General features: G+C 35.3%; 1 long non-coding RNA gene across 1 annotated transcript; it reads left to right on the forward strand.

The window, feature by feature from the left end:
• Positions 1-2,689: 2,689 nt before the first annotated feature.
• LOC123947611 lies at positions 2,690-38,540 on the forward strand. Its single transcript, XR_006819772.1, has 4 exons — positions 2,690-2,935; positions 12,500-12,670; positions 29,232-29,375; positions 38,296-38,540. It is a non-coding gene; the product is annotated as an uncharacterized LOC123947611 (long non-coding RNA).
• The last annotated feature ends 33,549 nt before the right edge of the window (positions 38,541-72,089 follow it).

Here is a 72,089-nt window from a genome sequence, read left to right on the forward strand (position 1 = left end):
TTGTTGAGGAGACTTTTTTCTATTGTCCATTCATTCTTGTTTTGTCAAAGATTAGTTAACCATATATTTGTGGTTCCATTTTTGTTTTTGTTTTTGTTTATTCAGTTCCACTGATCTATGTGTCTGTTTCTGTGTCAGTATCATACTGCCTTAATGACTACAGCTTTGTTGTATAGCTTGAGGTCCAGAATTGTGATGCCTCTAGGTTTGCTTTTCTTTTTCAAGATCATTTTGGTTACTTGGCATCTTTTGTGGTTCCATAAAAATTTTAGGATTATTTGTTCTAGCTCTGTGAAAACTGCTGATGTTATTTTGATAGGGATTTCATTAAGTGTGCAGATTGCTTTGGGTAGTATAGACAATTTAACAATATTTATTCTTCCAACCCATGAACATGGATTTTTTTTTTTTTTTCATTTCTTTTTGTCCTCTTCATTTCTTTCATCAGTAATCTTTTATCTCTTTGGTTAGGTTTATTCCTAAGTATCTTATGATTTTTGGTGTAATTGTAAGAGGGATCAATTCTTTGATTTATATTTCTCCTGCTTCATTACTGGTGTATAGAAATGCAACAGATTTCTGTATGTTGATTTTATATCCTGCAACTTTGCTGAATTTGTGTATCTGTTCTAGCAAATTTTTGTGAAGTCTTTCCAGTTTTCTACACAGAGTATTGTGCATGTCATTCACAAACAGTGAAGTTTGACTTCTTTGCTGATTTGGATGTCTTTTTGTTGTCTGATTGCCAAGGCTAGGACTTCCAGTACTATGTTAAATAACAATGGTGAGAGTGAACATCCCTGTCTTGTTCTTTTGTTGAGAGGAAAACCTCTCAGTTTTTCTCCATTGAGGATGATATTAGCTGTGGGCCTTTCATATATGACCTTTATGATTTTGAGGTATGTTCCCTCTATCTCTACTTTGTTGAGGGCTTTTATCAAGAATGGATGCTGTATTTTGTCAAATGCTTTTATTGCAGCTATTGAAAGGGTTAAATGGTTCTTATTCTTTCTTTTATTAATGTGGTGTATCACATTGATTGATTTTTGAATATTTAACTACCCTCAATTTTTAACTACCCTCAACTAACAATGGAGTCCATTGCAGGGCTTGAAATAATGACCCCAAGTTTAAGATTTGAACCAAAATCAAGAGTCAGGTGCCCAATCGACTGAACCACACAGGCAAATATCTCATAGGGAATAACTCTTTCAATGTACCATTGGATTCAATTTGTTAGGATTTTGTTTAGAATTTTTGCATCCATGTTCATCAGGGACATTGGCCTATAATTCTTTTTAGTGAGGTCTTTGCTTTTGGAATCAAGGTAATGCTCAACTTATAGAATGAGTTTGGAAGTTTTCCTTCCATTTCTATTTTTTGGAACAGTTTGAGAAGAATAGATATTAACTCTTTAAGTGTCTAGTAGAATTCCCCTGGGAAGCCATCTGGCCCTGGACTTTTATTTGTTGGGAGATGTTTGATTACTGGTTCAGTTTCTTTGCCGGTTTTGGTCTGTTCAAATTTTCTATTTCTTCTTGTTTCAGTTTTGGTAGTTTATATGTTTCTAGGAATTTATCCATTTCTTTCAGATTTCCCAATTTTTTGACATATAATTTTTCTCCTATAATTGTTTATATTATTGGGGTGTTGATTGTGGTATCCCCTCTCAATTGTGATAAAAGATATTTCTCATCTTTTTGATAAGTCTGGCTAGGGGTTTATCAGTTTTATTAGTTCAACTTCAGGGATTCTTCTCCAGGAATACCACATCATTTTTAAATGAAACCATGGGGATGAGAAGGAAGAGAGACAAAATACTCACCTATTCCTTTTCAGCCCACCATGGATTTATGCATTTATTCAACAAACAATTCTTGAGCTCTTATTCCATATCAGATATTGTGCTATGTATTGGGAGGGATACAAAGATGTCCTTAAAAGTCTGAGCCTAAACCCAGTCAGGAAATGGCATTTCATGAATGCCAGTTTAATAAAAAATACCCTTCCACAGATGTTGAATTTAACTCAGGATCTAAGTCATTAGGGAATGTAAAATTTTTTTTAATTATATACCTATACAATACAATGTATCAAACCATGAGTTTTTAAAATTAGTTAGTAACTAAAAAATCCATAGGTAATTATTACAGTTTAATAATAACCTGTGCTACTAGTTCTTAAATGTTAATTCTTTTAAGAAACAGAGGACCACAGACATTATTATGCTAATTATCTACATTATTTATAATTTTTTTTGTAAGATTGTTAGAGTTTAGGGCAGCAGAACAATGCCAAGGAAATGTCAAAATCATGAACCAAAAAAAAAAAAAAAAAGCTTTTAAATATAGAGGATGAATTCCAAAGATACTAGCAAAATTTATATAAAAGAGTGAACCATTTAAGTCCTGAGAAATCATGAGTAGTTCATGAAGAGCTAATAAACAGAAGTAAAACAAAGAACACAGATGTTTTTAAGGAAGTCCTTTATACTGTTTCCCCTAGTGTTTATCCTCATTTACTCATTCCCCAGAATAGGTGCTTTTATGGACTGTCTTTCCAAAGGTCATGCAGGAAAGAACCAAGAGAGGCCTTTAGATTTCCCTCGATCACAGTGACTTCCAAAAAGCAATTCCATTGGAGTGGTGACAGTAGACAAGGAAGGGACAAACAGAATGTGCTTACCATCGCTGACAGCTGGCATGATCCTTGTCTTCGGGAAGTTCAGTATAAACAGAAAAGGGAGAAGCTAAATATGCCAAGACACGATGACATTAATGAAAGCACCGAGTTTATTTATTTTAAATGCAAATGAATCCTGGTTGTTTGGAAAGCTGCTGAAAAGTCGGTGAAGTGGGAGAGGTGGAAGATACTTGAAAGGAAGGAGAGAATTATAAGACAAGAGCATATGCCAAGTCATCAAGTCAAAGATCAGGTAAGAAGCCAGCTGAGTTAGGGACGGAATGAAGTGCCGAGACATAGAGAGTGGGTAACGTGGAATAAGCACAGCGATCTATGTGGAGAAGTGAAGGGTGTGGACCCTGGAGCCAGACAGCCTGGGTCTGAGGCTGAGCTCCTCTAGTTTTTAACTGTGCTGTTCCAGGACAATTGTTTTCACTTCTCTGTGCCTTCGTTTCCTCACATGTAAAATGGGAATACTATCAGGGTCCGTATCTTCACCTTAGCCTCGGGGAGAAGGAAAGGTGCGAATACTTACAAAGCATTCAGAATAGAGCCTGGCACATGATAAACCCTAAATGCTAGCTGTACTTATTTTTAAAAATTATTTGCTACACTGGGAGGGTAGCAGAAAGGAAATAAGTCTCTAAGAATGAAAAGTCTCCATAGTGGTCTTTAGTGTTATCCCCACATACGGTGGTGTTATTACCACCGTAATACCGAGCGTTAACACCAAGTAACCAACAGGTGCTTGCTCTTTCCAGGACTTGTTTACTCCTGGAATATTCACCACGAACTTTGCAGTGGGTCCTATAATTATCCTTGTTTGCAGATGAGGAAACATGCAGATTAAATATCAAAGTAGGTGTCAGATATCAAATGAGCTCTGGAACTGCTCTGAAATATAACAAACTCTACAGCTTTTATAATGTGTTTCAAATCTTACTCGCATATGAGGATGTTCGGTGAAAGCTGTGAGCCAATTATAGCATTAGCCACACACTACAGAGGTGATATATTTATTAATAAGTTTGTGTAATGGGTATAGGTTAATGATGGGATGAGAAAAAAACAACCCACTAGGATCAGCAGAGAAGAAAGGAAAGCTAAGCCGGGGACTACAGACTTGATTGTGTATGCAGAGGAGAGCCATCCAGTGAATGAAATGTTAAGATATTCTCAGCGGTGAACACAAGATGAGTCTCTCCCTGCCTCATTACAGAACTCTGTGTCCATGCTGCATTCTTCTCATGGTGTACACATTATACAACAACAAAATTATCAAATCCATTTATTCTCTCCTCAGAGAAGAATAACAAGCCAAGTCCACCTGCCATATTAACCTTTCCTTTTTTTTTTTTTTTGTATTTAAGTTTTTGCCTCCCGTTCACTCTTTCTTTCCTCCTTGCTCATAAACATTCAATCTCTATAGGCTTTGTTGAAATTTACAAGTTTTCCCAGAGCTGCAATCCCAGTTAGTGTATGGCTAGCTTTTTTTCTCCACTTATCTGTGATATGCTAGTAACCATCTGCTCTTTGAAATTGCGTTGTTGCCAGCATAAACTGTGAGAGGTATGCTAGGAAGATTCAAATCTTTTACTACTTTGCAGAGGAGAAAACTCGTTTTAAATGTTTCTAAAGGTTGCTTTATATCAAATGCTTGACTTTTTTTTCCATTTGAAGGAGTTAAAAAAGAACTAGGACTGAAAAGCACCGATAACACTACCTATAGGCAACCAGCCTGGAGATAAATACCTCACTGGAAAATGCATTGTTATTGTTGGTTATAAGGCTCTGAAGTTATACAATAGAAGGAACTCAGTGATTGTAGTTTTGTTATTTTTTTTGTTGAATTCATAACTCTAATCAAAGCAATCCTTTGTGATTTTTTTCATGTAACATCTTATTGAATGTTATATTGATAGTTTCATTATTATTTTTCCTGAGCACCTTTCACTTTTTTTCTTAATAGCTACAGACAACCAGTTGGCCAACTAAGTGGTTTAAATTTGGAATCTTTAAAAAGAGTATGCTCTTCAGCCCAGGCTTTGAGGTGTCTGGATGGAAAGGTTATTCTTACCCAGTTGACCTGACCAGACTACAGTCAAAGACAATGCCTTTCTTAGGTCAGATCACACCTGTCACTGAAACTACAAAGCGATATCAACTGCAGCAAGCATACAAAAGTGATCATTATGGTTTATCATATAAAAGATCTGAGAGGGGCACCCAGGTGGCTCAGTCAGTTAAATGTCTGCTTTTGGCTCATGATCTGAAGGTCCTGGGATTGAACTCTTCATCAGACTCCCTGATCAGTGGGGAGCCTGCTTCTCCCTCTCCCTCTGCAGCTCCCTCTGCTTGTGCTCTCTCTCTTCCTGGCAAAATAAATAAATAAATAAAAGCTTTAAAAAAAAATTCTGAGATTTAGGACCCAAATTACTTGTTACCAAAGATTAAACAGTGGATTTCTATTTTAAAAACTGTATTTGGGAGAAATCTATCTGTATGATAAGCAGAAGGGAAGACAGCTCTCAATCTTCTACCTTGCAAATTCCTCAAGAAAGTCTGTCCTGGAAAAAGACCATAAATACCTTTCTGAAGCAGCATCTTGGTGCACAAAGGAATTATCAAATTGCTTCCTTTGTTTAGACTAGCCACTGAAAAGTTTTTGATAAGAATTTTCAAGAAAAGTAATTGAAGATCATTAAAAGAAGGGAAGTCATAATCATCAGGGAATCTGAGTTGTATATAGTCATGGTGCTTGAAAGAAGAACTGGGGGGAAATGTCATATAACATATGACACTCAATGTCTAGAAGGCACTTAGCATTTAACATGTAGTCTTGGAGTCCAGGAAAGTGTGGAGATAAAGTTGATTAAAAGAAATCTGCATTAAGATTCTTTATATGTTTGATGTGTGTGTAATTTACAGAGATTTAGGGTGTGACTGTGGACGCAGGTCAAGGCAGTGCCCCACAACTGAGTGTACTCCCTCAGGTCTGTTTTGGAGTGGTTATGCTTCCCATCTCTGATGAACAGGATGTTGAGGGAGCATGAAATTTGCTCACCTGTGTAATTTTGTTGAAACTATACCAAGATACATCCAGCTATATCCTCATGGAGAATTAAAAATTTTATTCCTAAGGTAGAAGGAAGAAAAATGTGATCCTGAGGCTCTCCACTCATTGCCTCAGAATACATGTGACACATAGTAAGTGCTCAAAATCTTTGTTGGCTGCATTATTGAATGAATGAGTATGCCAGGTGATGTCAAAAGCAATTTTGAAGGCATAATGGGAATGAAGATCTGATTATAGTGAATTAAAGAAAACATCAAAGGAGTAGAAGGGGAGAAGGCAAAAAGGCAACACTGCTGAAGAGTTTTGCTGTAAAGGCGATGAAAGAAATGCGATAGGAGGTCAAAAGGAAGGTAGAGTAAACCAGATTATTTTTATTTTTTTTATTTACTGTAGGTGGATATACTACAATATGTTTGTGCTTTGATAAGTATGACCCAGTGGAGGGGAGAGAATTGATAGTGAGGGAGAGGGAGAAATTACTGAAGCAATGTCCTTAGGTGGATGAGAAAGGCTAACCATGAACAAGATAGGCTCTTTCTTTGTCCATTGGTTATAAGGAGTTGAGTCAATACAAGCAGATGGATTCAGCGTAGTAGATGCTGGAGTATAAAACCCCACTCTCCAGATTCCTTCCATCTCCTAATTGGAAAAGGAATCAATGTCATCAACACAGAATGAGGCAAGAAGTATTTTAAATTTAAGTAAAAAGTAAGGGTATGAAATATTCCAGGAGGGTAGGAGTTTGAATAGACCATACAAATGTCCTGAAATTACCAAGAAGCCTAACAAAATTTTTGGAGTGTTCTTTAAAACTTATTTGCTGATCTCTACCTCCAAGGTTTATTTAGAACTTGAAACTAGGTTTATAAGAAAAAACTTCGTAAGAAAAAAATCCTATCACATATTTGACTGCTAATGTTTAAAAGTTATACATTCTTGGGAATGTGTTTATCACTACAGTCTTTTAATCATATTAATCTTTTATAAATATGGCAGAGCTGGCATATTTAGTTAGGCTTTATATTATTATTTCTATAGATGAGCAGTTATTTTCAGAACTGGGACTTTACCCTGACGTCAGGCTATATAAATCAGTGAAACAGTATACAGACTTCAGTTCAATTCAATCATAATAATATGGTATTGCAATGTGTTATCAATTTGCAATTTTGAACAACTTTGGATATATTTTGATGTTAGCATCTTTCTTGTGAATATGAAAATAGAGGCTCAAAGATATCATAACAAGAATAATAAAATCTGGGAACAGGGGATGTTTGGGTGTTTTGGGCTTCTAGGAGTGAATTAACTGAATTACCTGAAATTATTTCTGTTAAGTTTTATTGCTCTGGTCCTCATACGATTTGAGATATCTGAAGGGGAAAAAAAAATAGAGATTATGGCTAAAAAAATTCTTGATATAGGATTGTCTGGAAATGCCATCCAGGGAATTATTTTCTATATTGTTACATAAAAATATTATCTATAAAATTTTTCTTATCTGCTCAAAATTATTTTATGAAAATTTGGGGAATTGTAAAAAGGTAGATAGGGTAGCTAAATTTCACAGATATTAGGGTAGCTAAATTTCACAGATAAAATTAAAACGAAACAAATCAAAACAAACAAACAAAACACATTTCAGCCCCTGTCTTCTAGCTTAATTTACTTATCTTTCTTCAGGCTGAAATTGCCTCTGGTAATTTCTGGCTATAAGAATTGCAATTCTTTTGGAGATTTTGTATGGCATTCATGAAGAATATAATTATTATTTTCACTAGTGTGTGGAATGCACAGAAAATTTATAATAAACTTTCATATGTTCAAGGTCATTACCAACATTAGCTCTGTATGACATACTGTTTCAGGAATGTTAACACCTCATGTGAAGAAACTGAGGCATAAAACTTGTTGAGGCAGTAAATGGCAAGGCAGTGAATAACAGCTTCATTCTGCGATCTTGATCCCTGGGAAGAAGAATTCATGGGTCTTATTTTACCTCTCCTAATCCATTATCTTCTTTTCTGTTCTTTATCTAAGGCATTGAAATATTTTAGAAAAGACTCGGTCCTGGAACACATGCTGGGATGTTCCTATAAATGACTCCGAGAATTCTGGCTTTAATACAGCTTGACATACATCAGTCAGGCAAGTGACAGGCTGCCATGCACTGAACATGAAATGACTCACAGACTTTATCTTAGGGCACAGTTTCAGGGAGAGACTGAGTGTCCAAAAGCTTTTGTGTCATTGTACCCCCGCAGTTATTAAGTGTTCTCACCGGTAGAAATGACAGTGGCTTAATAAAGGATTTTCTACTGATTATCCTCTTCTACAAGGAGGAGCCAAGAACATTTTCTCCCTTGAGAAGAGTGGGAATCAGAGGGCAGCAGGAAGACTCAGCAAAGGAAACTCTGAAAGGGAGTTCAAAAGACTTTCATGTTGCATATTGGAAAGGAGAAGATTATAAAACTCAGGGAAACACCAGATGAGTAATGTCCTGGTTGCACATGAAGTAGAATAGGACTAAACACAAGGCACTGGCAAATATGCATAAATTAGCTGAAATATTTGAGTGAGGAGGCAGATTAGAAGAGGAAATTCCCTGGAGGGATATATTATTTGATCAGTTTGATAAGTTGCTATGCTGGGAAACTGTGAAGGTAAACATTTATAAGTCAGTCCAATCCAATGACTTTGGCATGTGTAGTGGAGTATGATTTATAAGGTATATAGATTCAGGTATTTCAATGTGACATATGATTATTGATGACAACTTGATCATCTAATTCCAAAGTGAACATGGTTGGCATTATTAGAAGTTCAGAAATATTTATTGTGTGGTGTTCAGGTTGATGTTTGAGGATCATTCTTTCAGAGCTTTCTTTATGAGAGAAGAATAGGGAGGGAGCAGAAAACATGAGTTATTATCTCTGTTATGAATTGAATCATCTCCAAAATTCATGTTAAAGCCCTAAACACCAATACCTCAGAATAGGACTTTCTGGAAATAGGGTCTTTAAAGATGTGATTAAATTACAATGAGGTCATTAGGGTAGGACCTAATCCAAAATATCTGTGTCCTTATAAGGAGAGGAGATCAGAACACAGACAACACAGACGAAGAGACAATGGGATGAAGACAGAAAAGTCAGCCACTGCAAGCCAAGGAGAGAGGCCTCAGAAGAAACCAAACATGAGGACACCTTGATTTTGGAGGACTTCTAGCCTCCAGAAATATGAGAGAATGCACTCTGTTGCTGAAGCTACCCAGTCTGTGGGATTTTGTAGCCCTAGAGGACTAACAAACTTTCCTTGGTTTCCTCTAGTTGATCTCTTCTCAAATTTAGAGAGAACACTTCAGGACTATTTTCTTTAACAACTTATTGAGGTCTCATTTACATAAAATGTACCTATTCAACGTAACTTTTGTGACTATAGGCAATCATTTATCTGCTCTTTGTTACTCTCCATTACTTTGCACTTACCAGAATTTTATGCAAATGTATATGGCCTCTTTTTAGAGATCACAAGTAGGCAGAGAGGCAGGCAGAGGGGGAGGGAGAGGTAGGCTCCCCACTGAGCAGAGAGCTCGATGTGGGGGCTCGATCCCAGGACCCTGAGATCATGACCTGAGCCACCCAGGCACCCCTTGCCTGACTTTTTTTTTTTTCACCCAATATAATGAACTTGATATTTGTCCAGTTTTTGGGTGCATCAGTAGTTTGTTTTCTTTTTAGAGCTTAGTGTATTCCATTGTATGGATATATCTTAACTTACATTGTTTATTCACCTGTTGATGGGCATTTTGTATATGGTTTTATCCTTCTTCTGGTTTGAGACTATTACAAATAAAGCTATATTCAAAAGTTATTCTTCCATAATCATCAAATATTGATTTCAGCAATAGGCTTGATAGTTCAAATCTGTCACTATAATTTTTTGTATAATTGGCCAAGTTTCTTATAAGTGCTTGAAGTATACTGTGTGTTGTTTTTCTTTTGTTTTTTGTCAACACCAGAAGAATAATTAGTATTAGAAGTGAGTTTCTTTGGTGGAATGAATAACATTCAAGATACGTAGACTGTGTAGAAATCTTCTGTAGGAACATATATCCTTGCATGAACAGATAAAAGAATGTAACATATCCACTACTCTGTACCCACCAGAATGATCCAGATTGGGAAGACTGCTGCCCTTATGTTAAAATACTTCATAGAGGATTTTCTCTTTGATTCCAACTGGGAGATTAGTTGATTTCTGCTACTCTGCCTGCAATATGGCTGCTTTGGCCTTGGATGAAACTTTCATAATATGTGCTGTCAGAGTGCTTCAAAGAATAGAGAGCTGAGATTTCATCAAGCATACATAACAGGTGGTATGACTATTTTTGTACCTATTTGTTGTAAACTATGAGACAAAATTCACTTGGAGACTTGAGTTCATTATAATTCATGCCACCTGCATCAAAGTTGACTCTCAATGATATTTAATTATAACTACCTAAAACAATTTAATAATTATGAACAATCAAATTGATGTAGTTTGGTTCATAACAGTTACCTCCTATATGGGGGTAATAACAGTACTGAACAGTCAAAGTCTTTGTAAAAATTAAAGGAATAATATATATATATATATATAATGTGTTTAGACCAGTGCCTGGCATTTGATAAAGGTAGCAAAAAATGATATGGTTATCTACCTATATATTCTAGGAGTCTTTCATGCTGAAAATTTTATAAATACCAGAACATTGATCAGAATGAAAGTTTTAAACTGAAAGGATAAAGCTCTTGTTAGGAAAATCTGGTATTAGCAGATGCTAACACCTGAGACAATGGTGTGGGTTGAATTCTGTAACCCAAAAAAGATATGCTGCCGTCCTAACTCCCTGTACCTGTGAATGTGACCTTATTTAGGAATAGGATATTTACAGATGTAATCAAGAAGTCATCCTGAATTAGGACAGACCCTAATCCAAAAACCAGTGTCTTTGCAAAAAGAGGAAATTTGGGGTACACAGACATATACGAACACAGGGGGAAAGCTCATGCAAAGTCTGAGACAAAGATTGTAATCATGGTGCCACCAACAAAAGAATGCTAAAAATGGCTGACAACCACCAGAAACTAGAAAAGGCAAGAAAATATTCTTCCCTAGACCCTTCACAGGAAGCATGGCATTGTATACATGGCCATTTCAGACTTCCAGACTGCAGAACCATGAGAAAATAAATTTCTGTTGTTTTAAACCACCAAATTTGTAGTACTTAATATTCATTAACTTCAAACTATTTAAACAAACAAACAAATAAATAAATCTCTCACCTTAGAAATCTGTGATTCTGACGGAAATAATCCAGAAAGAAGCAAAATTTTTATTCAGCTGACTGAAGTACACACGCTTCATTCTTTGTGTCATCTCCTCCCTTTGTTTAATCATGCTTAGATGACAAAAGTGGAAGACTATGTTTTACTTAAATTTTTAATATTTCAAGTAAAATTTTTATCTCCTCAGGATTACACCATTGAAATAATAATACTTTTATTACTTATTTATTTATTTTTAATTTATTCTTTTATTTATTTATTTGAGAGAGAACAAGCGCAAACAGGGAGGGGGCAGAGAGAGAGGGAGAATCAGACTCCCCGCTGAGCAGGGAGTCCAACACAGGCTGATCTCAGGACATTAAGATCATGAACCGAGCCAAAGGCAGTCGCTTAATCAACTGAGCCGCATATGTGCCCCACAATAATCAGACTTTTAAAAAGAAAGAAAATTTTACGATAGTGTTTCTTCATTTATGACAAAAAGAAAATTAGGAACTAAATTTGGAAACATCACTGTCACTCAATGTCTTCACCAAGCGTTTTGACTGCACTTCTATTTAAGCAGTTTATCCTACTTTTGAATTCCTTTCTTGGTCTCAAATAAAAAACACACAAATATCTATCTAGGATTGATAAATTTAGAAAACTATATTCGAGCAGATATTTTCTTCTTTTAAAAAACAAAACAAAACAAAACAACTTAACAAGGATCCAGAAGTTCATATAACCCCTGCATAAAAGAGTAACAAAAGAAGGATAGATGCAAATCTAACTAGTGTAAGAAGAAAAACAACACCATTAATTTTTTAAAAAATCTCCAGCTTGATTAATGTTGAAAGTGTCACAGTGAGTTATTATTTTTCTTGGTTATTAAGAGACTGAATACGCAAATGGAGAATGGCCAAACCATATATAAAAATAGAATTCTGACCCACAATCTGCAGCAACAAGCCCAGGAAACCAACCCACTCTCTATAGGAACAGCTCCAGAAGCCAGCCTGATATCTATAAATCAGACTTGTAGAAATTCAGACCATCAATGACTAGTAGCAACCTAGGCAACTAAACAGTACTCCCTATAACAATTGGCCCCAAATGGACAGCACTTGACTAACAACTGACAACTTCCCTAATTTTTATCCCAGCTTCTAATTTAAAGATCAACCAGAGAAAGCCAAATGTGCACCTGCAAATAATCACATAGGATTTTCAGCTTCCAGTGAGCTCACTTGCAGTTTCCCCTTGCCAACGGACTAATCAAGCCACATCTGAAGCCTTCTCTTTTTTCTAAAACTTTCCCCACTTCTCTGTCCGCCTTTAAGTCTCTGCGCAAGTGATGATGCTGTCTCTCTTGCTATAGCAAGCCCTGAATAAATATTCTTTTTTTTATTCTTATTAAACCTTTTAGGTAAAAGAGCCAAAAAGAAGATAAACTCCTTAAGACTACCTATTTCTATGAGTGTTCTACCTACAGATGAGTGTGCAACCACAGTGCTCCAGATATATAACTGTTGAAAAATTAATTTACAATGGAATTCTAAAATCATATTACCTTTATTCATTTATTTGTGGAATTAAGGTAGGTGGCATATGGTATATTCAATGATGAGCAATAATTGAGGTGTGTGAACACATTCACTTTGGCACAGATTGAAGATTTAGCAATCTTATTTTCTAAAGACAAAAAGTAGCTGTGACATTTTATTCTATTCATATAAGGCGTGGAAGTAATTGGTGAATAATTACAAGTGTGTCATGTATGCATTCAGTCCACTGGGACTAAAATTCACCTGCAAAGTCAAATAGGCAAACTGCCTTTCTCCCTTAGCTTGGTTCAGGAAATAACATTGGATTCACAAATGATCAGATGAAGCACTTTAAATTAAGAGCTTATATAAAATATACCTTATATATGATTGGTATGTTTGGTTTGTTAGGTTTCACACTGAAGTTTTAACTAAAAAAAATGTGTTTTTCTAAGATTGTCTCCATTATTATAACACTAGAATTTTTTTTTATTATTTTTTAAATTTTTTAATGTATTCTCCATGCCCAGTGTGGATCCCAAAGCAGGGCTTGAACTCGGGACCCTGAGATCAAAACCTGACCTGAGATCAAAAGTCAAGGCTTAACTGACTGAACCATCCTGGTGCCCCTTACAGTAGAATTTTTTTTAAAAGATTTGAAAACTTGCTTCAAATCATACTCTTCTTGATATGACTATCACTGTAACTGGAAAGGGCTGAATATTGTGCAAGTGAACTTTAACTGAGTCAACATTGGATTACTCAACATCTGATTATCTAACTTGTAAATTTTACACACCCTGCTCTTTTCCATATCTACCTAGCTTTTCTTCCTTTTCTTTTCCTTGTTATTAACATAGAATGTATAATTTGTTTCAGGGGTACAGGTCTCTGATTTATCAGTCTTACACAATTCACAATGCTTACCAAAGCACATACTCTTCCCAATGTCCATTACCAGCCACCCTTCGCTCCTACCCCCATCCACTCCAGAAATCCTCAGTTTGTTTCCTGAGATTAAGAGTCTCTTGTGGTTTGTCTCCCTCTCTGGTTTCAACCTGTTTCATTTTTCCTCTCTTCCTCCACGATCCTCTGACTTGTTTCTCAAATTCCACATATCAGCAAGATCATATGAAAATTGTCTTTCTCTGATTGACCTATTTAACTTAGCATAATAACCTCTAGTTCCATCCATGTTGTGGTAAAAGGCAAGATTTCATTTTTGATGGCTGAATAATATTACATTGCATATGTATATACCACATCTTCTTTATTCATTCATCTGTCGATGGACATCTAGGCTTTTTCCATAGTTTGGCTATTGTGGACATTGCTGCTAAAAACATTGGGGTGCCATGCCCCTTTGGACCACTACATTTGTATCTTTGGGGATAATACCCTGTAGTACAATTGCTGGGTCATAGGGTAGCTCTATTTTCAACTTTTTGAGTAACCTCCATACTGTTTCCCAGAGTGGCTGCACCAGCCTGCATTCCCACCAACAGTATAGGAGGGTTCCCCTTTCTTCCCATCCTTGCCAACATTTTTCATTTCCTGATTTGTTAAATTTAGCCATTCTGACTGGTGTGAGGTGGTACCCCATTGTAGTTTTGATTTATATTTCCCTGATGCCGAGTGATGTTGAGCATTTTTTCATGTGTCTGTTGGTCATTTGGATATCTTCTTTGCAGAAATATCTGTTCATGCCTTCTGCCCATTTCTTGATTGGATTGTTTGTTCTTTGGGTGTTGAGTTTGATAAGTTCTTTATAGATTTTGGATACTAGCCCTTTATGTGATATGTCATTTGCAAATATCTTCTCCCATTCTGTCAGTTGTCTTTTAGTTTTGTTGACTGTCTCTTTTGCTGTGCAAAAGCTTTTAATCTTGATGAAGTCTTGATAGTTTATTTTTACCCTCACTTCCCTTGCTTTGGCGATGTATCTAGGAAGAAGTTGCTGTGGCTAAGGTCGAAGAGGTTGCTGCCTGGGTTCCCCTCAAGGATTTTGATGGATTTCTGTCTCACATTGAGGTTTTTCATCCATTTTGAGTCCATTATTGTGTGTGGTATAAGAAAATGGTCCAGCTTCATTCTTCTGCTTGTGGCTGTCCAATTTTCCCAACACCATTTGTTAAAGAGACTGTCTTTTTTCCATTAGACATTCTTTACTGCTTTGTCAAAAATTAGTTGGCCATAGAGTTGAAGATCCATTTCTGGGCTCTCTATTCTGTTCTATTGACCTATGTGTCTGTTTTTGTGCCAGTACCATACTGTCTTGATGATTACAGCTTTGTTATAGAGTTTGAAATCCGGAATTGTGATGCCACCAGCTTTGCTTTTCTTTTTCAATATTCCCCGGGTTATTTAGGGTCTTTTCTGGTTCCATACAAATTTTAGGATTACTTGTTCCATTTCTGTGAAAAAAGTTGATGATATTTTGATAGGGATTGCATTAAATGTGTAGACTGCTTTAAGTAGCATAGACATTTTCACAATATTTGTTCTTCCAATCCATGAGCATGGAACATTTTTCCATTTCTTTGTGTCTTCCTCAATTTCTTTCACGAGTACTCTGTAGTTTTCTGAGTACAGATTCTTTGACTCTTTGGTTAGATTTATTCCTAGATATCTTATGGTTTTGGGTGCAATTATAGTGGGATCAACTCTTTAATTTCTCTTTCTTCTATCTTGTTTTTGGTGTACAGAAATGCAACTTATTTCTGTGCATTGATTTTATATCCTGACACTTTACAGAGTTCCTGTTTGAGTTCTAGAAGTTTTGAGGTGGAGTCTTTTGGATTTTGCACATAGAGTAATATATAATCTGCAAAGAGTGAGAGTTTGACTTCTTCTTGCCAAATCAGATGCCCTTTATTTCTTTTTGTTGTCTGATTGCTGAGACTAGGACTTCTAGTACTATGTTGAATAGCAATGGTAATAGTCCTGCAGTGTTCCTGGCCTTAGGGGAAAAGCCCTCATTTTTCCCCCATTAAGAATGATATTTGTTGTGGGGTTTTCATAGACAGTTTTGATGGTATTGAGATGTGTACCCTCTCTCCCTATACTGTGAAGAGTTTCAATCAAGAAAGGATGCTATAGTTTGTCAAATGGTTTTTCTGCATCTATTGAGAGTTTCATATGGTTCTTGTTCTTTCTTTTATTAATGTAATGTATCACACTGATTCATTTGCAGACGTTGAACCAACCTTGCAGTCCAAGATAAATCCCACTTGGTCATGGAGAATAATCCTTTTAATGTACCATTGGCTCTTATTAGCTATTATTTTGGTGAGAATTTTTGCATCCATGTTCATCAGGGATATTGGTCCATAATTCTGCTTTTTGATAGGGTCTTTGTCTGGTTTTGGTATCAAGGTAATGCTGGCCTCATAAAATGAGCTTGAAAGTTTTCCTTCCATTTCTATTTTTTGGAACAGTTTCAGAAGAATAGATATTAATTCTTCTTTACATGTTTGGTAGAATTCTTCTGGGAAGCTACCCTGGCCCTGGTTTCTTGTTTCTTGGGTGATTTTTGATTACTGTTTCAATTTCCTTGTTGGTTATGAGTCTGTTCAGGTTTTCTATTTCTTCCTGGTTTAGTTTTGGTAGTTTATACATCTCTAGGAATGCATCCATTTCTTCTAGCTTGTCTAGTTTGTTGGCATATAGTTGCTTATAATATGTTCTTACAATTGTATTTCTTTGGTGCTGGTTGTGATGTCTCCTCTTTCATTCATGATTTTATTTATTTGGCTCCTTTCTCTTTTTCTGTTTGATAAGTCTGGCCAGGGGTAAACTAGGAACTGGTTCTTTGAAAGAATTAATAAGATTGATAAACCCCTTGCCAGACTTATCTGCCTAGCATTTCATAATGTTTCTTTTTCTAAGGCTGCCTTTGTGACTTCAAACTTCTCAGTCTAGAGCTGTACTAATTCGTTTAGGAAACAATAGCCACATGTGTCTATTCACCTCTTAAAGCACAACAAGTGTGACAAGAAACTGAAATTTTACTTTTAGTTAATTAAAATAAAAATTAAAACGCCTATATCCAATTCAGTTACTAGAAAACTGTTTAGAACAACATAAGTGTGTAAATCCAATTTGTTTAACTCTAAATTTTATGACATCTGCATGCAGAACATATATTCCTGATAGAAACTTAGTGTCTCAATGTGGTCTATAAGTGAAAGATATAACTCCACATTCAAAGATTTAGTATGAAAATAATATGAAATATCTTAGTAATGATAGAAACTTAGTGTCTTGATGTCTATAAGTGAAAGATAAACTCCACATTCAAAGATTTAGCATAAAAATAATATGAAATATCTTACTAATAATTTTATGTTGAGTACATATAGAAGTGATGCTATTTTTGACATGTTAGTTAAAAATTATTAAAATTGAGTTCACTTGCTTCTTTTTTACTTTTTTTAAATGTCACTACAGAAATGTTTAAAAATTTTAGTTGGTTTGAATTCTATTTCTACAGGACAGTGCTGGTCTAACATATCCCAGGCTCTTTCTCAATTCTCTCGGGATAACAGAGTTGCCTTTTCTAGTCTCAGACTACCATGACTTTGCACATCCTAGAGAAATCCCATGAACCTCTCAAACACTTAGCATTTCCCTTAGTTGTTCCTTTAATTTCCATTAAAGAAAACTCAAAAATCCATATCTGTACCTACAAACCCTCTTTGTTATTCCCTTTGTGTTAGTTAAGACTGATTATAAACACCATAACCCTACTTAGGCTATCATATGTGGAAAGGGGTGGGTATTAGAGTAAAACCTCAAGGGATACCTAACTGACTCAGTCAGTACAGCATGTGACACTTGATCTCGGGGGTCATGAATTCATATACCATACGAGATATAGAGTTTACTTTAAAAATAACTCGAATACTTCAGAGTATCTGTGTGGCTCAGTTGTTTAAGTGGCTGCCATTGGCTCAAATCATGATCAGAGGTCCTGGGATTGAGCCCATCGTTGGGCTCCTACTCAGTGGGGAGTCTGCTTCTCCTTCTCTCTCTTGCCTGCTTCCACTCATCCTCGCACTCTCTCAAATAAATGGATAAAATCTTTAAAAAACTCTCAATTACTTCATCAAATTAATGACAATAAATGACTACATATTACAAGTTATTAATGGTAGAATATATAATGCTTGAGTGAATTGAACTAATTCTGCCTTTTTAAAAAAGATTTATTTATTTATTTGAGAGAGAGAGAAGCACTCAAGAGGGAGGGGCAGAGAAAGAGGGAGAGAAAATCTCAAGTAGACTTTGAGCTCAATGAGGAGCTCCATGCCGGACTCGAGATAATGATCCTAAGATCAGAGCCTGGGCTGAAAACAAGAATCCCACACTTCACTGACTGTGCCACCCAAGTGCCCCCTAATTACTTATCTTTTAAATTTTAGTTTTCCTTGCTTAGTTTTCGATTTGGTACATAACAAGGACAATCAAGGTGGGGAAAAGACAAATAAACCATCTGACAGTAACTTATTCATTTTACTGTTATCTAATTATACCAGAAGGACTCCAGTAGTAATTACAGTGCCTATTTATTTATAGGTTGTTTTTAGACATATTTTTGACTGTGAGAAACTGAGTCATTTAAACTCAGTTCAGCGGTTAAGTGAACGTACCGTTAACAAAAGGTTTTAATATTAATGCTAATGATTCAGAATTACCAACTCCCTTTTATCAAACAAACCTCCAAAGAAACAATTTAATGCTTGCTTTTAAAAATTAGTAGCTGATTCAAATGAAAATAATTGCTCACAATTGGCAAGAAATAAACCAGTTAGGAGTTAGAGGATAAGAATGCTTCTCTAATTAATTCAACAATTATTTACTGAACGCCACCTGTCTGAGGGAATACTCAATGAGAATATATAAATAAAATACAATCCTTGATCTTGATGATGAAGGATTTAGTGACTAGGATGAGTTATTATGTACTTAGGGGAATTATAAAGATGAGAAGTACCATTTTTCATGTGTTTTTCCTTTCCACAAACTCAAAGAATCTCCTTTCCCTCTATCTATCAGTATTAAGTCCTTCAAAAATCCAAATACTAGGTAACACAAAAGCTTTTCCTTTAGTAAATAAAAATCCTAATTTGTTACAGAGTCACTGCTGGAGGAGTAAACCTGGATGCCACCAGAAGAAGCTTAAGAAAGTGGCTGGGCTTTGAGGTGAAGGGTGGGAATGTCTCTGCCTGTGAACTAAAATCCACATGAGGGAGAGAGTGGAGGAATCACAACTTCATTTCAATGCTATGCATTGAAAATAGTAGGATCTCTGGATGGGATCAGCTGCATCCATGGCACAGCAATCATATAGGCTCTATAGAGAGGAGACAAGGGAGGTGGTAGGAGAAGAAAGGGAAAAAGGCAGAGAGTGCATGAGTACATTTCCCCTACACAATGACACTGAGATGACTGCCTAGCCCAAGAGTTGGGATTGAACTTGATATATCTGATTTTAGGAAAAACTGAAGACATGAAGCAGTGTTCACATCTGAGGCTGAGAAGAAAGTTCATACTGTCCCAGGCTGATAACCAAGACTGATGATCAGCCAGGAGGCATTTGTTTGGCCTATTAATGAGTAGCTGCCAGGCCAAGCCCACTGGGTTTACTTTCCACTGCTTCACCACCTTGCCTCAGGTTATGCTTCTCTGGAATTCCTACCCTAGACTTTTCTCAGTCCAGCAACTAAAGAGGTAACCCTCAGCTCATCAGGAGCCCCAGGACCCCACTGCAACATTAAAGCAATCATTCTTTGATCTGTTGCATCCATTTACAGTCTTAATATTGTGATATCTGCTCTGTGTATAACTGATCAAACTTGGCAAAAATTGGGTTACCAGGAATTATTTAGACAATTAAAATAAATAATTCTACTGGGGCGCCTGGGTGGTGCAGTCAGTTAAGCATTCGACTCTTGGATTTGGCTGGGGCCATGATCTCAGAGCCCTGAGATTGAGTCCCACACCAGTCTCCCGCTCAAGGTGCAGTCTGCTTAAACCTCTCTCCCTCTGCCCCTCCCCCAACACTTTCTCCCTCCCTCTTTCTCATAAATAAATCTTTAAAAAATTTCTATTTCATTATTTAAACATGAGAAATAGTATAAATTATTCTCATTTTGAATATTATCACCTTGCAATTCATTTTTCACCTTGTGTTTAACTTACATTGCAGTTTACTAGAGCTTATACTTAAAAGAGAGTGAAATGATAACTAACACTATTTAAAAATCAACAATTAGTGTGATAATTAATAGCAACAGCTAATTCACTGTATTATTGCTACTCAGGTTTCTTGTTTGTTTTGTTTTTGCTATTTTGTTTTCCAAGGTATACCTGTATGTATAGTGGGAGGATATTTTTGATATATTAAGAAATTTATCCCTCTAATTCTTTTATTATTATCATTATCTGTTTTATACCATGAGTCCCTTCTGCTATTAAAACTAAGCTTCCAAATTAGAATATGCCTAGTTCCTACTATGTGTGTATAAAAAGAATATTTAAAAACCTAGCCAAAATAGTCCTTTAAAACTTACAGCAAGGACAATAATCTTGAGAGTAAATTTCTCATTTGCAAGAGTTGGGTATATTTTGGAGCTCAAAAGGCTAAGTCTAGATGGGAGCAGAGCATAAATATTATGCCAAATACAACAAATTATAAAAGCAATAAAAACAGAGCCAAACCACCCAACCTAAGGGCGGCCCAGGCTTATGCAAGGAGAGAAAAGAAGAAATGAGACCAAGGAAAGGGGTTTGTGGTGGGGGGACCACACCTGAAAATCCTAATAGTCAGCTGTCAAGTCTCCACATGGACACAGGCCAGGGAGCGCCTGTGTAAACTGAGCCAAGCTCAGGGACCATCCTCACATCATTCCACTGAGGATGGCACAGCCTCGCAGGCCAGAACATAAGAACTCTTGTATTTCTATGTGCCACGTACAGTCAGCTAATCCATTAAGCAGAAAGGACTTCAATGCCCAGTCCTACCTTGTGGGAAACACTGATGTGCTTGACCTCTTCTGTCAATGTCTTAGAGCCCTCCCACCCCACCCCTGCATCTCCCACCAAAAAGAAACGCTGGCTACTCAGAAAGCCAGTGATGGTACAAAAGACAAGGGGTGGTGTGTGAAGGAAAACCATCAGCACTTGAACTTGTTTGGGGGAGAAAAGAATGAGTTCACAGTTACCACCTTTGTTAATTTGAATACAGAGCAATTACATGTAATTTTCTGTTTTAATACTGAATACCTAAAAGTAACCGAACTTCCAGTAAAACTATCTTTCAATGCCTAAGTTTACCTTATAAATGAAAGATTTTCCACTACTAAAGATTAAAAAAAAGTCACCAGACACTGGGTTAGAATCTTTTTCCTCATAGATATGCCTTGGCAATTTTTTTTTGTTTGCCTCTAAATTAAAATTCTATTTTAAGTTGTTCATTAATGTCTTTCATTAAGATAATGGAGATAGAATTATTCAAAGCTTTTAAAATGTGTACTAACCGTTGGGAAATATCTGTCTCGTATTTTACATTACAGAGCCGCTCTTTAGTTCAACAAAGTAATGTGAGGGGAAAAAAAAAATACCCTGACTTTTAGAATTTTACTTTATGATTTATTTATTTATTTACTGTCAAAAGGTGTATCCTCATCATCTCTCAGCAGGCCTGAAAAGGCAACAGATGTTTCCTATCATGCGTTTCCTCTCAGTCTTCGGTTAGTTTTTGACAGGCTGAAACCAGAATATTTATCACGGTTGGTGTGCTCACTCTGTAATTGCTATTTGTCAAATTCACAAAAACATCTTTTAAAGAGATCTAGCACCATTTAAACTAGGGCTATCTAATTTGACTATAAGGACAACTTCTAGTCAAAATTTCAATCAAATAGGTGTATAGAATAAACATTCACTTTCCATAGCATATGCATGCTCAAATTAGCTATTCTCAATGACTTAAATGTTCAACATTCAAGATGTCTTATAATAATGAATATGGAAGTTTCCAAGTATATGTAAAAACAAAAATAAAGCATAATTTAAAAGGAAAAAAATAAATGAAATCCTTTAAGTAAATACAATCTGGAACACATGCAATATTACTGCTAATATTATTATAATAGAAATGGTAATAATTATAAGACATATCTTAATGTATTCTGTGATTTAACAAGAACTCATAAGTTTAATGCTTATCCTATAATTCTCTCAAGACAATCTGATGAGTCAGAATGGACATTACTAGTCATTATTTTATCAATGAAAAAAGAGAGGCGGAGAAAGGTGAAGAGGTCCAGCTACGTTCACACTAAGAAAAGCTTTTTTAATTTTGTGCTGATATTTTAGCTTATTAAAATTAGTAACTGGGGCTCCCGGGTGGTGCAGTCGATGGATTTTCTAGCTCAGTTTTGGGTCAGGTTGTGATCACAGGATCCTGGGATAGAGGCCCTGCCAGGGTCATGCTCAATACGGAATTTGCTGGAGATTCTTTCTCCCCCTCCCACTCATGCTCTCTCTCTCAAATAAATAAATAAACCATAACAAAAAAATTAATGGTGGGCCACTGTCTCGGGTCCCCTCCCTTCTCAGGAGCTTTGAACTATCACTCAATAAATCTTGCTTTGCTTCCCCCCTCCCAAAATTTGTAGCATCTTTTGATTAGAAACAAATCAGGTCATTCATATGTATGTCACAAGCCCAGATAGACATGGGGGTAAGACACTCCACAGTGCCAAGAAACCAGGCAAAGCAACATCATACTTCTTATATACTTTTATAACCTGCTTTAACAGACACTCTGTAATTGGGGTCCTGGCATTTATTTGATGCAAATTATTTCTAAGTTTCTTATTATCAGACTGACTCATCTCTATTTTGGGGAAGAAATGTGTTGGGGGGGTGCTGATCTTCAAGGCTGAACTGCATTTTTCATTCCAGATAGTAGTTTTTAAATAAAATCAAGTATCCCATTGATACTTACCTTCAACCATTGGGTTCTAGTCTTTTCAAGTCTGTGTAAGAGTAGATTTTAAAATGAAGAAGGGTTTTCCCTTCATTTTTGATTACAAGAATTTCTTGAGGTGTGGGGAAACAGCAACATTAGGTAGATCTGGTTTTTGCACATATTTCTAGGCAAAAACAGAGTTTATTTTGGAGAGTTTAGAGTCTTATGAATTGATGAAAGCCCAATTTTTAATTGACATGCATAATGCCATTAATTCTATATAATAAAGCCAGCTCCCTCACCCCACATTTACCTTCTCATGTTCCATGAAGGCAGGTATCTTGTCACTCTTGTTCACTGTTTTACCCTCGGGATCTATGGGACACTTGATTTTATTTTAAAAAGACTACTATTTGGAATGAAAAATACAGTTGAACCTTCAAAATCAGTCCCCATCATACTTCCTACCAGAAATAAAGATGAGCTGTTCTGGTAATAAAAATCTTAGAAACAACAGTATCTCTAACAATGCTGACACATGCAGGTACTAAATAATATATATTGAATGAAAAAATGAGTGAATAATCCCTGAATTTGAGAAAATATGATCTACAACTAAATAATTCATCTGGCTTCCAGGTGATATGAAGTATAGCCTTGCCTAGACTGGTAAGTAGGCACGATCATGTATCCTCATTAAAATTTTAGGCATTTTATCACCCTGGTTATTAGGAGAGCAATTATGATAGCAGAACTGCCTACTGTCCACTTGTCCCTGGGCCATGAGCAGAGATATATTGACAAAAGGAGCTACTGAAGGATCCCAGGAAGGTGTAGCAGGAAAGAAAAAGAAGAGAAGCTTGGCTTGGGATGGGAATGGGGAGGGCAGATGCATGTCCTAAATACATGGGGAAAGAAGTGTTTATAGGCAGGAGCAAACAACCATGATGAGTACTGATCAAAGTGTTCATTGCCTTTGACAATATGGAGATTGTGTTAGAGGCTGGATTGGAGGATTGAAGGGTGATAGGCAATTAGGAAATAAGTCTGCCATATGTTTTTTTTTAGACCCTTGTTTTTTAAGGAGTTTAGAAATTCAGGGGAGCAGAGAAACGGTAGGGTTTCTGTACCATTTTTTAATGGGAGGTGATATGAGAGGTTGGTTGAATGTTAATCAGAATAATTGACTAGAAGGATAACTTGAAGGCTCAGGAGAAAAAGACTATAACAATGAAAAAAATTCTTGACAGGTGAGAGGCAATGGGATACATGCCATAAATGGGGATATTAGTCTTTGTTACCAGTAGTGACACTTACAAGTGATGGGAGTTTAAACAAGACTGGGTCAGGTACAAATAAGTCTATAGAGCTGCTGATGGAAAAATAAGGAAAGTCCTATTCAATAATTTCTATTTTATAATACTCCAAAAGAGGAGGAGTGTTATCAGCTGATAGGAGAATGGTACAAAATTTAAGGGGAAAGGTATGAAATAGCTTTTAAAGAGACATGCTCTTGTTAACTTTTAAATTTGATCACTCCACTTAGTGCTTGCCATTCATTGGTGAAGACTTCTATGACAGATTTGGTGGCAATGTCATAGGAGTCTCTTATTTTAGAAAATATGACATTAGGGAAATACTTCCTGTGAGATATATTTTTAGAGACCAAGGTCTTATTTAAGTAGTGTTTCCCAAGTCATTTATTCATGGAATAAAGATCATGGGGGAAAATGTCTATTTTTCTCTAATGATCTGCTTACAGTTTCTCTGGTATTTTAATGCTGGACTTGCCTGAGCAGTCAAGTGATATGAGAGGGTTTCAATCAGATCTATGCTCCATGGTCAGCTGTTATTTTTTTTAACAGATTGTCTGTTAAAAAAAAAGTCTGTTAAAAAAAAAGTGTTAAAAAAAAAGAAAACGTTTGCCTGTTTTTCGTAAACCGTGATGTTGTAGATAAGTTCAGACATTTTAAACCATTTATATTCACCTACATAGAATCTAAATACTCTCCCTCAAATATCTTCCCTAAATTACATCATTTTCTCTTTCAGCCTTAATGTACTTCATGGCCTCTGCCTGTTCATGGTTAACCTATCATAGTCCAATGCAAATACTATCCACAGTATGAAGTCATCTTTGAATCCACTGGTACACACTGGCTTTTCTAAATTATTGGTTATACCTTTTTTATTGCCATTACTTCCTTCTGACCTTTCATTATAGTTTACTGTGGAGACTTCTCAACAACCCCAGGACATTATGAGTTTGCTGAAAATAAGCGTATTGCTTATCTTTCTATCTGTTGTTTTTGTATCCTTCACAGCAGAAAGTTAGTGACTTTTATATATCAGTAACTTGTACCAAAAATGTAAACTTTTTTGAGTGAGTGCATGAACTACCTGGTCATACAGATTTCAGGGACATACCTGACTGAATTCACCTTCTACAAGTATTACTTGTATGAGATTTTAAAACATCAATACAGGAAATATAAAAACCACTTGTTCTATTTACTGTTTACTATTTCTGAAAATTAGATGTATTGCTGTCTTCACGGCATTTGTGTATGACTGTAAAAATTGATTTATCTCTCTGAAAAGGGGAATAAATTGAATTTATTTATTGAATTGAACCTTTTCTAAGGAACATCAAATCCAGACCTCCTACTGACAATTTGAATAAACAAGGAAAATAGAATCTTGGACCCCTAACAGCTTATCACTGGGCAGTATATCTGCACATAGAGACCACATTATCCTAAAAATAAGTATGGATTATAGTTGCCAAAACACTACCCATTTCCTTAAATACTTATTACTATATTCAGGCAGGGAGTAGAAGATGTGATACCAAGACATGATACAGAGTTAAGCAAATATATTTTCAATTTATATAGCCACTACCTAAATGCAAAATTCTGATTTTTTAAAAGCCACATCTTTTCAGTTTTATTGAGATGTCATTGACATATAACATTGTATAAGTCTAAGGTGTTTAACATAATGATTCAATATATACATATACTGGGAAACAATCACCATAGTAAGTTATTTGATATGTATCACCTCACATAGTTACAAATGTTTCCTTGTGATGAAACTTTATAGATCTACTCTTTTAGCAACTTTCAAATATATAATACAGTATTATTAAGTACAATTACCATTCCGTACATTACATACCTAGAACTTACTTTATAACTGGAAGTTTGTACCTTTTGACCACTCTCACCCAATTCCCCTCCCCCCACCACCCTCTGTGTCTGGCAACACAAATCTGAGTCTGTTTTTGTAAGCTTCTATGATCTCTGCTTCTGAGTTTTCTACAAGTGCCTATGAAGTTTTGCTTTAGATTCCACATATAAGTGAGATCATAAAGTATTTGTGGTTTTTTGACTTATTACACTTCGTGTAACGCTCTCAAGGTCCATCCATGTTGTCATAAATGACAGGATATCCTTTTTTATGGCTGAGTGTTTTTCCATTGTATATAAATCACATTTAATTCATTCACCCATTGTTGGACACCTAGGTTTTTTTCCACATCATAGCTACTATAAATAGTGCTGCAATGAACATGAGGGTATTGATACGTCCTGAGAATAGTGCTTTTATTTTTTTCTGGATATATACCTAGAAATGGAATTTCTGGACCAAACTGATCTATTTTTAATCTTTGGAGGAACCTCCATCCTGTTTTCCCATAGTGACCACACCAATTGACATTTCCACCAACAGTGCACACTGGTTCTCTTTTTTCCATGCCCATGTCAGCATTTATCTCGTCTTTTTGATGATGGCCATTCTAATAAATAAAAGCCAAAATAGAAATAGGAAATACTTTTCATTAATAAAAAATTAAATTCATGTTTTTGCCCATATCACTTGTTCCAGTATCAGTTTTTCTCATTCTTGTCATGTTAATCATCTTTTAGTTTTGAGAACTTAGCTTTTAAAAAGGTTGGTAAAAAAAAAAAAAAAAAAAAAGGGTTGGTACAAGTAAATATGGGTCCTTGCTTTTAACTTGAATTCCATGAGAGAAGGGATTTTGTCTATCTTATGCATTATTGTATGTCCAGCATCCAGTCTACATTTAAGTGGTGCTACATCATTTTACATATAAGAGCATAAAAATATTCTTCTGTGTCCACTCTCCTGTCCTTTCTTATATGATTAATTCTATTTTGCTTATAAGAGCATAAAAATATTCTTCTGTGTCTGCTCTCCTGTCCTTTCTTATATGATTAATTCTACATATATAATAAACACTTACACTACATTTTTCTTATTTAAACAATCAATTATAGCTTAAAACTTTTGTAATATGAAAAAAGTGTTATACGTAGTTACCATCTCTGGTACTCATCATTGTTTTCTGAAGATTCATATTTCCATGTGTTATATTTTTTCTTCTGTCTGAAAAACGCCCATCAACGGTCTCGTGCAAACCTACTGCTGATGCATTCTTTCAGCTTTTGTCTATCTTTAAATGTCTACATTTGTCTTCATATTTGAAAGGTATTTTCTCTGATAGAATTCTCAGTCGATAGTTATTTATTTCATTTTTTATTTCATGACATTCAAGATTCTGCTTTATTGCCTCTTTGCTTTCATTGTTTTCATCATCTTTGTACCTCTTTAGGATGTCTTTTTTTCCTGCTTCCGGTTGTTTTTAAAAATTTTCTCTTTATCACTGGCCTTGAGTAAATTGCTTGTGATATGCCTTACAGTTTTCTTCATGTTTCTTGCACTTGAGTTTCATTGAACTTTCTTGATATGTAGGTTTATAATTTTCATGAAATTTGCAAGATTTGGGGCCATTATTTCTTCAAATATTTTTTCTCTTCCCCTCTCTCCTGTCCTACATAGACTTGAATTGTATGTGTATCAGACCACTTTAAGTGTTTCTACAACTCGCAGAAGATATTATCAAGTATTTTGTTCTGTGTTTCCGTTTATCTACTTTCAACTGCTAGTTTCCAAATTCACTGATCTTTTCTTCTCCAGCATCTCATTTACCCTCTTTCCCATTCATTGTATTTTTCACGTCAGACAGCATAATTTTTATCTCGGGGTCTGATTTGCCTGTATTTTTTATATCTTCCATATTTCTACTTAACATTTCAAACTCTTCTCTAGCTTTATTAAATGTTTGTAACATAATTATAATTGTTTTAATATCTTTGTCTGCCAATTATGACATTTGTGTTAGTCCTGTGTCTACTTCAGCTGATTGACTTTTCTCCTCATTATGTGTTGCATTTTCCTGCTTCTTTGCACATCTCATCACTCTATTGGATGCCAAACATTGTGGATTTTACCTTGCTGGAAGCAACATATTTTTGTTACCCCATAAAAATGATTGAAATTTGTTCTGGGATAAAGTTGAATCAGTTGGAAACAGTTATTTTTAGTTTTGTATGTCCAGCATCCAGACAATAATGTTAGACAGACTAGTGTTTTGGACTAAATATTCCCACTATTCAGGCAAAACCCTTTTGGGTACTCTTTCTAATGTTCCATGGATTATGAGATTTCCCAGTCTGGCTAATAATAAAAGGAATTATTTTCCATCCAGTGTGAGCATCAGATTATGTTCGCTCTGATCCTTTCAGATAAATCATCCACAACTGTATGAGCTTCCTACTCAGGAAAGCCAGCCTATCAGTACTCTGTAGTACCCAAGGAGGGCCTCTAGAAACCTTCAGGATTCTTTGCAGCAGCTCTCTGCTTTCTAATACTCTGCCCTGTAAATTCTAGCCACCTTATTCCTCTCAGACTCTTAGTTCTATCTTCTTGACTCAGGTTATCTGTTGTATCCACCTGATTTCCCCTTCCCTGCACCAGCTAGGTATTTCCCTGGTATAATAATAGGGCTGGTGTAATAATAGGGGTCATCCCATTTCTTCCCATCTTACAGGAATCACCATATTTTATAAAGAATGTCCAATAACTTCAAGACATTTTTCAATCATTTATTTCATATGGATTTACTTTTTTGAGGTTGGAGTTATAAACCTTGGAGAGAAGTTGAAGCCCAAGAGACTTCCCTTCTTGAGATACTCTCATTTGCCTTTCATAGCATTATATATTCTGTGGTTTTTTTTTAAGATTTTTATTTATGTATGTGTGTGAGAGAGATACAGCAAGAGAGAGAACACAAGCAAGGGGAGTGGGAGTGGGAGAAGCAGGATTCCCACTGAGAAAGAAGCCAGATGTGGGGCTCGATCCCAGGATCCTAGGATCATGACCGGAGCGGAAGGCAAATGCTAGATGACTGAGCCACCCAGGCACCCCATATATTCTGTTTTACCTGTTAGCTCTCTAGCCATCCTTCTCCATCTTTCAATTTGGGAGTCCCTAAAGAATGATTGCTAGCCTTTTGTTCCTTGAAGTCTAATAGGAGTCAGTACACATTGAATGCTTAGTTAGGCACTCCTCTAAGTGTTTTACATTTTATTCTTACATTTAATCCTTGAAAAAATACTTAGACTAGGACCCCAACTAACCTTTGCTAATTTTACAAAGCTAGTAGGTAACAGAGGTTTCAAAGGTAGATTTTCTGATTTCAGTGGTCAAGTTTTTTTTAACAACTATGCTTCGTGACTTTTTCTTGCATTATTCTTTTCTTCTAGGTGGTCTTGTCCATATGCATATTTCAGTTGCTATTTACATGTTAATGGCTCTCAAGATCTGGCCTTCTCAATATGATCTGGCCTTCAAGCTCTCAAGTTCTGATACCAATGATCCATATTACTGAAAGATGTTCTTGCCTGGCTGTAAGTAATTAAAACTTTCCATTTTGTCAAATCTTTGGATGTTAGTCAGAAGTAAATCTCTGTATACACACACAAATATGGATAGAAATATAAATACACATACACACACACACATATTTATATACCCACTACACTGACATGGTATCAGTTCTCAAGAATTCTACAACTGAGCTTGTAATAAACAAATAATTCTGACAATAAATTAAACACTAGTGCACAAGGTATTATTAAAAAGTAACAACATATTGGGCTATAAAAGTGGAGAATGTGTGCAGTATAATAGATTAGGAAAAGCTTTTCTAAGTAATAGTGATTGAAATAAAACATGCAAACACACAGACAGAAAACTTCAAAAGAGCTGCCTTTTTTGATTGATAAGAAGACAGAATTTTGGTAGATACGGTAATATTTATTTCAATCTGTAAACCATTTCCCTATAAACCATAACTAAAAATCTTATTTTGGAGAGAGTATCATTATTATGTTTCTAAAAGACTCTTATCAAGTCTGATTAAAAAAAATGTGGTTCTGAAATAACTCCTGATGAGTATACCTGAAGTGCTATCAACTATATTAAAAGATTTTTATTTTAATTAGGATTTTCAGTTAGTTAAAAATATTTATTGTCTATTTACTCCAACAACTCTTATAAAGGCTAACAAGGGTATGGTAGGTAGAATTAGAGTCTTTGTATTATCACCATCATTAACAAACATTTATTAAGTTAGTTTGGGATTGTTTGGTATAGTAGATATTAGAAAGATAAACAGTTTTCCTTGCCATTGAACAAAATACAGTAATAATTTCCCTAATATACAATACATTTTTTTATTTTTAAGGAAAATCTTCATTGATTATAGTAGATAATTAATAAATCTCTTTTCAAAAAGTTTTTTCAGAGTGGGGGATTTGGGGGTTAGAGAAGGAAAAAAATGAAACAAGATGGGATCGGGAGGGAGATAAACCATAAGAGACTCTTTTTAATTTTTTATTTATTTCTTATTTTTTTATAAACATATAATGTATTTTTATCCCCAGGGGTACAGGTCTGTGAATCGCCAGATTTACACACTTCACAGCACTCACCATAGCACATACCCTCCCCAATGTCCATAACCCCCTCCCCCTCTCCCAATCCCCACTCCCCCCAGCAACCCTCAGTTTGTTTTGTGAGATTAAGAGTCACTTATGGTTTGTCTCCCTCCCAATCCCATCTTGTTTCATTTATTCTTCTCCTATCCCCCTAACCCCCCATGTTGCATCTCCACGTCCTCATATCAGGGAGATCATATGATAGTTGTCTTTCTCCGATTGACTTATTTCACTAAGCATGATACCCTCTAGTTCCATCCACGTTGTCGCAAATGGCAAGATTTCATTTCTTTTGATGGCTGCATAGTATTCCATTGTGTATATATACCACTTATTCTTTATCCATTCATCTGTTGATGGACATCTGGGTTCTTTCCATAGTTTGGCTATTGTAGACATTGCTGCTATAAACATTCAGGTGCATGTGCCCCTCTGGATCACTATGTTTGTATCTTTAGGGTAAATACCCAGTAGTGCAATTGCTGGGTCATAAGAGACTCTTAATCTCACAAAACAAACTGAGGGTTGCTGGGGGTTGGGGGGATGGGAGGATAGTTGGGTTATGGACATTGGGGAGGGTATGTACTATGGTGAGTACTGTAAAGTGTGTAAGCCTGACAATTCACAGACCTGTACCCCTAGGGCAAATAATACATTATATGTTAATAAAAATAATAATTAAAAAAGAAAGAAAGAAAAGTTTTGTTTACATTCCAGGCAGTTAACATACAGTGTAATATTAGTTTCAGGAGTATAATATAGTGATTCAACACTTCCATCTAACACCCTGTGCTCACTAAAGCAAGTGAACTCCTTAATCCCCATCACCTATTTCCTCCATCCACCCCCATGTTACCACTGGTAACCATCAGTTACTAGTAGTTAAGAGTCTGTTTCTTTGTTTTCCTCTCTCTCACTTTTATTCCATTTGCTGGTTTGTTTTGTTTCTTAAATTCCACATTTGAATGAAATCATATGCTATTTGTCTTTCTCTGATTGACTCATTTAGCTTAGCATAATACTTAGCTCCATCCATGTCATTGCATGGTTAGATTTCATTTTTTCTTTTGACTGAGTAATATTCCATTGTATATATATATATACCATTTCTTTTTTTCTTTTTCTTTTTTTTTTTATTTGACAGGGAGAGAGATCAGAGATAGGCAGAGAGGCAGGCAGAGAGAGAGGAGGAAGCAGGCTCCCGCCAAGCAGAGAGCCCGATGCGGGGCTCGATCCCAGGACCCTGGCATCATGACCTGAGCCAAAGGCAGAGGCTTTAACCCACTGAGCCACCCAGGCGCCCCTATATATACCATTTCTTTATCCATTCATTAGTCAGTGGACTCTTGGGCTGTTTCCATAATTTAGTTATTGTAGATAATGATGCTATAAATGGAGTGTATGTATCCCTTTGAATTAGTATACTTGTATTCTTCGGGTTAATACCTAGTAGTGCAACAGCTAGATCATAGGGTAGTTCTATTTTTAATTTTTTGAGGAACCTCCATACTGCTTTCCACAGTGGCAATACCAGTTTGCATTCCTACCAACAGTACAAGAGGGTTCCCTATTTCCCACATCTTCACCAACACTTGTTTCTTGTGTTGTTGATTTTAGCCATTCTGACAGTGTGAGGTACTATCTCATTGCGGTTTTGATTTGTAATTCCCTGATGATGAGTGATATTGTGCATCTTTTCATGTGTCTGTTGCCATCTACACGTCTTCTCTGGAAAAATGTCTATCCATGTCTTCTGCCCATTTTTTAAAATAGATTATTCATTTTTTGGTGTTGAGGTTTCTAAGTTCTTTTCATATTTTGGATACTAACCTTCTATCAATCATGTCATTTGCAAGTATCTCCTCCCATTCTGTAGGTTGATTTTTTTAGTTTTGTTGATTTTTTTTCCCTCACTGCTCAGAAGCTTTTAATTTTGATGGAGTTCCAACAGTTTATTTTTGTTTTTGTTTCCCTTGCCTCAGGAGGAGGCATACCTAGAAAGAAGTTGCTATAGTCAATGTCCAAGAAGATACTTAATAAATCTTAACTTTCTTGTTCCTTGTTATTCTTCCTCATCACTTTTGCAAGGATATTGTCAAAAAAGACAATGAAGGAAAACATTCATTTGTTGTTCATGGATATACTTAAAAACAATTTAATAAAAAACACTTCCAAAGCAAGAAGAACCAGAGAATCATGAAAGAAACTAAAATATTTAATTTAAAAATATGTTAAATACCTTCAGTATAGGCTTTATTTTATAAAATGTGACCCTATATTGGTAAATATACAATCTGGAGGCTGGACGTCTAAGTCCAACGTGCCAGAAGGTTGGTTTCCGATGAGGCCTCTCTTCTTGGCTTGAGGACAACCCATAGAGATCTGGTGTCTCTTCTTCTTATGGGATTAATGTCAAATCTTCATGACCTCATTTAAACATAATTACCTCCTGGGGTACCTGAGTGGCTCAATGGTTTGGACCTCCACCTTCAGCTCAGGTCATGATCTCAGGGTCCTGGGATCGAGCCCCACATTGGGTTCTCTGCTTGGCAGGAAGCCTGCTTCCCCCTCTCTCCCTGCCTACTTGTGATCTCTCTGTCAAATAAATAAATAAAATCTTTAAAAAAATAAAAAAATAAACATAATTACCTCCTTAAAGATCCTATCTCCAAATACAGTCTCATTGGGGTACAGGGCTTCAACATATAAATTTTGGGGGAACACAATCCCATGCATAACGGTACATGTAATTTTATTATAATGCCTCAAGTGATTCCTGAACATTAAGTATCTCAGGGAATAATCAAACCAAAACAAAACTTGGAATTTTAAATCTATTCAAAGTGCAAGAGATTTAATTGGTATATGCATACCTGTACATATAAGCAATATCTCATCACTGCACTTAAAGAAAAAATATGGGATTAATTTAGCTTTACTATATGAAGTATTTGATTTTTTAAATGTGTCTGAATTAAGATGATAAACTTCAATAATAAAAAAGGTTGAGTTTCTTCTCTTTTTTGAGTTGCAGATTTGTAATATACTGTCATATATTCTATAAATCTCTTACAAATCATTCAACCATTTGATCCTTTAGCAACTAGAATTTTGTCATTAATTTTGTACTTGCGAGAAGAGTAGGACTAATTTAATCAAGACATAATTATAGTACTTGGCAATATAATTGTATTGTTACACTGATGGGATGTGATCATACATTTATTTCTTAAATTTGACATGAAGTCTCTTAATGACATGAATATTTATTTTCTTTTTTTCTCAACTGCCTCTAATTTTAGCTTCTTTTTTCCTATCTTTCCATTTCCTCTATTCCATACTATTCTCTCTCCCCTTACTCTTTGAACTTCCTTTTTATATATCCAACAATTTTTATTTTATTTGAATATTATAATTTTTGGTTATGCTTCATCTTCCTATAACAGCATTGCTAGCCATGAATCTTATAAACTGATCTGCCTGGTATTACCAAAAGTGCTTTTGTATGAAAGTATGAAAATATAATAATTAAGATGTCCCCAAACTGTTGTAGCCATTGGCAACAATGTCTACTTGCTATCTACTTTCCCAGCCTTATCAACTCTGGAACAGCTGTTTACCTGATTTTGATAGCTACAGTAAAAGACCATTCTCAGGAAATATCTCCTAACCATAGTAACCATAATGCACAAACACATACAAACACTCTTGTAGAGTGTTGTACTCAAACACTGTTGGCAATATGGAGACTGCATAACTTGGGGTGGATTTGGAGAAAATGTCATGACTCAACTAGGTTATAAAGGATTAATGAAAGTTATTATGAACAAACTATAAGGGGAAAAAATCATTTCACCTCTGAATGTAACAGGAACCATTCTGGATGGCTAGCATTCTCTTCAAGCCACAGGTAGCCACTGTTACCTCTTATTCTATATGTCTATGACTTTTCTATTTTTACCTACATAAGAAACTTTGGAATTTTATATTGAACAATTCATTATTTCCCCATAGTTTCATCTTTGGACTCAAAACCTTTTTAAAAAGGAAATTTTCACTTGGCAGGTATTGTGTCCCAATCACTTCTTTCTCTATAAAACATATAGACCTGAGTTTGTGCATTTATTCAACCAACAAATATTTTCGGAGCCAGGGACTGCACTAGCTACAAAACCTGATACCTTCTTTTCTTCCTTGTAGTCTTCTCTACTGGGGGAGACAGACATTAATCAACTAATCACACAAGTCATTGGCAAATTTCAACTCCAACAAGTGTTGCAATAAAGAGGCACACAGTGCTAGGAAACCTTTAAAATGGAAGACTGACCTAAAGTGGGAATTCAGTGACATCTTCCCTGTGGAAGTACCACTTGAGTCAAAAATCTGAAGGATAAGTAGCAGACAAAAAAGTGAAATAGAGAAAGAAAAGCACTTTCGGTAAAGGGATTCCTTTGGTGTCATGCTGTAGCATGTCAAGTATAAACAAAATCATTCATGTGACTGTAGTACAAACTTGAGAGAGTGCAGGGTGTGAACTCTGACTAAAGGGGGAGCTGGAAGCCAGTCTTCACTTTAGGAAAGGAAGATACACAAAGAGTTCCAGTTTGAAAAGGTGACTCTGCTTGCAGGTGTAGAAACTGCTTGGGTGCTGGGACGTCCTAGCTCAGATGCAAACAAACCAGTTAGAAGTCAAAGAGAGAGTTCAAAGTGATGCTGGGATGAAGTGGGAAGAACTATCTTGACTTAAGGAATATTTAGGAATTAAAATCAGTAAGACTTGGTGATAAACTATATATGAAGGGTAAAAGAGGGCATGATATCAATGTTGACTCAGGTTTCTGGGGTTTGCTCCTAGTTGATTGGTAGTAACATTTTTTTTTTTAATGCAGAACATTAGGAAAGGACAAATCTGAAGTGAAAGATACGTTATTTTGACATTAGGTACATCTTCATGGAGATTTCAGCTCAAAGAAGGAAAGAGATATATACTAATCATACCAACAGATATTAATTTGAATCATGGTGAACACTATAAGGGAAAAGCATAAGATGTTCAGGGAGAAAATGGATAGAGAAAACATCATCATCTAAGTGAACAGACATCTCAGTAGAATGAAAACAAGACCAAAGCTGAAACTACTATGTAGAATGATCACTATGACATTAATAGCTTCCATTCCTTAACCGATACAGACTTTTATTGTTTTTTTTTAATTTTTAACTTTTTCCTCTTATTTACTTTTCTACAAATATTCCACATGGTACAATATAAAATAATGGCCTAACATTTTTTTTTAACTTCAATTCCTCAATTTCAAATTGGATCATGCCTTTTTCAGAAGATTATAACAAAATATAGAAATCAAGTATTCTCCTTTGTATTCATTTGAGAATTTTTTTTGAAAGAGTTTATTTATTCCAGAGAGAGAGAGTGTAGGGGGAGTAGCAGAGGGAGAGAGACAAGAAGACTCTGTGCTAAGTATGGAACCTGGCACGCAGCTCAATCCCAGGACCCTGAGATCATGACCTGAACTGAAACCAAGAGTCAGACACTTAACCAACTGTGCCACCCAGGTGCCCTCATCTGAGAAATTTTAAAGCTGTCACTTAATATTTAGCTTTTGTTTCTCTCCCTCTCAATCTCCTTTTTTCTGATAGTTAGTAGATAGATAGATGACAGACATATGCGCAAAAGCACATAGTAGATCTCCCGAATATCCATAGGTTTTAGCCTTTGTCAACTTTGGAACAGGGCTCAGCACTTTCCTTTATTCTCAGAAGAAAATCCATTTTAAAAACATCAAGCAGTTTGTGAGAAATTTTGTATAGAATACAAAAGGGAGAAGAGGACAGTTACATCCCAAGACTCAGCTTTTCACCCCTAAAATATTGACTTACCCTAATGTAGCCTTTCTCTTTCTCCACTCTCTCTCCCTACCTCCCTAGGCCTCTTGCTTTCTCACTTCCTCCCCAGCTTCTTTTCCCCTTGTACCCGGCAGCTTCCTCCACTTCCGGACAGGATCCTCACTACAAACAAATCCCTCTGCTTTTTCATACTGCTAAATGTATTTCATCACCAGTTCTGTCCAGTTGTCCATCCCTTAACCACCTGTGTATTGTTTGTGGATGGCTCTCAGCCTTAATGAATTTGTGTGACCCACAAATAAAAGAGCCCATAATTGTTAAGATTCTAGGATCTTCACTCCTTAGATGATGATAGAAATCAAAAATTCCTACATTTTCTGTTAAAAATTTCATACATATACTCACAAAGCTAAATTGACTGATATGCACTTTTTAAAAAAGATTTTACTTATTTATTTGAGAGAAAGAGCATAAATGAGAGGGGCAAAGGGAGAGGGAGAGACAATCTCAAACAGACTCCACACTGAGCACAGAGCCCCTTGATCTCACACCTCTGAGATCATGACCCAAGGCAAACCAAAATTTGGTTGCTTCACTGACTCAGCACCCAGTCTCCCTTGCTATGTATTTTAACTATTAATTCAAATATCTTCAGTAATCCAAAATTAACTTCTGCTACCAGAACATCAGTTAAATAATTAGATATGTTGGAAAACTGTGGTATATTTTATAATTTTTTTAAATTGCATTTACTTGGATGATTGGGCACATGGAATTAAGGGAGGCTTCCCCTAATATCTCATGTTAGTACCTCATAACCATGTTTTTTTTTTTATTCCCACTGTGCATACTTAGACTCAATGCCCTGAATAATCCCAAGAAGGAAGTAGAGGCAAATTGGGAAACTTTGTTCCACTTTACTTCAATCCTTTGATAATCTTAGTTTGGAACATTGGATATTTCTAGGCCTTTATAGAAAGTTGGTCTGTCCAGAATGATCATGTAGCAGAGGGCTACAGAGAATAAACTGAGAGTTCTCAGTTTGTTTTAAAAAAAATGTTGATAAACGTAAGTCCCATCTGTGATATGAGAGACATTTAAAATCCAAAACTTGAAACCAAGCCAGATAACTAGATAACCAGTTAACTAGAAATTTTACTTTTAAAGTAAAGACATTTCACCTAATTTTCAAAATAACTGATTAAGAACTCTAAAACTAATATTTTATGAAATACTGGTTATTAAATTAATGTCAGGACAAAGTTAATGTATTTTCGTGTGACAGTGTTGTAACTTTGAAAGTTCTGAATCTCCAGACTATTAAAATCATTCTAAAATACAGTAAAATATTTACTCATTACCTGTAAGTTTACTGAGTTTTATGCTTAAACAGATTGGATAGTTACTACAAGGCAAGAAATAAAATCTGTCAATGTTCAACATAGCTTAATTTTATTGTACTTACGGATATGGGTTAGCACATCAATACTTCACAGTCATTACTCTCTTCAAGAAGCTATCAACACTGATTAAAATATCTTTTGAAATACTACTGGATCCTTTAAATTTTCTTAGAATTATAATAACTGCAAATTTGTGTTTAACTTGCCAAGTGAATTCCCCACAGCTCTTTCAATTGCAAATTTCTGATAATGTGAAAATTATTAAATTTCTAATAATGTGATCTGAATCTCTACCTGTATTTCCATGACTAATAGTTTAAAATGTTATTCTTTTGTACATTACCATAATCTGATATTGTTTTCTTTCATCACTAATGATTTAACACAGTGAGAAAAGTGCTACATAATACTTTGAAGGAAAGTGTTTTCAAAAATGGACCTATTTAAGATAGGTAATCTTCATATTTACTTTTTAATTATAAAGATCTTTGATAGCAACGATTATTGTATTTATGAATAACTGTGCAATTTATTTTGTATTTATTTGTCTTGTTTTTTAGATAATGGCTGAGAATAGACTTGCAGAAATCACTTGAAGTAACGTGACTGCTTTCATAGTGCCAACGGAGACTGGTAAATAACTACAAGGAAGAATATCCTATCAAACTCCCCCCCCCTTTATTGAATACTTATTGGAAAGGATGTTGTTCTGTATGGAAAGGGAGAAAGAAAGAAAATGGACATTTCTCACTATTTTTCAACTCCTGAATCTTAGATCATAAAGGTAAAAAATAAATAAAAAGCCTTTTTAAAACAAGTTGAATGTGGACTAAGCTGGTAAAAGGAAAAAAAAATTAAAAATGAAACTTGAGGGAGTCATTTGGTATGTTGTACTTCTAGTTATCCAAATTACATTCTAACCAGGTGCGTGGTGAGAAAACACTGAGGCGAATTGCTAAAAAACATTTATGTTCAAGATGGTCTTATGTGAACAGATCAAAAAATGTTGAATCCCTTAGATTTTTTTGACACAAAAGACTAAGCTTTTAGCCACTAGCTGCCTGTCGTATTCTTTCAATGCATCTGGAATTTTAAGATTTAGCTCCACTGAGTGACCTTCTGGATTAACTTCTCTGGATTTCAGATTTACTTTATCTGTTACAATCAGGCCAGAAAACAAAACCATGTTGAAGCCAGAATGAAAACTGTCCCAGAGACTTGGCTGGGTTATCTGAAGGAAAGAATGCACAGCCAAAATGGTGACTGTCTCATTCACTCACAGATCCATTCAGTTCACCATCCAAGCAACATTCTAACATGTACAAATATATTAATTAACTCAAACTGCTTAATACTAGGTAACAAGTCTGCAGAAGAAGAATACAACATACTTCCTGCCCTTACAGAGCTCATTGTCTGTGTGGGACTACAATTCACAATTATAAACCGTGTGTTAAGTGTAGTAATAGGAAAGATGCGAGAATAAAGAAGAGGTACATCCAAGGGCAGGAAAGAGTATGAGTGGTGTGGCCAGTGAAAAAGGGAGGTCACGGAAAAATTTCTGGAAGAATTGATACCTAGATTTCATCTCGGATGCACTGGCTTTGGCTTTTATCTACATGGAATTGGCAACTCTTCAGTCAGATGTTAACTAAGGAATCCCCCTGAGTTGACCTGAAAGCACCGCCCTGTTTTCATCTCCCCAAAATTTAGTTATGTAAGTCCACAACAAAGAACTTAATGTATATGAATTGCTTAACTACTATTATAATTCCTTTTTATTTTTATTTGATTATTTTTAAAGTGATGAAGAAGGCATGTTCTTTGCCCTGAGGAAAATTCTAATCGAGTAAGTACAAAAATGAGTCAGAGCAGAAGAATGTGATTTTGCCGATCTTGTCAAGCAAGCCATTCAGATCACTGCAAGTATGTGAGCTGCGTGTACTGCAAAATAAAGATGGGTCAATGAGAGAGGTGGAATCGGGCATTGTCTTTGGGGAGTTCCGTTAATATTTTAGTCCGGTGAAAAAACAAGAACTATTTCACATATATCTGATTTCTAGATTTATTCACAGGTTACAAGGGCAGTATATGTATTCTGCACTGGCTTGCTTGAAATAGAATGGTCACAAAGAAATGGGGATGGGAGTAAGAACTCTATGAATTATAAGCTGTATATTTTACCTCGTTTGTGTCTAAAATGAGAAAAATGAATCATCTTCAGAAAAATAATCCTACATATGCTTTCAAACAACTTTAAAAGATCAGCTTAATGTAGAGGTAAAAGTTGTGTGGTCAGTGAGTGGAGGAACATTACACTTCATCACTTTGAGAAAAAGTTCAATGTCCAAGGAAAGTCAAAATATTTCTACAGCAATCATACTCTCTTTAATTATACTCACTTGTCCTAAATCACCTGGGGGCAGGAAGTTCCTTCCTTTTTTCTTGCTGTGTCATTAACATGGAAGAGATAGGCCCAATACAAAGTCAGCACTCAATCAAGAATTATTGAATGAACCAAAAATATAATTATGAAGTCTCAAATTGCTTTTTTTGTGTGTTTTTTAAGAAAAAAATTGGCAAAATGAAAGATACTACTGACAAAGTATTTCTAAACTTTAGAATTCTAAATGCAGCCTAATGGATTCAATTTAGTCTATCTCCCTAGAGTATCAAAAGCCTTGTAAGTGTATAGAAGTTAGAACTTTAGTAAATGTTATTAAGAATACAGGTCTTATATATAAAACATTGTTATATTACTTTATTTTGTAAAGTTAACTATACAGGAAAATAAATCTGTTCAAATATTTCTAGGTTTTCTTTTTTCCTTAAGTTTTAGTAAATTAGATTAATATTTTATCCTCATAAACTGCAGAATTAAGTTAGTCACTTTTGTAGGCATGTAAAGAGAATAGCAATTATTAAGAGAAGTACACAGAGAATATAATATAGGCTAAGATGTTTTTATTTTTAAAAACATTTGTATAAGAACAGCATTGCTATCAAGGCAAATTTCAAACATTTTATCTCATAATGGGTGCTATTTAAAGATACAATTTGCCTTCTTTCTAGAAATTTAGTGGTATCTAATTTGGGAAAAACAGAGTGGGGGTGTTTTCCTATCCCAAGGTAGATAGAATTTTGACAGGGAAAGGAAATGTGCTTTCACTCACTATTGTGCAGAACTAATCCTCTGTATAAGGAATGGTCTTGGCAGCTGTGTTCAGGTGACTGTAGAGACTGATCTGCTTCCTTACCAAATTAGAACAAAAGAGAAGAAAACACACTTTAGCCATTACGCTGTAGATAATTGAAATGAAAAATTACAAAGCGAATTGTTTTTGGCAAAGCAGTTTCCTCCCCAGAACTGAATATCAAATGTCGTTTCCATTTTTCCACTAACATGTCATAAGTTCCACTCTAAGTGACGTCTGAGATCCTGATTCAGGATGTGGTCTAGGAGGGTCCAGGTCATGGTGACAGTAACCAAGGTTGTTAGATTTATTAATGTATTAGTCATCTTGCTAAATAAAGTTTATATAAAATTGGTCATAGTCTTAATTTATATTTTATTATTCTGATGTTAGTTCAATTACATAATTTACTTTGATTGAACTTAAGAACAAAAATTAGAGTAGTTATAATTTCTGTTTGAGTAGATAAGGAAAAGGAAATAAGATACTTGAGGGGCCAGTAGAAACTGTTCCCTTAAAAATTCAACTTTTAAAATTTAACAATCTTGAACTTCAGCGTACTTCTAAGCTTTGCTTTAGGAACAAAAGAAATGATACCCACATGTTAATAAGGGCTGTGCTCTAGTTTCTAGCATCTCTGCCCTCTATAGTTCTTTACATCAAAATTTATTTACTTCCAAGTTTATTTATCTTTCAACTATTAATAGATTGAAATATATTAGTAAGAGAGTCCAATGGGAGACTGCTTTAATTATGAAACACTACATAAAACCAAAACCAAACAATTAAGTCATATCTATCTAAGTTTGTTTAGGCTAAAGAGACTATCAATAGCATTATAGGAAAGGAAAAATGGTAAAAGTAATAAGGCAAATGCATGCAAAAATAAATTGTTAAGTCAACATATTTTTTAAAAGCATTGTTACTGTTTACAACAGCAGCTGATGCCCATTAATCAGCATAAGATAATCTTCACTTATAATCACTAAAATCTAATTCTGCCACCAAAATTATGAACTTTTGAAAAAAAAAATGATTAACATAAGCTTCCAGTAAATAGTTTCCATTGCAGTTTTTGCAGTGCCAACAGAATAGTTCTTGGCTCACTGTAAACATTTCCTATATTATAGGAAAACACACGAATTTTACATCCTATGGCACAAATATGACAGTAAAAATTCCAGTGATATATATTTTATGGTATAGATATACAACTGTAAGGCCTTGACATGGATTTGGAAAGGTGTAGGACATTGTGAGCCATTTTAAGGCTTCTTTTGTTTTGAGTAGAAGGGCAAATAGTTGCATAATTTCAAGCAGAGCAAAATCTGGTTTGATATATGCTTTAACAGAATCACCCTGACTGCTGTCTTGAGACTGCAGACAATTCAGTGAGAACAAGGGCAACAAGCTTGTAGCTGTGGATGTGATGAGAAATGGTCAGATTATGTATTTACCTGTAATTTTAAGTAAGAGTGAGGGCTTTCTAACCAATTATAGAGATGCTATGACAAAACAGAATGAAGTCAAAGATGACAATTATGTCTTGGGCTGAGTTATGGAAACATGTTGTTACCTTTGAGGGCAATAAGGAAGGCCATGGCAGGATAGGTTTGGGGGGGCGGGGTGGGGGAAAATAAGAGTTTAGTTTTAGGTTGAGATTGAGATGGTAATTTGGTATTCAACGTATGCATGCTTTCTAAAACCACTGGAACAATAGTTTGTTGTAGTGGACTATTGTTGTTTGTGTCCACCATTCCCCACCCCTTCTCTTGTTTTTCATTTGCCTGATTGCTCTTTATTGTTTGCTAGGTTCAATATACAAATATGTAACGAGATATTCAGGGTCTAAAAGAATTTTATTTCCTCTGAAGCAGATTTGTGTTTGTTTCTGTAAGTGACTCAGGTCATCAACAAACTAGAATTACCTAACTACTTAGCAGAGATTGAAATTAGAAGTCTCACTTCTTATTTTACCCTTATTTCAGGGGTGTAGACCATTTCAATTTTAATCAAAATCTAGGGTGACTTACCAAGGCTCCCTGTTGACCACCCTGTTGAACCCAATTTTAATTTTGATTCTTGCATATTTTTTCAAAAACTCTCATCAGCTTCTTAGTTTTTCAATACCTTCTTCCAGAATTGGCAGATTCCCCAAAAGAAAAAGTGGAGGTAAATACTAGGCTCACATCTCTAGGTCTTATTTCTTTTCCTTTAGAATTTGGCCCTGTTGTTGATAAAGTTTTAGAATATAAGTGAGGTTTGGTGGAGTGAGGTCCAAGAAAGAATTCTTGAGACATCTTTGGTGCAAAATGGTGGATTATTAAAACACGGGGACAGGACCCCTGGGCAGAAAGAGCTGCTGCGCAGGGGCTGTGAGGAGTGGCCCATTATATGCTTGCAAGTTGGGAGAGGGTTAGGGATGGCATAAATCTCTAAGGACTTTTGGAAGCAAGGTTTCCAGGACCTTGAGGGAGTAGCTATTGTTGGGAAAAGGTTATTCATTACCATTAATAAAACCTTTGTCTGAGACCCTTTAGATGTCTATCAGTGGGTCATATACTTGGGAATGATTGTCAACACATATCTTGGAGGTTTTAGAGATAAAGTTTCCAAAGGAATTGTTAAAGTAGACTTACAGGATCCTGGTTGGGGGTAGGGGTCCATCAGGCTAGGATTGTCCTTTGCCCTTAGCAAAGCCTTAAGGTGGAGAGTCCCTAGAGGAATATCACTCTGCTTATTTCAAGGGCTTGTCAGTGGGTAAGAAAATTTAATAATTTTTTCTCCTGCCTCTGTTTCCCACATCATTGTTGCTGATGAAAGAACAGAAATCTGGCTGAGGACAAAGCAGAAGCTGACACCCTGCAAACCTCCCCAACCCCAATCCTGGGTGGGATGTATGTGACATTCTTTAGGAATCTCCCACCTATCTTAGTGTTAACACCTTGTTAAGAAGGAAAAAAACGACCTTGACAAGGGCAAGGCCTCTGGTATCCTGTTATCTTGTAGGTCCTCTTTAGCATATGAAAGTTCTGTTGAAACCTCCCTTTTTCCTTACCTCCCCTAACCCCATCACACAGAACCTGCCACCCCTCACAACCCCAGGGCACCAGCTGTTTCTGCCCACCGGTCCTGTCCCATGCCTTAATAAACCGCCATTTCGCATTAAGACATCTCAAGAATTATTTCTTGGACATCGGTTCCAGACTCCACCCCACTGAACCTCATCTGTATTCTAAAACTTCATCATTGCCTTGTTAGCATCACAATGTGTTAATGCACACACACACACACACACACACACACACACACACACACACACACATACACACATATATTAATCCTGTTCTGGACAGGGGGTTAAAACAAATTACCACTGCCGCCACCACTCCTGGAAGCAAAACCCCTAGTCCATTGTATTTTTTTTTTTTACTTTTTATTTTTAACAATTGTTTTATTGAGGCATAACTTACATAGAATGAAGTACAGAAATTTTATGTGTACAGTTTTACCGGTTCTCACAAATGCATACCCTTGTGTAGCCCCATCCCTATCAGCACCCAGTATATTTCTATCACCTCCAAAAAGCTTCCTTATGCCTTTCCAGTCTGTACTTATCCTACCCCACCTTCAAATAATCACGGGTCTGATTTCTATCACCACAGATCGAATTTGACTATTCTAGGATTTCATACCAATAGGATTATGCACTATGTACTTTTCTGTGTCTGGCTTCTTTCACTCAGTGCAATGTTTTTAAGTTTTACCCATGTTGGTTTTTGTATTGCTCATTTTTTGTTGCTGAGTACTATTCCATTATGTGACTGTACCACAGCTTTTTTATCCATTAGCCTGTTGATGGACATCTGGATTATGTCCAGTCTTTGGTTGTTATGAATAAAGTTAATATGAACATTCTTGTGCAAGGCTTTTTTTAGACATACATTTTTGTTTTTCTCATATAAATATCTAGGAGTGGAATTGCTGATTCATAAGGTAGATAGATATATGTTTAATGTTTTCACAAACTGCCACACTGTTTTTCAAAGTGATTCTACCACTTTACACTCAGACCAACAATATACAAGAGGTTTTCTGTCATCCTCTCCAACATTAATTCTTTTTCATTTTACCATTTCTTGTGGGTATGGAGCCATATCTCATTTTTTTTTTCAACTTTTTATTTTCAAATAATTTTGGATTTACGGATGTTCTGAAATGTAAGTAAGTTTGGATTTGAAGTTTCTTATACACTCTTCACCTAGCTTCCCTTAATGTTAATATCTTATACACTCTGGTACATTGATTAAAATAAGAGGATAGCATTTAACAATACTATTAACTAATTTACAGTTTTTATTTGGATTTCCTTAGTTTTCCACTAATGTCCTTTTTTTTTTTTTTTTTTTTTTTTTTGGTGGTTGTTCCAGGATCCAATCTAGGATACAGCACTGCAATTAATCTTATTACAGTTTTAATATGTACTTTCCTGGTGATCAGCGATGATTTCAGTAGCCATTTGTGGGTTTTATTTTGTAAATTGCTAAAGTGTCTTGTCTGGTTTTTGGGGGAGGAGGATTACTTGCCTTTTTTAAAAAAAATTAACATGTAATGTATTATTTGCCCCAGGGGTACAGTTCTGTGAATCATCAGGCTTACACACTTCACAGCTCTCACCATATCACATACCCTCCCCAATGTCCATAACCCAATACATCCCCCCTCCACAGCAACCCTTAGTTTATTTTGTGAGATTAAGAGTCTCTTATGGTTTATCTCCCTCCCGATCTAAATCCATATTTTACACCTAATACTAACAAAAAGGTAGAGAAATAAAAGTTTAACAAGTGCATAAACTGAAGGTGTTTCTTTTATTCAAGAATCTTATTTTCAATTCTACGCTAAGTGGCAGGATATAGCAAGGAAGAGAGAGCCAAGATACTTGCTTTCCTGGAATTTCCATTCTCTTGTGGAAAGACGGAAAAGACAAACCTGTCACCTATCACCAGCACTGTGACAGACTTGAAGGGGCATCCTGTCATCTAGAACAGGTAGTGGCCACTTAACATTAAATGGCCAGGGAAGGATTCTCTGTAGAGAAAACGCCAAAGCTAAGAAATGAGACAAGAAGAAACAAATCAACAAATCACGTGCTGATTGTCTTTGAAGTGCTGAGCGAAGTTGGATATGCCTGAGGAAAAAGGGGCAAGGGCCTCTGTACTGTGCTAATCACAGAAGAAAACTGGAGAAGAGGTTGAGAGGTCAAGTAAGGGAAATTCATACCGAGCCTCGGAGGTCAGAATAAGTAATGTAATAAGTAAAATGTATGCCTGTTGAAGTTTAAAACACCCAATTCCCAACTAAATGATGAAAAGAACAAGAATGTAAATTCTTGCCTGTTGGAAAGTCATCAAATGAGAAAGGTTTTTTTTTTTTAAATTAAAAAAAATTAAGTTAAATTAAATTAAATGTTTAAAATGTCTTTTCTTTCTTTCTTTCTTTCTTTCTTTCTTTCTTTCTTTCTTTTTTTAACTAAGGAATCAGTACAGGATATACATATTTCAGGGTCCTTCCTTCTAGAGACCTATCTCTTCCATTAATACATATGTACCTGAAAATTGGCTTAGGCCCAGGAACTAAGCAAGTGATTATATTTTTTTTTTCACTTTTCTTTTTCACTCTTTCAACTCAAATATCTCTTCATTCCCTCTCCTAAGGCCTTCTGAGCCTGATACCAGGCTAAAGCAGGGGGCTGATGATTCACGTTTACGTATTTTTCTCTCTCGGAGCCAAATTAAAATGAGAGGAAATAAAAAGGCCTAAACCTACAAATAGCAAATCACCATTTAAAATCTTTGATGTAATAACTGAGTTAGGCAAGATCATCCATGCCTGCTAAAAGTAAAAAGTGGTTGCAAAGAGAAGAGGAAAACGTACTTTTATGTTTAAGATACCTGACAGCTATCCTCCCTTAGTTATCCATGATATAGTGAGAACTGAATTTTCCAGATCTGGCAAATATTTAGCAAGCATGTGTTATCAATGGTAGCTAAGTGTTCCATTAGGATCCTTGAAGATCACAAGAACCACATTAAAACACGCGGAATGTCTTCTCTTCCCGTGTACCACTATACTTCAGAAACATTTCTATTCCTGATAAATTAAGCTAGAACATTTATTTATCTTAGAATGTTCTGTGTGTGTATGTGTACGTGTGTGATCTCTTAAGTAGTCACATACCTAGTTGGAATACACTGTTTTAGTAAAAAGATAAAGGGGAGAAAAAAGGATACTCTATGTCACAATGGCAAGTGGCAATTAAGAAAAAAATTAGTATTGAATTGTAATATGACAAAAATAATGAAATGGCTGGGGCTAGGCTGCACATCTAGCAGGATGTACCCAGACTTACAGCTGTGTAATCGAGAACTGTCTGGGGCTTGGTTGAGATTTGGTGCCATCTAATGGCCATTTTCAGCTATGGCCAGCCTAGGTACAGAAGATTCTGGGTCCCTGAGGGGAGAAACCATTGCTCCCTCAAGCTTAAGGGAAAGATTGGAGTGCTGTAGGGTTTAGCCCCTCCCCCATCAGCTTTGAGCAGGCCTCACGTGGGTGTGACAGAAGACAGGGTCTCTGTGCTTCTGAAGCTACAACAGCAGTTGACTGCTGTTGCTTATTATTTGGCGCAAACTTCGTGAAGGGCAGAGAGGTTTCTCACTTCTGTTGCAACCTCATTCTTAGGTAGGCCCAGCTTGTCAGCTTCAGGGGGCAATTTTCTCAGCTTTCCTTCCATCTTCCCCTGTCTTGTAGGAATGCGGGTCTTGGGCAAGTGATTGTCCTGCCCCCTTCCAGCAGCTTTGCTTTGCGTCATGACATAAGCACAGAATTCTGGTGGTGGCCTTGCCTCCGCCTCAGCAGTGGAAGGATTTGGCTTCCATGAGAGAAGACCTTGGATTTCTTATTTATCCTCCCGCAGCTGATTTTTCAGATCCCCTTTCCTGATCCCGAGCTTTCTTACATGCATAACATGTAGGCTTACGTTAACATGACGATGGGAAAGTTTAGATGACCTTTGTGTCTGAAGTTTCTAGGCTTTCTAAATTCTTTTGCTAATGAACACTTATCTTCTTATCCTTATCACTAAAATTAAGTAAAATTTCAGTTGTTTCTTTCTTACAAGTTTCTGTCTGTCATACTTCCTCCCATATTCTGCCAAAGGCAAAATAGTTTGCTTGTTCAGTATCTTTTTTTTTTTTTTAAAGATTTTATTTATTTATTTGAGAGAGAGAGAGGGCAGGAGGGAGGGGCAAAAGGAGAGGGAGGGAGAGTCTTAAAACAGACTCCACACTGAGCTGGAGCCTGACAGAGAGCTTGATCTCACAATCTTGAGATCATGACCCTGAAGTCATGACCTGAGCTGAAACCAAGAGTAGGACGTTCAACTGACTGTGCCACCCAGATACCCCTGTCAATGTCTTTGGAGGACCTTGTCACTCTTTGGAATTTAGTTCACCTAGTTGGCTTTCTTTTTTTTTTTTTTTTTTTTTTAAGATTTTTATTTATTTATTTGACAGAGAGAGATCACAAGTAGGCAGAGAGGCAGGCAGAGAGAGTGAGAGGGAAGCAGGCTCCCTGCTGAGCAGAGAGCCCGATGCGGGACTCGATCCCAGGACCCTGAGATCATGACCTGAGCCGAAGGCAGTGGCCTAAACCACTGAGCCACCCAGGCGCCCCCCTAGTTGGCTTTCTGATAGGTTCCAGAAAAGGTACAATTTTATAGATTATCTTTTTTTTCCCCCCCTTTCAGTGTTAGAGCAGAAGTAACATTCTTTTGAGATCTCCAAATCTTCATTGGAAGTTCAAGTTATACTAATTATATTGAACTATATGTGTACATTAGTTTCACCTCTATAAATCCTTTATAGAGAGGACATTTTTGTAATCTCAATGCCTAGTGTTATTTATTATTGTATTTTGTAGTAAGTTGTTCACATGCCTTTCTCTCTAACTAGACTATGAACACTTTTGAAACAGTGACTGAGTCTATATGTCATTATAATGCAAGGACTGATATCTATTGAGTGTTTGCTATGAACCAGACACTTATAAGTTGTCACATATATTATTAACTCATTTAGTATCATCACCAACCCTGCAGAGCAGGTATTATTCTAATCTTTTAGTTTAGTAAGCAAACACAGGGCAAGTATAGGGCTTTGCTCTCAGAAGAGTCTTATACTTATTCTATGGTTCTGATGTCACTACCTGAAATTCTTAATAATTTTATCTGGGAGCTTCAAGTGACTCTGTGAGACAAGAGAACACAAGTGAGCAATGGAGATAGCCTGGGAGGGCACATGCCAGTTCCAACTTAGGATCATGGCCTGACAGCCACATGGGCATTGAACAATTGGCCAGGGGCCCAGCACACAGGTGCAGGTTTCAGAGTAATTAAGGGTATCCTCAGGTGCCCAATGCGGCCAGGTGGGACCTGGGCACAGTAGCCATAGCTATAGAAGAGAGAAGAGGCCTCCTATGTGAGCAGCACTGGGCCCTCTGTTGGAAGGTTGGTTTGACTGTCCATCTTCATGGCAGGTGCACAAATATTAACTCTCTGGCAAGAACTGCTGGTGCCCAGGTTGTATATGATGTTAGTATATTATTACAAAATAAAAAAGGTACATATGGGCATTTTAATAAAGCTTATTGGGGGTTGCCTGGGTGGCGCAGTCAATTAAGTCCATATCCGAGTCTAATACGGGCTCAGGTCATGATCTCAGGGTCATGGGATGGAGCCCTGCTTTGGGCTCTGCACTCAGTGGGGAGTCTGCTTGAGATTCTCGCCTCTTCCCCTGTCCCTCCCCCCATTCATGTGTGCTCTCTCTCAAATAAATAAATAAATCTTTAAAAAAAATCTTACCAGGAAGTGACTAGAATTCTTCAGAGTTTAGAATATCTAGTTTTGAAAACTAAGATAATATTCAAAAGTAAATATCCACAGCATTTTTTCTAGGATTTTATTTATTTATTTGACAGAGAGAGAGAGAGATCACAAGTAGGCTGAGAGGCAGGCAGAGAGTGGGGGGAAGCAGACTCCCTGCTGAGCAGAGAGCCCAATGCGGGGCTCGATCCCAGGACCCTGAGGTCATGACCTGAGCTGAAGGCAGAGGCTTAACCCACTGAGCCACTCAGGTGCCCCTATCCACAGCATTAAAAATAGGAATTAAGTTTAAAGATCATCGTATTAGACAGAAAAGATCCTGATATCCATATGAAGCTGTAAATAAATCAATCGTGAATGAGGAAAACAAATTTAAAATTAATTTTTCCTCCTGACTGGGGATTCAGATATAAAATACTGCATTAATAGGTATTTGGAATTATATACACATCATGAAACTACTTTTGGTTTCTTAAATTGACTCTACAAATTACAGAAATTGTGGAAGGAAATATTAAAATATCATTGCATCTACTTAATTTTAAAATTAAATTTAGGGTTATGTGCAATTGATTTGCATTGAGTTAAGCCTTTTTAGATTAATTGTTCCATGAGGCTCATGAGCTCTAGATCCTCTAACAGTTATATTTCTAAGTAATTTATCAGAAATTAATCCCAATGCTAATATAGTCCACAAAATACCCTTAAATCCTCTATTTGTTATATCAGCAGGTTTTGCTCAAAATGAAAAATTGCCAAAAATTATTTGTGGTCTTACATTTGCCAATAGTAACTGAGGTCACTTTCAAATAAATTGTTGGAAAATTAAGTTCTTGCAAACATAAAATTTTTATTAAATAATTTAATAAATGAATTTGCAGAAAAGTGAGTCAGACTAGTCTTATGACCAAGCAGCATACAATGAAATATTATTATTTGTTGTAATATAAAATATAAGACTTTTTTTTACAGTTTGTAACTTTATGTTGTTATCTATGTATCACTATTACTCCCATTACATTTTATAAGATATTTTTAGAAATAAAATTTTCTATTTTAGTATTTTTAACAAAACCTTTTCCTGCCTATTTCAAAAGATGACCCATATTATCACTTTGCACGAGCCCCCACAACTTATATGGACAGATTTGAATACAGATAAAGTAAACTGCATAAAAACACACAGCTAGTACATAATGGAATCAGAATTGAATTTCATGGAATCAGGTTGTCTAACTCCAAATGTAAGCTTTTAAACACTAGGCTATCATGCTATTTCTGCATGAAGGCATCAAAACTCATGATAGCTGATGGAATGTAAGATATGATCAATAAATGATAATAAAAGTAAAAGGGAATACCACCCTTCTTTGGACAATACCAGTCCTGCCTCTTGTTTCTAGTTTCCAGAAGCTGTTATTATTACTAATAACCATAAAAATTACTAATAAACACAAGGCAATACAGTTTTAAAGTACTTGTATTAGTTTCCTAGGGTTACCGTAACAAAGCACCCCAAACTGATTAAACAACAGAAATATATTGTCTCATGGCTCAGGAGGCTAGAAGACTGAGAACAAGGCATTGGGAGGGTGGTTCCCTCTGAGGGCTATGAGGGAGAATCTGTCCCAGGTCTCTGTCATTGGTTTGTAGATGGCCATCTTTTTGCTGTGAAGTGTGATTTCTCATCACATTATATTTCCTCTATACATTTCTCTGTGTCCAAATTTCCCTCTTTTAAAGGACACCAACCATATTGGATTAGAGCCTACCTTAATGACTTCACTTTCGCTTGATATTTTCTGTAAAGATCTATTTCCAAATAAGCTCACATTATAAGGGATGTGGGGAGTTAGGACTTCAAAACACAAATTTGGGGGGGACAAAACTCAACCCATAACTGTACTATATGCTTTAAAGTTTTTTCATGGCATGTTTTTGCTTTTGCCTATAGTAGGACCAAATGAAATGAAGAAACAGAAAGGAAATTTTACAAAAAAACATATTATCTTTGATTATATAGAATCCTGATGAGTATATTCCTCAATGTCCCTAGATACACTGAGACAAGTTTCAGCCTTTAGGTTCTGATTCTGTTAAATTAAAATTTTGTTTTCAGATTTTATTATTCATTATTGCTAGCATCAATAAAATGCAGCATTTTGCAACAATAGCATTTCCTTTAAAAGAAAAATAAGTGAAAACTCTAATTCCATTGCAAAACATTGCCATAGGTGAAGAAAAGAACAGCACTGAAAATTAGAAAAACATTATATATGTGTATATATGTGTGTGTGTGTGTGTGTGTATACACACATACATACATATAGCCAAAATATACTGGACTAAAGAGAGAAAAAACATCTTTAAAAATAGATAGAATTTGAGAAACAAGAAACATTCAAGAACAGCTATATTTATTTTTTAAAGATTTTTTATTTATTTATTTAACAGAGAGAGATCACAAGTAAGCAGAGAGGCAGACAGAGAGAGTGAGAGGGAAGCAGGCTCCCTGCCGAGCAGAGAGCCTGATGCGGGACTCGATCCCAGGACCCTGAGATCATGACCTGAGCCAAAGGCAGCGGCTTAAACCACTGAGCCACCCAGGCACCCAAGAACAGCTATATTTTAAAAGTAACAACTCATCTGATGAAAGGAGTTCATAGAAATTAAAGGTTGGCCTACCATACTTTTATATATGGGTGTAACAATCTTAAGTGTCATGTTCCATGTAAAGAATGTTTTTATTTCCTTTTGATTTTTCCCCTGAGAATCAAAGTAGAAAAAATAATAACTTATTCTGATGATATCTTTAAATCAGCCACTTCTTCTTCTTCTTCTTCTTCTTTTTTTTTTTTTTTTAAATCAGGCACTTTCTTGATTTGGAAACTAATTTGAGATAGGCTAAAGTATTCTGCTGTGTAAGCTCAGGCACAAAAAGAAAGCTCCAGTAAATTATATAAATTCGTACAAGTAATGAACTTTATCTATGACCCTAGCATTTTATATATTTTCAATTGTACTTGCATTGCAATATGATTTGCAGAGCTTCCAGAAGAATTGCAATAGCTACAAGGAATTATTTATTTGTACATTAAAAAAAATAGTTTGTTTACACAATTACACAAACTATGCATTCAAGGGTGGAATGTTGTAAATCCATGGAAGAAAATCTTCTAAATCCGAGGATTTGTATTGAAGTAGTACATGTTCCCAATACCCCAGAAGATAATATAAACAAAAGCTTTTGTTTCTTCTCTGTATACTTGGAATAGAAGTTTTAGAGTTCCTGTACTTTTAAAAAAGATGACTTTTCACAGTATCTTGATACTCTCAAGTTAAAAAGGTTAATTACTTTGCTTTCTAAGAACATATCTAACTAGGATCAAAATTTGTTTTAACAAACCTATTTATATGTTATTAATTTTTTAAATGTCAAATAAGGCACATTTTTCCTTGCATTTCTTATCTCATTGTGTGAAGAAAATAGAAAGTTAACATTTAGATTATAGAAGGTGAATGTAGATCATTTATTTGATCATCATTATGGAATGTCTTGGTTATAGTATAATTATATATTTGAATTCAATGAATTCTATGATGGGAATAGAAAATTTAGGCTAAGAAAAATATTGAGTATTCAGAGCTTGTATTTCATTTTAGGAGAAAGTAGTCTTCAGCTGTTTTTTGTTTTATTTTGTTTTTTGTTTTTGTTTTCCTTTCCTACTATACAAAGTAGGTCAGCCAAGTGAACAAGGTGGTCCGTTAGGTTGTTATGAATTTGTACAAGTAGGCAAAATCAAATATCTCTTGTTCCAGGACTCATGATTCTCACCCTTGGTAGATTTTTGTGTAATCCTTTCTTGAATGCAAACAGACATGTTGCTTTGTTTTTTTTGCTGACTTTATTTTTTTGGAGTTTTAAGTTCACAGAAAAATTGGAGAAAAATTGCCAAGATTTATTATGTACCGCCTGCCTTCACATATATGCAACACCCCCCATTAACAACATCCTCCACCAGAGTAATACGTTTGTTAAAATTGATGACATATCATTATCACAAAAAGTCCATAGTTCATATAGGGTTCACTTTGTTGGTTAAACAAATGTATAATGCCATGTGCCTATTATGGTAACTGGAAAAGTATTTTCACTGCCCTAAAAAGTCCTCTGTGTTCCACCTTTTCGTGCCTCTGATTTCTATTCCAACCCCTGACAACCTCTGACCTCTTCTCAGTCTGTAGTTTTTGCCTTTTCCAGAACATATTATGGTTAGAAACCTACATTATATACCCTCTACAAAACAGCTTTTTTTCACTTAAATATGTATTTAAGGTTCTTTTGTTTCTTTTCATGCTTGCTGGTTATTTCTTTTTAGTGTTGAGTAATATTTCATTGTCTGGATGTAACAGAGCTTATTTATCCATTCACTCACTGAAGGTCATCTTGGTTGCTTCCAAGGTTTGGCAATTATGAATAAAGCTGCTCTAAACCTCTGTGTGCCAGGATTTGTGTAGACGTAAGCTTTCGTCCCCTTTGGATAAACAGCAAGAGTGTGATTGCTGGGTCATATGGTGAAAGTACGTTTAGTTTAGTAAGAAACGGCCAAACTGTCTTCCAATGTGGTTCTCTACAACTTTGCACTCCTACCCAGCAATGAATGAGGGTTCCTTTCATTCCACACTCTTGCAACATTTAGTGTTGTCAGTATTCTGGATTTTGGTCATTTTAATATGTGTGTATTGGTATCTCATTGTTCTAGTTTACATTTCCCTGATGACATATGATGCGGAGCATCTTTTCATATGTGTTTATTTCCCATCTCTATGTCTTCTCTGATGAGGTATCTATTTAGATCTCTTACCCATTTTTTAACTGGGTTGTTCGTTTTCTTATTACTGAAATTTAAAAATTCTTTCTGTAATTTGGATAACAGTCCTTCCTGTATCAGATGTGTCTTTGGAAAATATTTTCTTTTTTTTAAATTTAATTTTTTTAATTTATTTTTTCAGCATAACAGTATTCATTGTTTTTGCACAACACCCAGTGCTCCATGCAAAACGTGCCCTCTCTATTACCCACCACCTGTTCCCCCAACCTCCCACCCCTGACCCTTCAAAACCCTCAGGTTGTTTTTCAGAGTCCATAGTCTCTTATGGTTCGCTTCCCCTTCCAATTTTTTTTTTTATAAACATATAATGTATTTTTATCCCCAGGTGTACAGGTCTGTGAATCGCCAGGTTTACACACTTCACAGCACTCACGATAGCACATACCCTCCCCAATGTCCATAACCCCCTCCCCCTCTCCCAACCCCACCTCCCCCTTGCAACCCCCAGTGTGTTTTGTGAGATTAAGAGTCATTTATGGTTTGTCTCCCTCCCAATCCCATCTTGTTTCATTTATTCTTCTCCTATCCCCCTAACCCCCCATGTTGCTTCTCCATGTCCTTATATCAGGGAGATCATATGATAGTTGTCTTTCTCCGATTGACTTATTTCACTAAGCATGATACGCTCTAGTTCCATCCACGTCGTCGCAAATAGCAAGATTTCATTTCTTTTGATGGCTGCATAGTATTCCATTGTGTATATATACCACATCTTCTTTATCCATTCATCTGTTGATGGACATCTAGGTTCTTTCCATAGTTTGGCTATTATAGACATTGCTGCTATAAACATTCGGGTACATGTGCCCCTTCGGATCACTATATTTGTATCTTTAGGGTAAATACCCAGTAGTGCAATTGCTGGGTCATAAAGATCAGAGCAGAAATCAATGAAATAGAAACCAAAAAAACAATAGAAAAAATCAATGAAACTAGGAGCTGGTTCTTTGAAAGAATCAATAAGATTGATAAGCCACTGGCCAGACTCATCAAAAAGAAAAGAGAAAGGACCCAAATAAATAAAATCATGAATGAAAGAGGAGAGATCACAACTAACACCAAAGAAATACAGACAATTATAAGAACATACTATGAGCAACTCTACGCCAACAAATTTGACAATCTGGAAGAAATGGATGCATTCCGAGAGACATATAAACTACCACAACTGAACCAGGAAGAAATAGAAAACCTGAACAGGCCCATAACCAGTAAGGAGATTGAAATAGTCATCAAAAATCTCCAAACAAACAAAAGCCCAGGGCCAGACGGCTTCCCAGGGGAATTCTACCAAACATTTGAAGAAGAACTAATTCTTATTCTCCTGAAACTTCCAAAAAATAGAAATGGAAGGGAAACTTCCAAACTCATTTTATGAGGCCAGCAACACCTTGATCCCAAAACCAGACAAGGATCCCACCAAAAAAGAGAACTACAGACCAATATCCTTGATGAACACAGATGCAAAAATTCTCCCCAAAATACTAGCCAATAGGATTCAACAGTACATTAAAAGGATTATTCACCACGATCAAGTGGGATTTATTCCAGGGCTGCAGGGTTGGTTCAACATCCACAAATCAATCAATGTGATAGAACACATTAATAAAAGAAAGAACAAGAACCATATGATACTCTCAATAGATGCTGAAAAAGCATTTGACAAAGTACAGCATCCCTTCCTGATCAAAACTCTTCAAAGTGTAGGGATAGAGGGCACATACCTCAATATTATCAAAGCCATCTATGAAAAACCCACCACAAATATCATTCTCAATGGAGAAAAACTGAAAGCTTTTCCGCTAAGGTCAGGAACACGGCAGGGATGTCCATTATCACCACTGCTATTCAACATAGTACTAGAAGTCCTAGCCTCAGCAATCAGACAACAAAAGGAAATTAAAGGCATCCAAATTGGCAAAGAAGAAGTCAAACTATCACTCTTCGCAGATGATATGATACTATATGTGGAAAACCCAAAAGACTCCACTCCAAAACTGCTAGAACTTGTACAGGAATTCAGTAAAGTGTCAGGATATAAAATCAGTACACAGAAATCAGTTGCATTTCTGTACACCAACAACAAGACAGAAGAAAGAGAAATTAAGGAATCAATCCCATTTACAATTGCACCCAAAACTATAAGATACCTAGGAATAAACCTAACCAAAGAGGCTAAGAATCTATACACAGAAAATTATAAAGGACTCATGAAAGAAAGTGAGGAAGACACAAAGAAATGGAAAAATGTTCCATGCTCCTGGATTGGAAGAATAAATATTGTGAAAATATCTATGCTACCTAAAGCAATCTACACATTTAATGCAATCCCTATCAAAATACCATCCATTTTTTTCAAAGAAATGGAACAAATAATCCTAAAATTTATATGGAACCAGAAAAGACCTCGAATAGCCAAAGGAATATTGAAAAAGAAAGCCAAAGTGGGTGGCATCACAATTCCGGACTTCAAGCCCTATTACAAAGCTGTCATCATCAAGACAGCATGGTACTGGCACAAAAACAGACACATAGATCAGTGGAACAGAATAGAGAGCCCAGAAATCGACCCTCAACTCTATGGTCAACTAATCTTCGACAAAGCAGGAAAGAATTTTCAATGGAAAAAAGACAGCCTCTTCAATAAATGGTGCTGGGAAAATTGGACAGCCACATGCAGAAAAATGATATTGGACCACTTCCTTACACCACACACGAAAATAGACTCAAAATGGATGAAGGACCTCAATGTGAGAAAGGAATCCATCAAAATCCTTGAGGAGAACGCAGGCAGCAACCTCTTCGACCTCAGCCGCAGCAACATCTTTCTTTGGAAAATATTTTCTACAACTTTGTGGCTTGTCTTCTCATTCTCTTAACATTGTCTTTCACAGAGTAGATTTTGTTTTTTTCATTTTAATCAAGTCCAGCTTATTAATTCTTTCTTCCATGGATCTTGCCTATGTTACTATATCTAAAAAGTCAGAGCCATACCCCAAGTTTATGTAGGTTTTCTCCTGCTATCATCTAGGAGTTTGAGAGTTTTACATTTAGGTCTATGATTGACTTTGAGTTAAGTGTTTGCAAAGTGTATAAAGTCTGTGTCTAGATTCATTCTTTTGCATGTGGATATTCACTTGTTCCAGGACCATTTGTTAAAAGACTCTGTTCCCTTTTATTATTCTTTTTGCTTTGCCAAAGATCAATTGGCTATTTTATGTTGGATCTATATCTGGTTTCTCTATTCTCTTACATTGTTCTATTCTTTCACTAATACCATACTGTCTTGATTTTCATTGCTTTATTTTAAGTCCTGAATTGAGACAGTCATTCCTTCAATTCTGTTCTTCTACAACTGTGTTAGGTATCTCAGATCCTTTTTTCTCATATAAACTTTATAATCATTTAGTCAATATCCACAAAAAACTTTGCTGGGTTATCCACAAAAAACCGTCCTGAGATTGCACTGAATCTATAAATCAAACTGGGAAGAACTTACATCTTAACAATATTGAATCTTTCTATCCATGAATATGGAATATCTCTACATCTATTTAGTTCTTTGATTTTTTTCTTCAGAGTATGATAGTTTACCTCACACAGATCATGTATGTATATTATTGGATTTATACCTAAGTATTTCAATGTTTTTGGTTGCTAATATAAATAACATTATATTTTTAATTTCAAATTCCATTTGTTCACTCCTGGTTGATTAATTTTTGCATATTAACCTTGTGTATTACAAATTTACTATAAGCACTTATTAATTCCCAGAATTTCTTTCGTCAATTCTTTTGGCTCTACATAGATGATCATGTCATCTGCAAACAAAGGGAGTTTTGTTTCAGCTTTCCCAATCTGCATCTTTTTCCTTAATCATCTTATTGCTTTAGCTAGAACTTCCAGTCCGATGTTGAAAAGTAGTGGTGAGAGGGAACATCCTTGTCTTATACCTGATCTGAGAAGGAAAGCTTTGAGTTTGTCACCGTTAAGTATGTTAGCTATAGACTTCTTTGTAGATATCCTCTAACTTTCCCTTATTTTAACCAGCAGAATATGACAGAAGTAAAGATATTTTTAGAGATATAATTAAGGTCTCTAATCAAAACAAGATTATCTTGGGTGCATGTGACCTAACCATGTGAGCTCTTTAAAAGAGAATCCAGGCATTTTACAAGAAACTTGAACCAGCAGAGATACCTGTCACTGTCCTTCAAGAAGCAAAAGACTTTTTTAACTACTTATGTAGAAGAAAGCTTCTGGAAGCAGAGGGCCTCAGTCCTACAAATGCAAGGAATTGAACTCTGCTGGTAACTTGAATAAACTTAGAAGAGGACCCCAAGTTTCAAATGAGGATGTAACCACTGGCCAACACCTTCATTCATCCTTCCAACATCTAAGAAGAGAACTCACCTAAGATGCCTAGACTCCTGACTCATGGAAACTGCAAGATAATAAATGTATGTCTTAAGCATTATTTGAAGTAATTTGTTATGCAGCAATAGAAAAATAATACAATGATCATTAAAACATAATTGCGATGAGATCATTATAAAAATGTTATTGCCCTCAGCTTTTATATAGATCATATAACTTAAAAGGTTAAATGTTTATTTTCAGCTGCTTATGATGTTTACACAAATGTGAAGACCCCCCTATATACATATATCTGTATACTTAAGAAGCCCTAAAATGAAAAATTCACTGCATTCAAATAACAGTTGTTAAATTGTAGAGCCCAACATAGCTTGGCTCCATGTCAGGTTTATCCTGGAATTTGGAAGTATCACAACTTGTAGGCACTTGTTCATTTAAAAACATGACTGTATCAGCATGCTGCCCATTCTATCATAGACCACATGGCATGAATTCAAGATGAGATACAACACTACAATTTTGTGTGAATAGCAGGTGAGCTTTGATAGAAAATTCCTGAAGTAAATGAATTAAATCTATTTTTAAAAAAAAACAAAAATTTCTTGTAATTTGTATCAATACAGAATAAATTATCAGGGAGAAAAAGTCCATAATTACAGAAATTTTTAAAAAAATCATCAAATGCAGGGGCCATTTTGGATGCCTCATCTGCTCTGAGCTGAGACAGAAAGCTCTGGCAGTCAGCTAACTCAACAAAGAGAATCCAATGCATTGGGAGACCCATGTTTCTCTCCAGAAAAATTAAGCCAAACCAGGAGCCCTGTGAAAATAAGACACCCCCAATTTTATGACTCTGCAGGAAGTTCTTAGTGCTGCCTCCTGAATAGGGAACTCATTTCAAGCATAAATATTATATAAAAACCTAAATATAATCACAATATATAACTGGAGAAAGTATTAGATTTGAGAAGTATTGTTTCTTTCACAAACAATTAAAAATATAATGGGTGTCAGGCACAGAAGAAATAACATTTATTTGTGAAGATTCAGTAACAACAGTGATGACATTTATGATACATTTACTCTGTACTAAACACTGTTCTTGGTCTGTCTCAATTAATTCTCATAGTAGCCCTATAATAGAGACATTATCTCCATTTTGCACATGAGGAACTGAGGAAAATACAAGTTAAATAATTTGCCAAAATAAGTATATATACAAAATAAGCATATATATATATGTGTGTGTGTGTGTATACATATATATATATATAAACACATACATACACACATACACATACATATATTCTAACTTCAACCTAGAAAGTGTGTTCTAGACACTGAAGTTGAAACAGTAATGTAGTATAGTTTGGTGGTAAGCAATGACTTGCCTGACAAAAATAGTTTCTGCATCTTACTTCTGAAATATCCAAGATTATTTTCACTATCATAATTTTTAAATCTTCATAGACAAATATGTTATAAATATGCTCAAGGCATAATTTCCATTGAAATGTAACTCATTAATTAAGAGGAAAGAATAGTGATCCTATGGCCAATGACAAGAAAACACATTCCTGAGGACATGAGCTTTGGGCATAATATTTCTGTGTGTATATGTTGTGTGGGTGCATGTGTGTGTGAAAGAGAGAGGAGAATGAGTGTATGTATATATATGTGTATATATATGAATGTGTATATATATATATAAGCTATCATCAAAATGAGGTTAATAGGAATAATAAAAGCAGCCAGCCCACAGAGCTTAAAATAATTTTGTCAACAAATAACTGCTGAACATAGAATTTTATCATCAAAATATTAATATAGGACTAAAGGTGGTGTAAAATTTATCATTATATATATATATATGATTCAACTCACTCTTTGAGACAGAGAATAACAATGAACATATGTATCTCTTTTTCAAGCAAATTACAATATAGTTATTTAAAAATAAATACATTACAATAGAGTTGATAAGAGATAAGAAAAACAGACTTAAATTGACATCAAAGAACACAGTATACAATGTAATTAGGTGCATATCAAATGTGATGACTCTAAAAGCTCTAGGAAGTGAGTGGAAAGGTATTTCTAAGCTATTATTAAAAAATGTTTACAGTGATCCTGAAATCTATGTGTGTCTGGAAAGGTGGGTAAACAAATAAGGTTAGATAGGAGAACAGATATTTTATATAACAGCAAAAGCATGCTGGAAAGCATAGACAGAAGTTTAAACATGGCAGGTGTATAAGACCATGAAATTTATCTGAAACAGGCTTTGTTAAACTTGCTTGCTAAGAACAAAGAGTTACACTAGCATTTATGTAACTTTATCTGTAAATTTCAGTGTACTATCAAGACATTATTTACTTGCTTTGAATCCGAGCCTCAAATTTCTCTAATTATGATCACTTTTTTAAGTGATCATTCCATATAGCTATATAGCTAAGCCTAACATTTTGCAACTGCAAAATTGCAATAAATTTTTTTCTGTTAGTCTGGTAAGGTAACTGGTGAGAATTATAGCAGAGGACATATAAAAGTGTTCTTTAAGCCATAATTATGAATATATAATACCAATATGGTAGGCTATTGTTTACTAACTTTAACTTATCTTTTCACATACACAGATTCAATCTTTTAAATAAAATAAAAGTAGTGTACAAAGATACATTTAAAAAGTAATAAAAATTTTATGAAGGTACAAGTAAAGTAATGAGTCTTTCTGGCTTAGTCCTTGCTCACAGGATGTTGTCAATCTCCAATTTTAGAACTGAATTTATTGCAATCTACAAAAGTGCCTTTGTGAGTGGCTTTTAATAATGAAGATTAAGGGACACCTGGGTGGCTCAGTGGGTTAAAGCCTTTGCCTTCGGCTCAGGTCATGATCCCAGGGTCCTGGATCCAGCCCCGCATGGGGCTCTCTGCTCAGCAGGCAGCCTGCTTCCCTCTCTCTCTCTCTCTGCCTGCATCTCTGCCTACTTGTGATCTCTGTCAAATAAATAAATAAAATATTTTAAAAAAATTAAAAAAAATAATGAAGATTAAATCATGTTTAGGTAAAAATTCTTTTCAGTTGTTTCAAAACCAACATGGAAAACATTTGAGCACAAGTAAAAGCATGTTTGAAATTAATATGCCTTTAGTAAATCATTTAATACAATGATGTCCTATATCCACTGCATTTTAGTTCCTTGAAATGCATTCACTTGAGAACTTAAAACTGTGACATCAGTTTTAATTTATTTCTATTCTGCTAAATATTGGGATTATATTATTCCAATTACTCTCTTAAATCACATACACACACGCACAAAACATAACGATCTATGCAGAATTTGAGGCTGTTTTTGTGGTAAGTAGTTTTTGCAGAGAGTTTTTACATTTTGAATTAAAATTGTCTCACGTGTTAGGCAATTTCTCTTATTTTAGTAAAGTTTCACTGCTTTACTCAGAGTATTCTAATTGTTCAACAAGATTGCATAATTTTCCTGTCTGACGCAGAATAGAACAATCTGTAAAAAACCGAAACATTCAATTCCACCACATTGGACTTAAATTTTCTCTGAAGTGAGCTGAGAGACCATTGTTTCTTGGAAGAAGAGTCAAGCGAATTGCTTTCTTCAGCTTCCAATTATTTTCCTTTTCTCTCTACACTGCAATTCTTGCAAACTACTGTTAAATTTCCATTCCTTTTTATTTTTATTGTTCCCTCTCTTCTCATACACGTATCCTCTATCCTTAACTACTTAAAGGTTAATTGCAGAACGGAAAAATTCTTAAGTAATTGTATTAAATCAAATGTACCTATCAAAATTTCATGTCAGAATTCCCAGTATCTTACTCTAGACTGACAGAGTTGTTATATCTTATAGTCGGTAATTCCGTTCTACTCACTGACAAAATAGGTTCCATAAATATTCTGTGTAATATAATTTGATTATATTATAGTATAATTTGATTAGATAATGTTAATAAATGAGGAAAAGGTATAATGTAAACATATTACAGACTCTCTCATGATTTAGTACATTTTATATCAAGCAGTGGTTCTTCGGCAGGAACAATTTTGCCCCATAGGGGATACTTGGCAATGTCTGGAGACATTTTTGATGGTCAAACAGAGCAGGTACTACAGGAATCTAGTGACCCAGGCATGTTATTTAATCTTGTTAGAGTCCTCCACAACAAAGAATTACTCAGTCCAAAATATTATTACTAATTTAAAAATTGAGAAGCCCTGATGTAGAAGGAAGTTATGAGTCTCCTCATTTGTTAAATTGCTATTATTTTTTCCTTTACGGAGAAGGAATCTCACATTTGATTTTTAGTTCCAATAACTCCTTTATACATTAGTCCAAATCCACTTAGTCATGTTATTCACTGTGCGAAATCTGTATAACAAAGAAAGTTACCTGTTACCTAAGGGCATGAATCATTCTAAAGTGTCTACAGAGAAAAGAGGATGGGGAGCTTTTATGGGCATCACATCTCTAATACTTGATGGCTATTACTGCCTTATAAATTATATTAGTGGACAGAAAGGGGAGATGAGTGTATTCTGTGTAATTTACACATTAATGTAGTTTTTAGCATCCAACACATTCTTTTTCAATTTTGATGACAAAAAAAAAAGAGAGAAAGAGAGAGAGAGATTGTTATTTTTCCTCTTGCTCTATTTAATACATGTTCTTATTTCTGTAGGAAAATCTTGGTCTAAGCTGATCTGCCATAATAACCCAAGGAGACATAATCATTATACATACTGCATCATCATTGTGTCACATACTCGCTACACTTAGTTCTTGACTAGTAGTGTTGAATTAGGTACCCATAATGTCTGAAAGAACTATTACCAGTTCATGATCTGTGTTGAGAAAGTCTATTAGGTAATACCAGCTAATTTGGGCAAATTCTTGAACAAGGTGTAAAAGGACCCACAAGTACATTGAAATTTCATAGAACCTAAACTGATAACTTTTAGGTAGATTTACAGGAATAACATTTATAACCAATAATTCTACTATTTGGGTCACTTACTGGAAATGTTAAAACACTTAGCAAACTGAATCATGATTATTTTTCTAATTGCCTCCCTGAAATAAGATCTTGCCTGACTTCTCTTCCCTGAATTATTTACTTCAACCTGGAAAGAGACCATTTCTCCTGTTACACTTGTTTGCATCAACAGCGTAATTAAGAGTTTTGCTTCCTGAAACTAACAAATCTGATGCCCAAATCATATGTTTGCCATCTGCTTCTAACTCCAATAATTTTAGCAAGTTACATAACCTATAAAACCTTCAGTTTCTCACTAATAATGTAGCAATAACAATAACAGTAATAATAATCATAAGTCTGTAAGTTTTGTGAAGATTAATGAAAAATACATGCAAATATTTTAGCAAAATGCCTGACACATTATATGAGTTTAGCAAATTTAATTATAGTGAATTCCCAAAACACTGTGTTATACAGTAAATGTGGTAATCCAGATCTCTTTTCTGGTACCTCCAACAACCTACTTGTTATCATTCTCTGGAACTCTAAAAGCACATCAGCTTCAATATACCAAATCCAAACTCTTTTCCCTGAAAAACCTGATTTCCTTCCTATTATGTTCCCTATGGAGTGAAGATGCCCATAGCATTTGTGCGAGTCAGAAACCCAGCAGTCATCCCTCCCGTTCTCTTCACAATTACTCTCCTTATCAGTGAGTTCCTAAGTGTTTTCCCATCCAAGTACTAACCAGGCCCGACCCTGCTTAGCTTCCAAGATCAGACGAGATCGGGTACTCGGGTGCGTTCAGGGTGGCATGGCCGTAGACTCCTAAGTGTTTTCTAATCTGTATTTAATACTGCAGATGTGGATCCATTTCTCTCCATTTCCATCATCATTCCTTTATTTTAGACTATCATCATCTCTGTAATGGAAGGTCATAGTCCCTTAAGTCATATCCATAAAAAAACCAAAGTCGTGTTTCAAAAATGAAGAATATATCATGTTTTTCTTGGTTAAAGGCTTTCAGAGATTCCCCATTGATCTTAAATTGAAATCCAAAACACTTAAACTAGTTATAAATTTGTCCAAATTAAAATTTTAGGGTGAAAATTATTTTATGTTCTTTCCCATAAGAATTTAAAATAAGTAGCACACAAAATGAAAACATAAAATGTTAGGAGATATAACAACATGCCTTTAATCTTACAATGACTAATTCTTTTTATTTTTTTCAAGATTGATTTATTTATTTTAGAGAGGGGAAGAGGGAGTGGGAAAGAGAGAGAATCTCCAGCAGACTCCCTGCTGAGTGTGGAGCCAGCTTGGGGCTTGATCTCAAGACCTTGAGATCATACCTGAACCAAAACGAAGAGTTGGGCAATAACTGACCGGGACACCCAGGTATAAAGAGTAATTCTTAATAGCTGTCCTTCAAATGTTGTCTTCCCCTACCAGTCACTCTGGAATGATCTCTTTTTGCTTGTGCAATAAGTACGTGTTCAGTATCCCTCCAGGAAAACTAAGTGCCAAGGACATTCTTAAGACTCTAGCTTTACTTTCCAGTCCCCTCTTTCAACTACTTCCTTCTCTTACACTCCCCAGGACATGTGCCTAGCAATGTTAGGTTGCAATTCTTTGCCTTTCCTATGAGCATAATTGCTGTTTCCTCTGATTTGAACACTGCCGTCTCTTCTTTTGTGAGCTTATTCTTACTCTATTTTCAAGGCATAGCTTAATGCAATTCCTTCAGAAGGCTTCCTGCATTTTTTCTTCCTTCAAATACTGAACTTTGGTCATACCTCTACAACTCCATGTTACCTTGTATTTACTACTAAAACAGCCTTCCTTACCCAACTACTTAACTCTACTGCTTACAAGTAACTGTTTTCTTTTTCTGGGCATCTCAGAAATGAGCAAAATATATTATACTGCCTATTTCTGTATGTTTCACAAGCTAAGAATGTTTCTTAATTTTTTTAGTTAAAATTTTTGAAAATATATTTCAAGAATATAAAAATTTTATGAAATATGCATATCATTTCAGTGTTTTTAAATAAAGTTTTATTGTAACATATCACTCCATTTCATTTATATATTGCCTATTAGTACTTTTGTACTATACCTTCAGAGTAGCTGCAACAGAGATAATATGGCCCACAATGCCTAAAATATTTCCTGTCTGGTCTACTCTCTCTCACCAGATGTCAGATTCCTTAACGGAGGAAGTATGTTTTCCCAATTGCATATCAAACACCTGCTTCACAATATCCTTCACAAAAAAGAATAATAAATGGAGTGGTAATGAATGAAAGTAATAGTGACAAAAGTTAAATTTCTTTATTTGAAAGCAAAGTAAATTGACTTGCTAAATTCAGCAAGAAGAAATTATTGGGAGGAAATAGATTATGTCACAAAAATAAAAGAAAAAATTGAAGAACTAGGTTTTGGAGAAGATAGGAACTAGAATGGCTCTTTAGATTTTTAAAAAAAAATTATTTTTATTAACAGATAATGTATTATTTGCCCCAGGGGTACAGGTCTGTGAATCATCAGTCTTACACAATTCACAGCACTCACCATATCACATACCCTTCCCAATGTCCATAACCCAGCCATCCTCTTCTCACACCCCTCCCCTCAGCAACCCTCAGTTTGTTTTGTGAGATTAAGAGTCTCTTATGTTTCATCTCCCTCCGGATCCCATTTTGTTTCATTTTTCCTTCCCTACTCCCCAATGCTCCCCCCCCACCCGCCTCTCAAATTCCTCATATCAGGGAGATCATATGATGATTATCTTTTTCTGATTGACTTAGTAGCAGGAACCACTGGATAAGCTCATTGAAACAACATGATTGTTCTTGCATCTACTTTGGCTCTAAGTTCATATTCCCAAGAGAGATAACCCGACCACACCTTGGCTAGGGAAGGTAATCTTTGTTTGGCAATGCCAATCAGATACATAGAGAAGACATTCCCAACACCACATATAAAGGAGAACTAGTGTTCTATTACTAGAACAGGAGTAGTGTTACTACTTAGCTAAAAAAAAAAAAAAAAAATGACAGGCTATATCCTACAATAGAAAAGACATGGGAACCAGAAAACCATTTTAAATGAAAATACCTGGAATTTAGACTAAAGCTGCCTGTTCTAGGACATGTTCCTTCTATCATGTTGAAAAACAATTTAGTCATAATTATCTTACTCAATTCTCATGAATTAATGCACTTGGTTTCAACATTATTATTGAAAGTGAAACTGTAAATGGCATTATTCACAGTGTATACTGAGTATAATACACCCGCCTGCCAGTTTAATAAGGAAGATAAAACCATTATTCTATTCATCAGAGCTTTTGCAATAACTAAAAAAGACAAGGGCTGAATTGTGACTTAGTGTATGATGATAAACATACTGGCTATATTTTAAATATGAAATTTTCCAAATCCCAAACACTTCCGTGATAAAGAGGCTAATGTAGCACATTAATGGTATAATGAGGGATGAGACATATCTACTAGTGAGAAAAGTATGAAGGAAAAACACAAAGAAATGGGCATTAATAATCCCTGTATTACTCATCTAATATTTCTCTTTTCATTCACTCTGTGAGTATTTCCTGTTCTCCAGGCTAAGTGTAACGTGTCTCATAGGAAGTAACTGTCCCATAAGCTTGAACTTTCTGAAAAAATCTATGTTCTTCTCTGAATTTCTATCATGACTACATTCTGAGATCATTTAGGCCATCATGACAATTATTTGAGGTTCTTACCAATTGGATATTACATATTTGAATATTTCAGCTTTATATCTCCAGTACATGTGTGCTAAGTTCTTGAGGCATATACTTGAAAAATTTCTAAAGAATTGATAGGCACCTGCAACTGGTGTTGTTTTCATCATTATTGCTATTTCCCAGATAAATGACCCTAAATCTTGCACTCTCTTCTTGCAGAGATTCCACAAGAATGTCTCTCATACAAAAGTTTGTCTCCTCATCAGGAAAAGGTACTCCTTTAAAATATTTATGTAAATAACAAGCATTTTATAGTCTTTCTAGTCACTCAAGCCATACTTGAGTTACGAGTTATTTTTATTACCAAAAAATAAACAAGCATAGGAGTACCTGGGTGGCTCAATTAGTTAAGCATCCCATTCTTGATTTCGGCTCTGGTCATGACCTCAGGGTCCTGAGATTGAGCCCTGAGTTCAGCACCATGCTTAGCAGGGAGTCTGCTTGAGATTCTCTCCTCCCCTGTGCTCCATCCCCCACTTGCTCTCTTGAATAAATAAATAAGGAAATAATGAAATCTTAAAGAAATAAACAGACATAGTATCTAATGATCTTGCATCTCCCAAGAATGAAAAAATTCAGCTTCACTTTTTATGTCCATTTAGCTTCTACAGTAAGGGAAATTGAATTAGCCTTATAAGGCATAACACTTGGAGATTGCACATGTAATACCATTTAGCTGATAAAAGATAAGAAACAGGTCATTTCATTTTTATTGTGGTTATTTTCTATACAATAGATTCACTGTCTATTTCTCCAGCTTATAGTTGAGCTTCCTTCCAATTAATTTATATTTAAATTAGGTAAATTGCTAAAAATTGTTGAATATTTAAAGCAAACTAACATCTCCACTAGCCAAACATTTTATTATAATTTTCTATATAGATTATTATATACTTCAGACCACATTATATGAAATTATGCTGATGTCTATGCCATCAATGTTGACTTTTCTGGTCATATATTTTTATTAGCAATCACTAATAAAGGAGTTATAATGCAACCCATTTTCATTTTTAGATTCTTTTTCAGAGAAACAATATTTTCTTTTTTTTTAGAAAATATTGTTTTTCTTATTTATTTGACGGAGAGATAGCACAAGTAGGCAGAGCGGCAGGCAGAGGGAGAGGGAGAAGCAGGCTCTCTGCTGAGCAGGGACCCTGATATGGGACTCGATCCCAGGACGCTGGGATCATGACCTGAACTGAAGGCAGCCGCTTAACCGACTGAGCCACTCAGGCGCCCCAAGAAACAATATTTTCATCCTGATTATGAACACCATATACTTCTATAAATATTCTTGAAGGTTGTTTTTCTTTCCTTTGACTTAATTAGGTATAATTATAGTATTATTCAATTAATTGTGGTTGATTTAATTTTATGGTGCAGCAATATCTCATTTGGATGAGAGATTTTTCCTGAGTGTTATGTTAGGGTAATCCCTTAATTAGCTTGTGATTTTATGCACCAGGTGGAATTTTCACATTTATTTCTGATTGTTATTAATATCTTCTTGATATTTTTATATAACTCCACTGTAAGTTATATATCCTACAAAGCCAAAAGTAAAAAACTGTCATCGTAATCTTTCTTTAGATATTTTCCAGAATGCCTAAGTGCAGACATAGGAGATATATTATTATAGAGCTTTATTCATTTTGGATCTTTCCTCAATAGCAGTTTAAATTCCATAAAAACAGAACACACATTAAAAGCTTTGTTTTTAAAAAATTCTTAGTGATGTATGTTCTGTTTTCACAAACAAAATGGACTTTTTAAAAAAAATTTTAAAAGCTCAGTGTTTCAAAATATCAAATTAAATAATGTATTGACCTGTTTTCACTAACATGAATCATTTTCCCCTCTGGTTGTATATTTTATACGAGAAATATTCCATAGTTACTGTTTTGTAGTATATAAGAACAGTGTTTACTACCACAAAGCAGTATCTACCCTGAGATATTTCAAGATTAAATTCTCTGAGCTATTCCTAAGACTACTGGGAAAACTTTGATTAGTCCAAATTGTTTCATCTTATTCCAAAACATGTTTTTATTTTAACGCTTAGAGATTATACAATGGTATATTTCATTATGGGATAAACTCATGATTTCTTCTCAAATACCAGAGTAGAAAACTCAACCAGTTGTGCACATAAAAAGATATCCTTCAATCAAGTCTTTCATTTGTATCACAAACCAAGACAACAGCAATAAAAAATAATCCATTTGGAACTCAGTTTGCTGATTTTAAAAAGTCAAGGGATTGGACTAAGTAACTCTGGTCACCTCTGTTTTAAAATCAGATAGCTTTAAAATCACATCTCACAAAAATAATAAAAAAGGAAAATGCTAATGTTTCTTAAAACTTTGTATGAAATATATTTGGAGTATTTTGAAATAGTAATAGCTTTTGTTCATTTAATAAAGTTCTTTGTAAGAACAAGGGTAACTTATTATAAGAAATCTTCATAATTTTGCCATGTTATACTTAGATATGAGTCAAGACTGAAGAAATAACAAAGCCTACAAGAAAAGACATTAAAGTGACAGCTAGTTGTTAATAGAAGCTTATAGGTGATACTCTTCTATAATGCATGCAGCGAAGGGTTTAAGATATTTCTAAAAAGCTAAAAAATGTTTATGAACCACATTCTGCCAAACAGATGTTTTATATTATAGATGTCTGCCTGCTTTACTCATTTAAAGAAAAACACTTTTATGGCTTTCAATATTGATTGGAAATGTAATGAAGTGTATATCCTCAGGTCTTTTAAGTAATAAAATGAGGTCATTGACAGAGGACATAATATCTTAGAGATCAATAATATGAGATTTAAGAGATACTGAATGAAAATAATATGTAAGTATGTTTACCTACTTTTTTTCAAGCCTGATCTACTATTTTACATTAAAAACATAATACACTAGTTACAAGTTTGAACTCCTGTATCATTATGATGTTAGTGATATTAATAATTGTACACACCCACCTTCAAGCAACACCTCCCATACCAGCTCCCAAAGATGGACTTTGGTGCAACCACTTCAAGAAGCTAACTATTGTTTGCATCTTAAGTGCTATGCATGAGATGTGGGAGAGACTGTATATTGTAATGTTGAAAGTATGTTTTCTGAAATTGTATAGCCTGGGTTGAAACACCAGGTCTGGAACTTTCTTCATGATTTTATCAAGTGGCTTAACTTGTTCTTTGTCACAATTCTCTCATCAGTAAAGTTAGAATAATAATAGTAGACATTTCAAAATGTTTTTGTGAAGATAAACATTATTTAATATATATGAAATACTTTGAACAGTAATTAACACATAAGTGTAGCTGAATCCCTATTAGTTCTCATAAAATGTACATGGGGAAGCTGAAGAAGTCATGGGGGGAAACTATCAGATACCCTGCTTGCAAATTCTAAGAATCAAGACCTAGTTTACAATAAGGCTTCCATGATGCCATATAAAAGTTTATGCTGAGCATAAATTAAACAGTATACAGGCCATTCTATCTGCTAGACTATACAATTCCCCTTACTATCCTAAGGATAAGGAGGTGTATAGAATTAACAATTTGATAAAGTTTTACAGACATAATAGACAACTTTGTTAAAAACAATACAACCTTAATGATTCCTTTCTTTAAAAAAAAAGTGAGTGACTAGTTTAGTGATCCCTCGTGATAAGAAATGTATATATACCGACTGATTACATATTTTATGATTAAGAATCATACTTTATTTATTATACTCTGTAGAAATTAGTGTTGGAATAATTGCCAGGCAAGAAATATTTGTTACATAGTAATTATTTACCCTCTAATTCCCTCTATTATTAATCTATAGAGTTTACATCCAAATTTGGGAAGCAGGAAATAGAAGGGAGTCATGAAAGCAAATGACAACAAATATGGAGATTTCAAGAACCAGCTTAACAACAGGACTCAGTCTCAACAGTGGTTTTAGCCACATAGGTTGTTTATATTAACTGTCAACTTACTTATTTAACAAATAACTATTTGGTAATTACTACCCGACACTATTTCAATGTACTTTTCAGACATCAAATCATTTAATCCTCAAATCAACCCTATTCAGTAGGTGCTCAAATCAACCTATATCTCCATGTGAGGATACTGAGG

Source organism: Meles meles, chromosome 7 (assembly GCF_922984935.1).
Source record: "Meles meles chromosome 7, mMelMel3.1 paternal haplotype, whole genome shotgun sequence".
Classification (NCBI taxonomy): domain Eukaryota; kingdom Metazoa; phylum Chordata; class Mammalia; order Carnivora; family Mustelidae; genus Meles; species Meles meles.